This window comes from Schistocerca gregaria, chromosome 10, assembly GCF_023897955.1.
Source record: "Schistocerca gregaria isolate iqSchGreg1 chromosome 10, iqSchGreg1.2, whole genome shotgun sequence".
NCBI lineage: Eukaryota > Metazoa > Arthropoda > Insecta > Orthoptera > Acrididae > Schistocerca > Schistocerca gregaria.
This window is the reverse complement of record NC_064929.1, coordinates 160883227-160955315: the sequence shown is the minus strand read 5'-3', so window position 1 is coordinate 160955315 and position 72089 is coordinate 160883227.

Here is a 72089-nt window from a genome sequence, read left to right as displayed (position 1 = left end):
TGAGGCAGCTTGTACCCGACTTTTCACCCGGAGTTTTTTTAAATAAACAGGGATAAATTCGCATTTTTTAGACTCGGATAGGAGCCTTTTTTCTCTGGTCTATATGTTGCAGGGATTATCTTGTCTCTGACGCCACTGCATTTGCTCTACGCGCCTGAGATCTCGTGTTCACTTCCGAAAGATGTAGAGACCCTTGGGTTGTCTTTCTACGTTACAAACATTATCTTGTCTAGGAATCCTCTGCGCTTCCTCTACACCTCTGAGATTTCGTGTTCACTTCCAACAGATGTAGACACCAGGAACGTATGGTACGTATTATCGACGCCGTTGCTCGCCTCCCACGTTATCCGGTATCACACTGACACAAGCCGTTATTGCACGCCAGCCGCTGGCGGTTTCACAGGTGAAGCAGTACCTGTCTCTCCACGGTCTGGCCTCCGTGCGTGGCGCAGACAAATACGTATTTGGTGGCGCGTAGCACGGTGGGCGAGTGGAAAGAGCGCGCCCGGGGTGGGGGGTTAAGTTTCGCGCTGTGCGATTACTCAGGCAGCGGCGTGCTGCACCGGCGGCGGCGGCGGCGGCATCTACCGTCCGGTAATAAATAATTTCTGCGGTCGCGCCATTACTCAGCGTGGTAAATAGAGAGCTGGCGGGCCAACAGATCGCGCAAAGCGGAGCCTATCAGCTGGCGGTCGCCGTGACGTCTTCTTCCTGAAGAGGAGGTGGGCCTTCCCGGCGAAACGCCACCAGCTACTTGTGTGTTTACGTCTGATTCATCCACTAGGGATGTTCGATATTCATCAGTACTTTCAAAATATCGCTGTTACGAGCTGTAACATCGATGTTTCATTATCGATACAGGTCATTGAACTATCGTATCGTCGTTCTTAAGGATAAAATTTCGACCTTCTACGGTTTTTGGGCGTTTCCTCTCCCCCGATCAGGCAGATGCTGGACTAGTCCTCGAATGTCGCGTCAGAAAATACGATATTCTCTACACAGAGCCTGGCAGCCACAACGGTACCGGCCAGTCGCCATGTAATCCTCCGCAAATGGCGTCATTGGATGTGGTATGAAGGATAGGCCTGTTGATATTTTTAAAAATATCAGAAATCGTATCGATTTACGCAGTGTATCATATTCATCTCTCGATATACCGTAGGGAAGTATCGATATATCTATGGAAGAAATATCGACATACCTGTCTATAAAAACATCTGCTGCACATTGTAAATGAACTGCTGGTTTTAGAGCTGTATATTTAAGTATTGATTTATTTTTATATATTCGGGTGCATCAACAGGCTAGTAGCCTGACTCGCTCCCTTACAGCAAGAATTGAAAGGAAAACTATGCACGTTCATACTTGGCGATTACCACTTTGGCAAAGATGGTAGTCGCATGTACTTGGGCCAATAAAAGGTTCCCGATGGGCCCGTCGTTCGGTTTCGTCATATATCGCATTTGTCCGGAACACTTCATGTCGACTTCCCCGGTTTTTTCCATTTCTGTCAACGCCAGCGACCTAGCAACTGTAGTGTCAAAATTACGTGGTGAAGCTAATAAAAAATGGTTCAAATGGCTCTGACCACTATGGGACTTAACTTCTGAGGTCATCAGTACCCTAGAACTTAGAACTACTTAAACCTAATTAATCTAAGAACATCACCACATGCCCGAGGCAAGATTCGAACCTGCGACCACAGCGGTCGCGCGGTTCCAAACTGTAGCGCCTAGAACCGCTCGGCCACTCCGCCCGGCTAGAAGCTAATCGAAATTACTGTTGCTAGCGCCGAGCGCCGATTACGTCAGCATTTCCCCTCACATGTCTTTGCCCACCACAAAGATCAATCATGTCATTTTGATTTTCGTTCATCAGTTTCAGCAACTGTTTATGAAGAATGTCGGTGTGCAGAAATCGCCCACTAGTTACGTTAAAAATGGTTTTATAACGTAACTGGTGAGTTGTTTTTTAACGTAACTGGTGAGCTGTTTCTTCACATCGGATATCTTGTTATTCCATTCACAAGGCCTCCGACCTCCCTCCCCCCCTCCCCCCCCCCCCCCTCATTGCAGTCGGACTACTACTTTGTGCCCTTTGTAGTTCCTTCACGCAGTCAAAGAGAAAGACTGAACGTGTGGACGAGGCGGAAGCTCAAAAAGTAGGAAGACTCCTTCACATAGCGAAAATAAAATTATGTTCTACTGCAATGTTAAAAGAACAGTTCGAAATATTTAGCGAAAACTGCGAAAAAACTGTTAAATAAAAATATCGGCTCTCGATATTGGAATTTCGATATAAGTGTTTCAGTGCAAAAGGTATCGCCAATACACATCGACATTTTATTTTGGAGAATATATCGACATATCGATATTTTATCAAAGGACCTATTCTGTACACAGACCCTCGTGGGCCCATCGGTACCGACCAACCGTCAAGTCATCCTTCACCAATGACGTCACTGGATTACGCTCAGCTCAGCACAGTGCTCTCCAGGCCGTTGTCAGTTTTTGTGACCGGGAGCCGCTACTTCTCGGTCAAGTGGCTCCTAGTTTGCATCACAACGCTGAATGCAGACCGTTCCGGTCCTATCACCCAGGAAAATTCCGTGGCAATATCTGGAATCGAACACGGTTCCTCCGCATGGCAGTCAGCAGCACTGTACAATCAGCTACGGAAACGGACGAGAGTGCGATACACAGACAGCTGAAATACGGTAACTCACAAATTCACAGACAGATTGCAGGTTGCGAATCTTACAAATTCCTGGAGCCAAATCTTCATTTCGTCTCCCTGTATTTCAGTCCTCTTTCTAGTATTGTCTTTGGTTTCCTTAACTGCTTGCTCACTTTGTAGCACTTTAGGGATTGGGTACAACCTTTTCTCACTTCTTTCTCAACCACTGCGCCCCTTTCATATCCTTCGACTCTCGTCATTGCGATTTGCTTCCTGTGCAAGCAGTAAATTGCCTTTCTCTGTCTGTATATTTATCATTGTACTATCAGAATTTATAAAAATCTGTTCCAGGCGATATTGTAAGAAGTTTTCCTTTTACCTGCAAGTCCTATAAACGTAGGTTTGCTTTTCCTGGGTCTCTTTAAGACGGGTCATAGAGTCGGTATTGCCTGGCGTGTACCTGTATTTCTCCGGAATCGAAACTGAACTTCCCTGAGGGAGGCTTCCAGAAGCTTTTCCTTTCTTGGGTACGAGGAAACACTGGCAGCTCAGAAAGTGGAGCAGCAGTTTGTATACAGTGAAAGTGAAGGCTAAGCTCTACAGTAATACACCTTCTATTGATCAACCACCTTTAAAAAAAGACAGTTTACAAGTAATGTATAAATTGCATATTTGATCATCAGCTGCTTTTATTTTAAACTCAAATATCGATCGGTTACGTACTACACGAATATGTAATAAAAATGGAGGTTTCTATTTTAAAAAACGCAGTTGATATTCGTCTGACCTATTAGCGCCATCTGGTTTCCCCCTTCAAGCTAGACGAGTTTCGTTCCTTGTAGTTTTTTCGTTTGATGCTTATTTCGTGAGATATTTGGCCCGGTCACTATGAATGGACCACGCTGTATAAGCTGCTCCCCACTTCTATACTGGCGCTACATATGGTGGCAAATAATGGATTTGCCGAACCCAACTATTCTTTTTACAGCCACCGTCTGGAAAGCTCGACGGCACCTGTTTGCTGTACATGAGCTCTGGTTTCCGTTTTACTGAGCTGCGCGTTTGCTCATATTGGATCACATCACTAACATTGGACTTGAGCTACGTCAGAAGGACTGAAACGTCCCTGAGGAATTTGTTACTCGCGTGACATCCAGTGTGACTAGCTCACGTTCGAAGCTGCTGAGCTCTACTGACAACACAGTATCCCCAGCCTCTTTTCACTCGTCGTTCTTAGAACACTGTCCTCCCTCGATTATTAAGTATTCTGTGTCCATTCAATAAAGTATGTGTCGCAGAGAATGTTCAAGCACAGCACCCATATCGAGAAACCATATTTACGTTTAAAATGGTTCAAATGGCTCTAAGCGCTATGGGAATTAACATCTGAGGTCATCAGTCCCCTAGACTAGAGCTACTTAAACCTAACTAACCTAAGGACATCACACACATCCATGCCCGAGGCAGAATTCGAACCTGCGACCGCAGGAGCAGCGCGGTTCCGGACTGAAGCGCCTAGAACCGTTCGGCCACAACGGCCGGATATTTACGTTAACGGATATTAACCATGTCTTAAATACCTTACTGCATTTTCTTGTGCAATACGCTCCTCGAAGGTTTAAAATGCACATGTTCCTTGCTACTTCCCGCGCATATAAACACGATAACAGCAGCTGAATTCCGTGCTACAACTCAGCATTTGTTCACTTGTCATTCTTCTACCAGGATAACAACAATCTCACTTCTAAGTAACTTTCAGTGCTGATACCATCCAGACTCATGTGCTTTTCATATCGGAAAACCAGAGTATATTTTCATTAGGTGCTGTCGATCACCTGAAATTTCAAAATTAGTTTTAACTAATGGAGACTTCCCTATCGGTGACTTTATAAAACTAAAATACGTTAAGAACGAAAATAAATTACGTTATTTTTACACAGCCTCCATTTTTCACGCTTAACTACCGTCTGACTTCACATTGCATTAGCGTTTTCGCGATATCTTATTAGAGGATACACATATACTCTGTCAAATTGGCCAACTAAGTTATACGTGAAGCCATACTCTATTTAAGAAACCGTTGCTTACGTCAGAGTTAACATTTTTATAAAAGAACTATAATTTTTTCCAGTATAACGAACCACACGAAACAGCTTTGAGCTTTTAAACTCAGTATTTATTAATAGCAAGTTTAGCGTGTTTTCAGCACATCAGCGAAGCGGATGTTGGAAGTGATTGACCGATGTACGGTGTTGAGTGAAGAGCTCGAATACATTGTGTACACCAGTAACTGTTCAAACATTTCAATACGAGCGTTGCTTTAACAGATGGCGTTTGGCTATAAATCTCACATTCACTGAAGCAGGCACGCGAAATCGCCTGTAAATATATACCTCCCGGCGACAAATACGTCGGATTTATTTGGCAGAGCTAACTGTTCGCCTCTGCCTCCCCAATTTAAAAAGAATTGCGGAGGCCGATGTTTTATAAGTTCAGCTGTCAGACGTGACCGAGATTCTGAGACATCAAACTATCCGATTTCTAAACAGCGAGAGATATTCCTGTTATGAAAACGTTATTACGTACAACTACACAGATATTCTACCCTCAGAGGATAAATACGCAACAATTCTATAAGATAAGGAGCGGCAAAAGACAGACGAAGTGAAGAATACGCATTATCTGAGTGAGGGAAAGACAGAATAATTAAACATGGGATCAATCCTAAACCAGCGGGTAAGAGAGATTTTGGCCGATATAGAAGCACATGGCTTCAGTGAAGATGTAACTAACCCACGAAGTGAAGCAAAACATCTACCTACTCCACCTCCGGTTACAGTTCGAAAATAGTGTAATTTTTTTTTAAAGAACATCGTATTCACAGTTGGCTGTAGAGATTATTTATTTCACTATTGCAATTTCGATGACTGAATCATTTTGAAGTGGTATTACAAAAGATTTTGCTTCAGCTCTCGATATGGCCGCACCTGACATCGCGTGGAAATAATGAATGATATGTAAATTCTTTTGTTTTATGACGTGTAGTGTGACAGCAACAGAACATTCCAAGTGATTACTGGCAATACACGGAACAAGCAGGTGAAACTGAATTATGGTCTTCCTCAAGGCTCTCTCTTAATTCCTCTGTCCTTTAGGATGTACATTACTGATGTGATTAAAACAACACCTCGGAAATCTGGGTTTGCTGGTGACCGGGCACTAGGAAATTAAGGAATGTTGTAACAAATGATCTGGTTGCAATGGTTAACTTTTCCGCAAATGGAAGCTCCAGCCTATTTCAACTTAATCGGAGGTTTCACGCTTCCACGTGAAAAATAAACTCCTTTCAATAATATCTTCTATCGCAATAAAAGTCCTAATTACTCGGGATTTAAAATAGATATAACGTTAAGCTACAAGGAACACCCGACAATGACAGTTGCAAAATTCCATACTAATAATAATATCATACAGAAGCTACGTGAGATCACATGGAACCCTGCTACATCTCCGTTATAAGCTACAGTTTCATCTCTCGTTTATTCACTAACTGAATAATGCTGCTCCATCTGACTGAACAGCCCTCACATTAAGAAATTAGACCTCAACTAAATCACAAAACGCGAAAGATTTTGGGCACGATTTAAGAGTTCTCCCACCTTCTGGCTACCGGATCTAAGTCATGCACCTCCACCACAACTGCGAGGACACCAAGCACTTCTTGGAGATTACAGTAAATTTTAGTTCTAATAACCAACAGCCTCAGCTGCACCGGTTACCTACAATTTACCTAGGTTTCAGTCGGGACTATGGACAAACGGTACTTACTGTTCTTTCGAAGAAGGTTGGGGTATCCCGACTGAAACCTAGGTAAAATCTAGGTAAAGGGTGCAACTGTGGCTGTTGATTATTAAAATTAATATTTATGCAGTTGCTGACAGGGCCGCGAAATGTTGAAGATATTTGAATACAGTAAAATTCAACAGCTTCCTTTCCACTCACTCGCTGATTAGATAAATACTAAACGACTCCGCTCCAGAAACTCATCATTTGCGGAAACAACATGCTTAAAAAATTTCGACTTAGATATTGTGCAATGCTAGAAGAAAGCGTGGGAGGGTACTGTAACGGCCGGGTCTCACGAAATTCCGAAGCATCCGAATTAGAAACAACCGTGGCAAAGATGTGGGCTGCCTTCATAAATGGACACTAAACACATCTCCGAAGTCCGATTGCGGGGCAGAAACGCACACAAACCAGCATCTATAGTCCGATTGAAATTATTCGATAGCTGGCACTTCACTCGTTGTAGCTGGTTTTCTGCAGTCAGAGCGCTCAGCGTTACGCCCGAACCTTTCGTCGTTGTCGAACTGCCGTTAACAGTTGGCCAATTCACTTCCAGTTCGTTATCCGGCTTTCTTTGTTGATGTGTTTGGATCTGGAATCATCTTAGTTGTGGCCTTTTATTACGTATTTCGACACGCATAATACCACACCAAAACCACCACACACACACACACACACACACACACACACACACACACACACACACACACACACACACACACACCGATGCTAACGAAGTACACACGTTTCATACACCACTAACCAACCACTACTGGATCCTTCCACTTAAGATGCAATTCAGCGTCATTTATACAGTCTCAGAGATCGGCTTACATTACATACGCTTCGTATGACACAGCGTGAAGCCGATTTTTCAACGCTGTCAGTTAATCGTTGCGGCCTGTAACGCCACCAGTTTTTCTAGTTGGTAGTTGGTAGGTTAGTAAACTAAAAACTCGGCGACAGTCGATAGAGCTATGATACTGTTATTAGGTAAAGTCGACGTTACGAAAAACAGTGCTGAACTGAACTCTTGACGTGTTCGTGATATTTACTTCACCAACTGTGAGCAATATTACGCTACTCCTCGTAATTAACTCGTTTATATTTGATGGTTTAACAGTTTCTATAAAAATATTAATGATAAGTTCAATTTAAGTTCCAACGACACCAACCTCCCCATAGATTGGTTGTAATTTCAAATATCTAATAAGGTGTAACATTGCGATTGCTTCATAACGTCAAAGAGTTTCCATATATGCGCCGAGCGCCTCAGTCAAATATTATCGCAGCACGCAAAGATCACAGTTATGTCTCTAAACAATTTTGTAATTTGGAATCACAAATGAGTAAATTGGTACGAAAGGGTAGTTTATTTCACAATAACAATCACTTTCTAACAAGGCCGCGAGGAAGCAGCTTTCCCAGGTGGTGGTGGTGGTGGTGGTGGTGGTGATTTATAAATTGTCTGCTTCAAAGCTATTGCCAATTTCCAGAGTCCATTTGCAATTACGAATGAAGTTAATTGTCTATCACTGTTCAATGCCTCACTAGAGTTGAGTTCGAGTTATCTAATTAAAAAGTTCACTTCAGTCTAATGTAAGGTAGTCTTCTATCTGAATTCTAAACGGTGTTATAGTTGAAGTCAATGTTTCGTTTCACTGCGTCATACTAGATCGCAGTTATCAATCCTCGAAAAATAATCTAACTTTGCCTATATATACGAGTATTCAAACAAGTCTGACGAGCTTCGGCTAACTCTCGTACCCTAGTGACAATGGATCAAATTTTCCTTAGCCATTACTCACGATTCTCAAAGAGTACTCACACGAAGTATCTTTGAGCGTGTTGGTTCTACTTTGTTAATTTTAATTATAATGATTTTGGAATTTACTATGATTTTGAGTTTGAGTTTACTCAGGTTCTATCTTTCTTTTGTAAGTTGATAAATTACTAAGTATAAGGTTCTTGTTTCTATCACTGGGTATTCTCCAAATAATAGTGTTAAATAGAATTTGTTCACTTTTCATGGAATTTGGAACTTGTTTTGGGGAAATTTTTGGGATATTGGTTGCTATTTTTTTCTTTTTTCATTTTTCGACCGAGGGAAGTGGCATTACAAGATGGGACACTAAAGTCATAAATGCAGTAACTTTTTGTAGTGCTATATTGTAGCAAAGTGGTTAGTGTATCAACATGACGTATAGAAAGGCAAAGGTTCGAATCTTGTCAAACGTTGTGAAATGTTTTATGTTTATAAAGCTAATTGAAAGATTTTAATTGTCATTTTTGTTCAGTTAAATGCTTTGAAATAAATTTTGTTTCATTTCTCATACTTCGCCGCGTCATTTTCATCGTCGTACTGGCTTTTTCATATTTTTCTATTTCACTTCTTATCATTCTTTTTTGTTCGTGAATCTGCTTCACCTATAATAAGCAATCTAGTGTCAACCAGCACTGCTATTCGACTGCTAATGCGGCATCCCGTGTAGCCGTTGTGAGGATAGTTTCAAGTAACCAATGACAGCGAGAAATTACAATTTGCTTTTACCGCCGAAACTGAAATTCTGTTGCGGAAGATGGCTAGGCAAACAAACATACTATGAAATTTTTCTGTCTTGGATTCGCTGGTAGGGGATAACCTTAAACACCGTGAAAATAGAGTTGGTCATTTTAGGTCTACCGCAGATTGTTGATCGCCGTTTCCTCGGATACATCGCACATCACGAGGTTGTGGTTAGATGACAAATTCAAGGCTACAAAACCCGTCATTTGCAGCAGATCAGCTGTTGACAGAGCGTCTTGGATTTCCGTCGTACCTCGCTGCGGCCGCTCCCAGCACGTCAACAGCATTTGTGTAATGTCTCGTCGAGTTTGTGCGTCGCCTACAACCAACCCAGCATCAGCCGGCAGTGGGTGTGGCAACGCTGTAGCGGCGAGTGACAGACGTCAACTATGAAGTACCCTGCAGGAGTCGCACGTGGATTGATAGTCCGGAAGAATGTTTTTCACTCCTCCTCATCCCTTTGGACCTGGGAGTCACGTGACCCTAGCACCTTCCTAATATCAGCAGCGTTACATTATTCCTATTTTTCATTTTTACAATATATCTCTTTTTCCAACAAACAGCTCAGTTCATACATACAATACCAGAAAAAAAATTATCTGCACAAGGACTTAAAAGCGCTTACTTTAGTTCAAAAAGGGGTCCACTACTCAGGAACACCCATCTTCAATAATTTTCCAGCAAACATAAAAAATTTAGTTACAATTAAAGATCACTTTAAAAGGAGCCTGAAAGACTTACTAGTGGCCAACTCCTTCTACTCCATTGACGAATTTTTTAATATAAACAAATGATGTATAATACTCATACTATTAGTATTGCTATTTCAGCTTTAAAAAAATTGAGATGTTCCACATCCACGAGGATACCCTCAGCACGGATCTATGGAACGAAAAACTACTCTAACCTAAGAGGAATGGTGGTAAAATAGTCAAGAATTGTGGATTGACAGACTCGCGCGAGCAGCGGCTCAAATGGTACTAAGAACTATGGGACTTAACTTCTAAGGTCATCAGTCCTCTAGAACGTAGAACTACTTAAACCTAACTAACCTAAGAACATCACATACATCCATACCCGAGGCAGGATACGAACCTGCGACCGTAGCGATCTCGAGGTTCCAGACTGTAGCGCCTAGAACCGCTCGGCCACCCTGGCCGGCCGAGTAACGGCGTTCGATATAATTTGCGTTATTCATTGCTGGAGAAACAGCAAAAGGGAAGCCATTACAGCCATATACTCTATTCTTATTAGGAGTCTCTTATTAGTGAAGTGTTTACTTTGCGTTAGTTACGTTGTTTTGTTAGCGTCACGTCATTCAATTGTTATATTCATACATTTTTGCGGAATGGAACTGCCACTAGAATTCACGAAGCCGAGTAAACGTCGAAAGCGTTTGAAATTGCCTACAGAAAACCTTGTACTATTTTATCATATATTCTTAAGAAAGGCAAAAATGTTGTGTTGTATTCAGTCATCACCATGTTGACAGTGTTAATGAAGGGACGGACGAAGTAAAAATGACAGTTATGTCGAACAAGACGAAAGGAAATATGGACACGTGTGGCAGTTGTATTCTGTCTGCAACTGCGCGAGACTCACTGGTTCCCTTTGGTCATGTTTTGTTCTCTATTGAATGCTGTACGGATCACTGCTTCAGTAATTCATGCTACTGACAAGCGAAACAGCTGCACCGGACGAAGCGATATTTTACGCCTGTTGTTTTATCAGCTTGTTGCAGAACTCATATACGTCCAAGCTGCTATTAAAATTTGAACATAATAAATTATAGATTCACAATTTTACTTATAAATCTACTTTTTTCTCCATACAGACTGACAACTTGCAGTTACTTCTAATGGTACGAATCACTCCATGCTACAGGGTTAGTCGGACTACAGCTTTGCACAAGAGCCTACACGGAACATCTGAAGACGTTCTGAATACGATCGATAGTCTAATTATATTGGTGACCTAGTAGTTTCTTACTGAACATTAATCTGTCTTCATTAATGTGATTTTTAATGTATTGCTGCACACCAATAAATAGGACTCTAAAAATATTCCTCGCGTTTTCTTAGCACTTGAGTACACATGAAGGAGGGCATTTATTTAGATGTATTTGGTAAAATCGTGTTGGTATTGTAGATCCTCAGGCTCTGTTCGTAGACGTTACCAACACGACGACCTTAGTCCTACTGAGCCGGTTGTTGAGCGGTTATTGCACTGACGCAAGATCGCCGCCCCATCCCCACCCCCCACCCCCCCCTTCCACCGCCACCCCTCTCCAACGCCTCGAAGCGTCAGCAACCACGTGGTCGGTCGCGGGCACCAGGTGGTGGGGGTAACGCCAGCGGATAGCCAAGCCGCTGCAGTTCCTCCGTCGCTCCAGTTAGCGCGGGAGGGGAGGGGAGGCGCGTGTGGCCGCGGAGTGGGGGTCGTGGGTCAGCGGGTGTCGGTGGTGGGGTGGGGTGGGGACTGGAGGGGAGTGTTCTGGCCAGCGGCAACGGCGGCAGCGATTTTTATGGGGTGCCAAGTGAGTGTTTCGCACGGCGTGACGAAGAAGGCGCGAGGGCTGGTCAGCTGGAGTGACGGCGACAGAAGCACGGACGTGGACCAGCTCTGAGGTAACGGGAAAAAGGGGGGTGGGGGGAGGGAGAGGACGCAGCAGTTGCGGTAGTGGGGGACCGCGGCGTCACGTGAAAAGATGAAAAAAGAAGAGGAGGATGGAATTGTGGAGAGTGTTTTGTTTATCTGCGCCCATTACTGCGGCAATACCGTGCTGACATCTAGGCTCGAACACGAGGAAGCTCGCACGGTTATCTTCCAACTGATAACACACCAGAAATTTTGAATCAGCCCGAAATCTCGTAATTCCCTGTGCTGTGATCTAGTCACACAACAGCGAATGCTACAGGTTTACTTTCCAGTACCCTCATGTTTGTGTACCATCTGACGGGGTTAAAAACATTAAATGGCCGTTCCTTGGATCCTGGTCGAATACTTTATACGATGTGGAAAAAAACCACGAGACTGGTGTAATGTTCTACAATATTTATTATTTTACAAACTGGTTCTCGGTTGTTACACCATCGTCAGGTACAGTAAATAGATGTGACTGAAATGTTGTTGGATCACAGATTTTAAAGGTGATACGTCAACGCATAATATCAGTTGGTTTTCTAAAATGACAATTAGTAATGTTTGATTTAGGACTACTGAAATAATTGGGTTGGGTTCTTTGGGGAAGAAGGCCAGACATCGAGGTCATCGGTTTCACCGGATTAGGGAAGGGCGGGGAAGAAAGTCGGCCGTGCCCTTTCAAAGGAACCATCCCGGCATTTGCCTGTAACGATTTAGGAAATCACGGAAAACCTAAATCAGGATGGCCGGTCGCGGGATTGAACCGTCGTCCTCCCGAATGCGAGTCCAGTGTCTAACCACTGCGCCACCTCGCTCGTCCTGAAATAATTCCTCTCATTTTAGTAGTAAATCAAACAATAACATTTGTCAGTTTTGATAACCAACTGTGATTGTAGAGACACTAGGTTTAGAATCTTTTGATCCGACAACAGTTTCATAGCCACGCATAACTTCTCGTAACAGCTGTAAACAGCTTCGTAAAACAATAAATAATGTAGAATATTACACCACTGTCGTATGCTTCTTCATCCGCAACGCAATAGAAACTGTTGATTTGGTGCTAATCAATCGTGTTCCGAGTAGGAAGAACTTCTGCCAAATGGAATATGCACACAAATGGTGCTCTTGTTGCACACGTTTCCTCCCATGTATCCTATATACAAGATACTCTTTTTTAATCATCTCATATTGCCTGTCAGTGTTGGTTTCTTGTTTTACTTTGGTTCTGTTGTACAATTACGGCGTACGCCATTTTCAGTTACGTAGATATATTTGATAGGTCATTGATCATAAAATATATGAGGTAGCACATTTTCTTCGTAATAACGCCATCCACTGAACTGCCAATATTTGATATCGCAGATGTTTATGAACAAACAGTTAAGAAATGTATCTAGGTACTTCAAAATGGCCTAGGACAAGGTGGAAATTACGCAATAGTATGAAAATAAAATAAAAATTAAGAGTTGCATGTATCACGGAGTAATTCAAAGAACTCCTAGTAACTTTAGACTCAGGGTTAAAGATAACATACGCTATTTTCATTTCATTTCAAATGTGGGTTTATTGTGTATTGTCTGATAATTTAGAATATTACCAGTTGGTGTTCACTTTCAAAGTGATATGCTGCCGTTTTTAATTTCTCCCTTGTTCTGTAAGTAAGTTACGTTGTAATCCTTTACTTCGTACCAGACTGCATAGCCTTAATATTTCCATCAATTTTTGTAAGAAGCAAATTTTTAATTTCCGTGTCCAAGTGTGTCTCGCCAAATCTGTCAACTCATTAGTATGTCTCTACTTTTATTACACATTCGAAGATTTTAAATGTTTGATAACAACAGTGCTGAGTAGAACATTAGGCCTAACACATTTTTCCCAGCATAGTACTATGTTCGTTCGCTTCTAAATTATTTAATAGGTACACACACTTAACAAAAATTACTATACTCTGATAATAGCGCACATGTATTGGAACCTGCCATTGCAAAGAAAACAATGAAAAATCTTTGTTTTCCGGGAAGAGATGGAACGAACTCCTGTAGTAATTTGAAATTTGTTTGCTCAGTGTATCAAAGTATTTTCAGATGTTGTGCCAGTGAACTGCTATGGTAAGCTTCGTGTCAATTTTTTAAATTCTCCTTGTCCGATTTAGCGTGCTCAGCGGTGTCTTGTTCGGATGTGTGTGTTCGCAGACGGACTGCCAAATGGACCTCGGAATGTCCCCGCGCACCTGTAACTTTTCCCTCCATAGCAGAAGGCTTTCCGTCGTTTCCATTCTTTGTTATCGTGTCATGTCGTACACGAAGAATATTGCCTGGATCGTATTTGCAGTAAATGTTACGATGTGAAACAGTGGATTCCTGCAGCATTTATACGAATTACGTAAAACGTGATTTTTTTATACTTAATGGATCTTAATATATTTAAATTTAATTCCTTACATTCATTCGAGTAATTATATTTAGTTGTGGCTCCTACTAATCATCCTGTGTTTGCGAATTATTTCGTTCATGTTCGTAGAGCTAATCAATACATAAGCGTGCTGACTAGAAAATATTCTTTCAGGCATTGACTAAAATTATATTCGAGAAAAATCGGCAGTGTTGAGGACATATTTTGCCAGTACCAGGGACTACTCACGCAGTTAGATCCTGTTTTAGAGGAATAAATCATGGACATATTTTCAGAGTATTCATGAATGATATTCTTCACTTCCTTTCAGTCGGAAGTGATTATTTAGCTTGACATTGGAGTTCTCAAGAAGAGATTGTTCACGACTTAAAACTATTGAAATCCAAAGAATGGTGGGCGTAGAATAGATAAAGGAATTACGGATTTTAAAAATCATTTTTCTTGAACTTATTCTTTATTTACTACAAGGAAATAGTCTACTTATATCTCAATAAACTAGTAATGTAAGCAAACGTTCCACATGCACAAAAACAACTTCATTTGTGTTTGTTCTGTACTAGAACATATGTCGCTCTCTACTGCTTTACTATTCTATTTTTCAACCACTTAAGCTTGTGTTTGTTACTGTATACACCCGCCTCACCATTTATTTAAAAACTTTTTAACATTTCCACATAACGGTAACAGTCTTCTCATACCTGCATACTTCTTTTCCGATTTTCTTACTCGCATTAATAGCTGCGGTATATGCATATTTCATTAATACTGAGAGTCTATATGGAAGTATATATGTTTGAAAATCCGACAGGTGACCACTGTGAACTTTATAAACGACTTATAACGCGCTCATGTGAACAGTTCACTCTTTTAGTCGCTGCCAACGAATTTTATTATAACCAGGATCTACTAGAAATTCTAGGTTGCGGCAAATATGCTCTATTTCGACTTCTAGTATTTTTTGTTGAGTCCAGGATCGTATACAATCAAAAATCTAATTGTAGACGCTTTGTCTCAGCTAAATATGCAAAAATTGAAGCACGGAGCGTATCTGTGTTGATGAGGCCATATTTTTCTAACCGTAATAGTATCATTGAACATACACTTCTTCACATGTTCAGACTGATACTGCCAATTACCGGACAGTGCTCAAGTGTGTATCGAATAGGTACTATTGCCGACATCGATCTAATTTACAGACGCCATGGCAGGATCGGTACGTGGTTGATATGGCATGTACTACATTTTAACGGAGATGCACCGGTAGCTTAAATGGAAAATCTTGGAAAAAGTGCGCATGCTGTCCTCGTGAAACGCGGTTGGTAAATTTAGGGAATAGGTATTCGGAGAAGATTTTTTTCATCTCATGCAGGAACTACAAGAATAAAGAAAGATTATGGTACGTATAGTAACTTTTTCCTCGTTCCTCTCTGAAATGGAATAGCAAACCAAACGTCTTTCATCATCCATTTTCAATGACTTCAGAAGTTTTATTGCGGCTGTGGCGCTAAATCGAGACTATTTCATGTTCCGCGAGAGCCCTCAAACTAATGAACTAAATAAACACTACGCAACAAATAGGTTTCAGAATTTAGCCTTCCAGCTGTTGCACCAACGATGCCTTCACCGACCATACTCACCATCAATTTGTGGTCATAATGGTAACGGTAACCAATTACAGTTAGCGAATGGTTACAGGAGGACTCTTGCAGCTTAAGAAGTGGGGAAAAAAAATATATAATTTCAGACTAGTTTTCACAGTGGTATAGAGTTTCGGGGCTACAAAAATGTAAAATGGTTGTAAAAGTAAGAAATAACGAGGAATTGTTATAAAGGTATGCTGTTAATTCTAAGATTGTATGCCCAAAGATAGCTAAAAAATAATATTATGATCGTAATTGAACATTAAATGAGACACACCCGGGAAAAATTAACATGAAAGTATATTTCAAAAGATAGATGTTTATTTCTAAATGGCCACAGACAGCCTAAAATATTATAGTGGGATAATAACTGAACGACCAATCAGACATACAGGAGCAAAATTAACATAAAAGCAGATTTCAAAAGACACGTATTTCCCATTTCCAGGTAAGAGACGCTACATATCAAGTGCGTAGAAACATCTCCGCATCGGAAAACATTGTTCGGAAGAGGAAAAAATAATAATTAAAAATTTTAAATAGCGTGTTACAGATTATCAATTAAATATTCTCTCCAGATGAGGAACAGTGGCTGAATGAATTCGTGAATTGTTTAAGGTAAAAGTAGCGGAAGAACAAAAAGTTGTAGGATTTCTAAACGAATATTAGCAGTATTAGGCGTACCAGGCCACCGAAGTTCGTCGGGAATTCGTTGCGCTGTCAGAGGATCCGCAGAAAAGGATCTAGCGCGCGGCTGTATGTAGCCTACACCAACTGCCTCCTAGACATAATTAACCTGTTGCGCGCTCATGATTGCTGCAACAGGGGAGGGAGGGAAATTATACGTCACTCCGGATTTTAAAAAATAGCCATGAACTGTGCTCACACCTGATTCCTCAAAAAAATAAACAATCCGAACGAGTTTTATTGAAGGCATTTTGTTATAGTTTAGGTACTGGAACGGAAATCATACATTATTGCGCTGAGACTGTTATCGTTACTTTTCGTTGAATGAAATACTTTTGAAAGAAACTGACTAGGCTGTGTAATTCCCTAATAAAATTAGTAATCTTGTGGCTGAAAGTGTAGACGGGTAAATTACGCAAGTAACTTACTGAATTTCACCTTATCGCGTAATACCTGCATTATCACAAAGATTCCACTGTTATAAATGTTCACTACCCTTTTACCGTTTGGTTCTGAAGGCCGACGTGAATTATAAAACTGAGCATAAAAAAGTAGCACGCAGTATTTCACAAACAGTACATCATCGTAAAAGTGTATGACAGTTTTTACGTTATTAAGTATTACTCAATTTACGAACTGAGTTTCGCCTTTCGGCCTTATTCAACAGTGTAATGAAAAGCACGTAACGCCGTCATGTCATCAGGAAACGTAACTGAGTGAGAATGAGTTTGATGTGTGAGCTTGAAGTTGACCGTTCCGTAACAATAAATGTTTATTGAAAGTGCTCAGCCGTGTTCATTAGCCTACGCATTAGTATAACACCATGTAATTAAATAAAGTAGTATAAAAAGTTCAGCCATTTGAAGTTCAATAGCGGTGTGCTTGAAGCTAATTGTAGCGTACAAATAAAAAACATCCGCGAAACAAATGATAAACGAGCAGCGATCCTTTCGGAACCAATGTCATTTAATAACGACCTTTAAAAATGATTCTGATATAGTTGATGACGTTACCGTAATTTATACACCAAAGAAAATTAATGTTTGCGCTTCTTTCTATTGACAACGGCATATTTTTAACCACAAGAGATTAAAATAATGTAATAAGATGTGAAACAGAATGCGAATGCAGACATGAAAATTTGTTTCCGGAGTGGAAACACAAAATTACTAACATTCTAATACAGCCTGATTTTAGGTTTGTAACGGCGCTCTCAAGACATAAAAGTTGTTATTATATTCGTAATTATGTGCTCTCCTTGGTCTGAGTGCAAATTATTCTACCTACAAGCTTAGGCTTAAAGGAAATTTAGATACTTCTGTAACAGTTATCTCCTATTCGTTTCCAGTGCACTATTTCACACACCTAAAAACTTATTTTCTATCGTTACTTGCTGGACAAGAAAGTTCATATTCATGTTTTCTCTTATTAAAACTTCCATGATTTGGTCATATTTATTTTCGGGGTGGTAACAGAAAATTTTCTTCTGTTGCATTTAGTTCTATTCGGTTCCAGCGCTTTTGTTATAGTTTTATTCGTATAAATACCGACAGGAATACGAATAATTCCAAAGGAGATTTTTCAGTATTTCGCTTCACGAATATGTAGCATGGGACAGGCAGTGTTCACGGAAATGTTGCCGATGAGTTAACTAAACTTCCGTGAAACATATTGAAACGTAATGAATTCATTTCACTTGTTTTCGAGTGTAGTTTTGCAGTTAGTGAAATGATCGCATGTAAAAAAAAAAAAAAAATACAGTGTTGTACACCTTATATTACTATGACAAATAACAATAAGGTTTGTTACGAGTAGATAAATGAATAAATTAACAAAACAACTAACAGTCTCTATACTTCCTGAAGAAAACGACAGGAATAAATGTAACAATCAGTTAATTTTGTTTTGTGTATCCTCGAATTGAATTTCCGGAGCCTAACAGTTTAGGCTGTGAAAATGCAGAGTTACTGAGCACTCATGAGTATTTCAGTTAATTTGTTTGAATGAAGTAGCTCAATATTTGCATTTTACCTATATTACTTACGCAAGTACGGTCTAAAATTACGTACTCTGTTTTTGATGTTACCTTTACACTGCATTTTTGGCAGACGGGAGCGCTGTATTTCGTAAATTTATCACGTAAATATTGGAAGGAAGACCGAAAAACATCGTATTGTTTTGTAGGAATACATGTGTGACAAAAACTTTTTACTAACCTTTTTCGCTTACAAAATTAAAAAATAATATGAAAATTCCGCCTAGGAAGTATGTTCATTTGTCTGTGTGCGTAAAATTACGGCGGGTGACAAAAAATGGTTATAGAGACAGATTTATGAGCGTTGTATTTCAGACAACAGAAATTTTTCGTGCAGAGCTCCAGGGGCGAAATTTTTTGAATAAAAACTATTCAAAATAGACTACAGATAATTTTAACTGTGTAGATAATTTTAACTGTGCAGATTTTTAAATTTCAAGCGTCGCAGCTCCTGGAAATGGAATAATAAGCTAAGCCATACAATTCCAACTGAGATTCATTTACTGTGATTGAAGAATAATATTTCTTTTAGTCTCAAAAACTGCGAAATTAAAGAATTTCATGAAATGTGTAAAAAGTGGGACATTAGAGGAAAGGGAAAAAAAGGTATTGAAAGAGTGACTAATTCTTAATCATACCTTTGATTCAGCACGTTTTCAAGTCACTTAAATATATTCCAGCATTTTGCCTACAGCGATATGTTTTCGTTAATCTGAATACTTCAATAGGTAATGCTAAAGTAATTTATTTGTAGTTCGTCACATCGCAGTGCTCTGTGATAGTTATAAAGTGGATGATTACAGCCGTTGCGCCTTGTGGAACTAACGATCAGCTGATATAAAATATTCACTCGTTCGCACAATATGATAAGACTTTTTTCGGCTAAACTGTTAGATACCGGCATAGCATCTGGGTACTCTATATTCTTTCCCGAGTTAAACGATTGAATATGTATCAACCAAATTTATGTTTTCATTCACATAGAGCTGGAGCAAAATTTTGTGGTTCGTTAACTGTATATTATGTTCACTACATCTATCTAAAATTTCTATTTTGGATGAGGAATTGTAACACTATTAGCTATCTCTTCGGTATTCGGATATGCAGTAGATCGAACGAAACTCAAATGTTATATTAATAATTAAATTTGACTTCGTCGCTGCGGAAGATGCAGCAAGCTCCGGGTATTCATCAGAGGAGAGGTTGTAGGTTAATTTTATATCGGTCAGATGCCGTGAGTTTATAGTAGTATATAGGTGCAGCATGTGCAAATAATCTCCATTCGTAATTTGTCATGTCGTATGTTACTCTTCATAACGTGAACACGCCGAAATTTATTTTAAACAGCAGTTGAGTTAAATATTCAATTTGAGCATTTTATCTGCAAAAGGTTCTGACGTCTTAATGTGAGGTTTTCATGTATTTGTATACTAATAAAATTGTAGAATGTAACAATACGAGTATGTGGTTGTCCATTTAGAGTCCGATACTTGAATTTACGCTAACGCCATTTACGTTGGGTTTCTTCTAGTTCAATATCTGATCGATATCGTTCGCCACGTAGCGGATTACTCTGATTTTATAGTGAGTAGAATCAATAAGAATGTCTTTGGATTTTTGTTACGTTACATACCAGAATTTCACTTCAGAGCCGCATCGAAATCAGCTCAAGTTTACAATACTAATTCCGATGACGAGATCAGAGAACACAGAATGTAAGGTTTGTTTTCAAGCACACGAAACCTTTTTCGTGATTATTTTGCACTTTATACAAGCATAAAATTAAAGAAATAAATAAAAATGTTGTATATGATTATTCCCCGTTTTTCTTTTTCCATTGTGCTTGCTGTACCAAGATTTTAACGTGCAAAAGACAGGAACATTGTGGAACAGACGTAATATATTCGCTTACTCGTCCAAGGTGTGGTGGAAGGACTAAGCGTTGGCCCGATATAATGGAACCGAAGTAATGATTACTGGGGCATATTATCAGTCGCTGACTTCGTATTGTGGACAAAGTGTATTCGATTTAACAAACTACGCTCGATCGTAAGATATTGTTTCCTGGATCGTCAGGACCCTGTAGATCGCGATGTTATTGGAATGCAACAACAGTAAGAAGTGAAATTATATCAGCAGAGCAGAATATCTCAACGTACCATTCAACTAATGTATATTACTACTATTTTTATTTTTGGCCTTCGGCCCGCGGGTGATACAGCATAATTCCATCTTTCGCCAATCCTGAACAAGTTACTGTTGCTTTGCATCATTGGAGTGTTACTTTACTGATAAGTGAAACTCCTTTTGCTTTCCTAATTGTTTCGCTTCGCTTTTTGTCAGTTTATTTCGTGCGTTTATTACCACCTTTCTAATTTTTCCAATGTTTCTATTGCAGTTTTCTTTCCTAAGCATTCCAAAAAACTATACTTTATACATCTCAAGGTATCTCTGAACATAATTTGTGGTTAACACTAATGGTACCACCACTGTCTTCAATTTCATTACGTGTTGAATTACCACATTTTCAAAGGATGATCAAGACACTTAAAGGTTTCCCTCTAGTGGCTTTATGGAATCTGACACGTGTTTTGACGTGCGGTTAACGTTCTTAACTTTATCTATTGAAGGTAGTGGAGAGATACATTGTTTAACACATCTAGAAAAGGTAGATTGCATAACAGTGACGCCATCTTAAATTTTTTGGGATATAGTCCACAGGCAGAAACAATATATGTGAACGCTTCTACCGCTGTCTTATCGTGGTGTGTACCCAGTTACAATGTAAGCACCAACTAACTGGTCAGAAACTCATTACATTTTAGGACTTCACATGAAACTTCCTGTTGGAAACTTTCCTTCAAAACTTAATACAGTGTCATTATCACACCATTCTCCAAACGCTATACAATGCCGTTAAAAATGTAGTTTCTTTTTAGATGCTTAGTGGCTTCTGAACTCCAGCAGACAAGAAATGCAAATATATGCTCTCTTATGCACCTACGTAAAACTATCTCTCTCTATCTTGAAATATTATAGGCCAGCACGTTTTGTTGGATATACCCGGACAAATAATCGAATAAGACGGGCATGTAATGCATTTCTAATAAAAGTTATGTTCAGTTAGGATTGTGATGCAGAATTGCGACTGCTATCATCGTGATGTATCACATGGATACTATAATATGGCAAATCGTCAATTCTGTGGTTCTAAGATATCACCTGATTTCAACATACTGTATTCAAAAAGCCGGAAATCATCAGTGCTTCAACATAAACAATGCACATTTAACTGCAAAAAATAGGTTCATGACATTGCAGAAAAATACCGACTCTCTCATCTGCTTATAGTAATTAGCTTATCTACTTAAGCACTACTTAAGTTTTCGCTGAAGATAGCCGCTCGAATATCTCCGAGGTCACAATATGAACTATCAGAATATTTCTCAAAAAATGGCTTTGAGCACTATGGGACTTAACATCTGAGGTCATCAGTCCCCTAGAACTTAGAACTACTTAAACCTAACTAACCTAAGGACATTACACACATCCATGCCCAAGGCAGGATTCGAACCTGCGACCGTAGCAGTCACGCCGTTCCGGACTGAAGCGTCTAGAAACGCTCGGTCACCGCGGCCGGCACAACATTTCTTACATGCCTTGCTATTTATTTCTCTTTCTTAGCTTTCAGCTTGTATGGCGTCACTGTGTAAACCGTATGTTACTTTTCTTTCCTTCTCTCTCTCTCTCTCTCTCTCTCTCTCTCTCTCTCTCTCTCTCTCTCTCACACACACACACATAAATAGAGATGATAATTTATTTTGTATGTTATGTTTATCATTTACTGTGTCAATTCCTACCATTTCTGGCACCCAACGTGAATTCCGACTGATTTCTCGTTTCAAAGGTAATAATTTTTACCGGATTCATTAATTATTAATAGCCCCTTTATTTCTAACATTAGTTGCAGGTCTAATTAAGAAGCGTGTTCTAAAACGCTGTTTCAGTTCCTTGGTGAACCCCGTCGGACACATACGAAAAAATTAGTGATATTTGTCCTAATTTAGTCGCATTTGTGACGGATGGTAATTTACGTTCGAGAACAACTTTTTCTTACATGGCACTGCTAAGGGATAATGTTTCTGTGTTCCTACATAGTTTAATTTGTTTTTCTTGATGATTATGCCAAAAACACGAAAACCCACTGGTTTTTGTTGGCGTCCTAATTTATTTAGTGTCAGCACACAACACTAATAACGGACAATGTTTCTCTGGTGTTCTTTAGTTTCAGTTCTATCATAAGGAAAGAATCAAGTAGTTTCTCGGCTACCAGATTTATTTTGACTTAATCGTGCGCTAAATAAAGTCACACAATGCCATAAACCATTTTACCGAGCTCTGTCGTTACGAGAATGGGTACGCATTCGGTAGGATATAATTTAAAATTTCATTGCAGCCATCCAGATTCTGGTTTCCGCGATAATACTAAAATGCTTTATGTGAATGCCGGGTCGGCTGCTTTTTAAATGGCACGGTCAATTTCTTTCCCCCATCCTTGGACCGTCTATGATGCCTTAGTCGTTGAAGATAAGGTGAAATCTTAATTTTTCTTTCTTTTTGCTATAAGGCGGTTTGTTATTCGCTTGTGGGAACATAGCGCGTTCGGTAACTGTAAAGAACGCTTTTGCCTATGCTCTTTTTGTACCTTTAGGCGTATCCCGTGCACGGTCTTACTGTGTAGTGAGCCGTTTACACAGAAGACCATATGCCGAAATGCATCAATACTGCACCTTGTGACGTACTCTTAATCCGATGTTGGAATGACATCAGCTGATGTACAGTCTGTTCACTACACAATAACAACAGACTTTGAGCGCAATGCCTGGTGAAACTAAAGCGCATCAAATGTAATTACGACTTTGCAGAGACACACTTAGAAATTTTGAGTTAGTGGCTGATCATTCACACCTTACACACTCTGCAAACAATGTATGTATGATTTACATACAACAAAACCCATGTAGAGCATAGTAATTCGGCGAAAAGTAACGTTCTTTTAATATTTTTAAGAATAGGAACTGAAGTGAACCACCCGTTGACGAATGAACGATTTATTTCGACTAGGAGAATCTGTGTATCAGTGCTAAACTGTGCCGGCCGTAGTGGCCGAGCGGTTCTGGGCGCTACAGTCTGGACATTAAAAGCTACAGTCAGAGACATTAAAAGCAGAATTTCTGTATAGTATATTGTTCCTGTTCTTATTCTTCCTTTCCTATTAATGTTAGCTATAACGTAGATTCTACGGTGTGTGTCACCGATGTCGATGATATCATAAGATCGGAAGTAAAGAAGGTGTAATGCATACATGTGCTGCGACTAGGTGACTGAGGATGCGTTAACTATCACATTTTGTGTAAAATCGCTAATTATTACATAACAATATGTGCACGTGTTGGCTAATTGGTATATTTTCTAATAAACATAAAAAAATGTGTGTGAAATCTTATGGGGCTTAACTCCTAAGGTCATCAGTCCCTAAGCTTACACACTACTTAACCTAAGTTATCCTAGGGACACACACACACCCATGCCCGAGGGAGGACTCGAACTTCCGCCGGGACCAGCCGCACAGTCTAATAAACACACAATCTCATCTAACGTTCTGTTGACTAGCACACAGTAACCTAGTTTTTTTTAATTATCTTGTAAAAATTTTCTACCTCCTTGCTTGAGATGTGCTGTTACGAGGACAATTTGTGAAAGGAATGCGACTAAAATCTCAGCCCCCTGCACACTTCGTTTTCCGTGTTTCTTCACGAACCATTCAGGCCATTACAAGGACAACTGTTTATCCATTCCATCATCCATTCCTCAGTAATTTTTCAGTAAAATGATAACTTTGAGGTATTTTAGAGATCGGCGCAGAGAGATGAAACATGTAAGTAGTAACTTGTAAGGTAAGATCCACTTGTTAACCTTACATTCAAAAATTATCGGTGTATTTCTCTCCTTTTGCATTTCTGGTGTGGTAAGAAAGAACAACACTATTGTCATTTGTGAAATAAGCTAATTGTAGGTTCAGTGTGGCAATTTAATAAGCTGTCAAGCTCCAATTCTTGAAATCTGTATATTCCAACACTCTATTTACTACATCTCCCGCTAAAACACTGGTTCGAGTTAAGCCAAATTTAGCACACGTATCACTTACTATTTGCAGAGAAACACAGGAACAGGAAACACTGTGCACTATAGAACAGGGGAAGGGGGGGGGGGGAGAGATTGAAATGGCGGTGGCATGGAAGCATAACTCAGAAACTTCTATCGTGATGTCAGACAAATTTTGCATATACATCATTCACTATTTATATTACTTGCATAATGCAGATACATAAAAATCAATTGCCGCATAAGTGGAAGATCATAACCTAAGAACGGCTGGACAGATAATTTTTTTTTTTTAGGAAATGGATTGTGTGAAACAAAAATTTGGGAAAATACAGCGGAAAAGTGGGAAATGATAAAACATCATCAGTTAAGAACGGATCCATAGGTTTAGTTGATTCTTGGCATCATTATGTTCGTGATTGTGAGGACAAAGTTTTTATGAAAGAAATTTTTTTGGAAAAGCCACCGAAAAAGTTCGGGATTAAAATCAGTTGTTAATCATCATCACTTGAGAACGGATAGACCGATTGATTTTTAAGTTGTGATCCGTTTGACGGTTCTGCTATCACATGTTTTCATTACAAAAAATTCAGTCTGATATATAAGTACACATGTAATATATAAAGGGGAAATATTACCGAAAATATCGAAATTTTTACACGATGTTATAACAAATATTCGGAGAGACATAGGCTATACACTTTTGTAATATATTACACATATAAATATGTATCTAACATACAAGAAAGAAACGCTGTTACCAAAAACCACGGAAACATGTTGTTGAATGTACTTCAAATTTTTACATGTTACACTACTGAACATTCAGACGGAAATGGACATAATGAGGGAGGAGGACATCGTTAGCTATTGCGACGCATTGTCAGGTTTGCTAGTTATTTGAATGAAAAAAACTGGTGGGTGATATGCACCCAACTTGACTAAGAGAAAGGATCGGTTGATAGGACACATTATGGGACATCAAGGGATCATCAATTTGGTGTTTGAGAGAAGTGTGGGTGGTGACAGTCCTAGAGGGAAACCAAGAGATGTGTACAGTGAGCAAATTTAGAGGAATGTAGGCTACAGCTTTATTCAGAGAGATAGGCTAGTCTGTGAGAAGCTGCATATACAAATGTGGAAGGATGTGAGTGAATGTGAAGAAATGAGGTGAAATATCTGTTGTCGGTTTTGCGTACTATGTTAGGCATATGTGAGTGGAGCCTCCTGCTGTTAGCGACGGAGCTCTGTGCTTTGGGCGACAGCTGGGGGCGTTTATCACTCTTAGGGGTGGAGGCGGGACTGTTATTAGTGTCGAATCCATAGTTTTCGTGGTCGCTACGTTCATTTGTGGAAGCACCGATGATATTTCACTCCTAAGGCTGGGAAGGGTGGTGGGTGTACACAGAGCGACATATCCCGTAACACCAGAAACAATGTCTAGAAAATTTGGCACAAGTTCTTTGACAGTGACACACCCATTTCACTCCATGGCTGAGGATGGGAGTGAAAAGGTATAACATAACAGAAGAACTTAGGAACGCCTGGACCAATTTGGTTAGATGAATGGCTCATTACGTGCATAAAAATACTGTATGTGTAAGATATCTCTACCATATTCAGCACTGGGTGGGGGGGGGGGGGGCATGAGATGTTCATTTCGTTTTTTCTTTCTTTTTTACTGTTTGCGCCGGCCGTTGTGGCCGAGCGTTTCTAGGCTCTTCATTCCGGAACCGCGCGACTGCTACGGTCGCAGGTTCGAATCCTGCCTCGGGCACGGATGTGTGTGATGTCCTTAGGTTAGTGAGGTTTAAGTAGTTCTAGCTCTAGGGGACTGATGGCCTCAGATGTTAAGTCCCATAGTGCTCAGAGCCATTTGAACCATTTGCATTGTTTTGCTAATTGAAATTATTGGTGCTTTCAAAGCTCCAGAAATTTTCATATTACTCTTACAATGAATAGAATTAAGGAAAAATGAAAGGAAGTGTGTGAATATGAAGAACTGAGGTGAAATATTTAGCCTACTTCAAATTTATAGACTATTTCGTTTTCACTCTCACAAAAGTGAACCATTGTCGATGTATAATTACACACTTCTTAGCCAGGCAGAATTACAAATTTCCTCGGGATTCAGATAGAACTGCAGGGTGAAATACTTGTAAATATATGTAAAATATGTTAAATGTATGACAAATGTATGTGTCATATGCATACATGTGCAAAAAGCTAGTTTTGTGTTAAAGAAAAACCCAAGATCAGATAAAAAAATCTATTACCAGTTTTAAGAAACTGTTTGTGGCAGGTGTCATCAGAGGCAGTCAGCTGGATTGCAGTATCGCAGCAGTTTGAACACTGGATAGCTATTCAGGGGAGGGTGGCTCGAATCTCCATGGGGTCACCAAGACGCTTATGGTGATTTCTTTAAAGCTGTATAGGGGAGTGCCTGGGTGGATCAGTTACAAGGAAACGAAAATCTTGTACAATAACGCACTGGAAAGAAAACTATACAAAATTAGCAAATAATTTATAAACCCTATTCATGGGTGTTACAATTCAGGACCGTTTAAGATATAGACTGAATTAACAGAGAAGGAAATGAACGCAAGAATAAACTAGTCTTGCGTGCTTGAGGTAAACTAGACAGAGTTAGTCTTATTTTCTTGCGACAAAAGTAGTATAAACACTTCAAAATACAATTCTCGGCATCGGCTAAAAAGTGGTAATTGTCAACATCTATATACATAATCTGCAAGCCACCATATTATGCATTGTTACGCTCGCAAATATAGCGAAGGAAAAATCTGTCCATATGCTTCCGTACGAGCCCGGATTTCTGTTGTCTTTGCGGTCCACACACGATGTATACCTTGGTGGCAACTGGGTCGTTCTGTCGCAAATACCGGCTATTGAACTTTTTCACTTGTATTTCGCGAAAACATCATCTTCGCACCAGGAATTACAATTCGAGTACATAGAGCACTTCCGTATTACTCGCTTGTTCAGCGAACCTAGCGGTAACAGCAACAGCTTTGATGTTCCCCCTTCCTTTAACAAGACCTGGTGTGAATCCCAAATACTCGAGCAGTAATTTACAACGGGTCGAACGGGTGTTCTATACGTGGTATTCCATACAGGCGACCTGCACTTTCCAAGAATTCTCCCAAGGAGGCGAGATCGACCATTTGCCTTCGTTACAATCACTTAACGTGTTTGTTTCATTTAATGTCGCTTTGCACGTTACGTCTAGAGATTAAATATAAGTAACTGCGTCAAGAAACACGCCACTAATATTGTATTCCAACTTTATGGCGTTGTTTTTCCTACTTATTTGGATTAATCTACATGTTTTCAACATGTAGAGCAAGCTTTCATCATCACACCAAATAAAAAATTCTGTCCAAGTCAATCTGCCTATAAAAAAAGTAATTATTAGGAAACAAGTGTAAAGTTATACCTAAATGCTGCTGCTGCAAGCGATGACGTAATGTTTCTGCTGCGTTGTCAATTTAACTATAGACAACAGTAGGAATTAAAAAAATAAATAAAAATAAAAAGGGTCAAGGCTTCATAGGCGGAGTGCAGCAGTCTCTTCAGCTATTTGTACATCGCTACAAAAGGAACTGTCACTTCAGCAGACTTTTTACGATAGTTACATACATTAATGTAACATGACCTAAACACACGCACGCACGCACGCGCGCACACACACACACACACACACACACACACACAATTGTGGTTTTCAAGGAGAAATTTCCAGTGCGCTCCAAAATAGCACTAGATGAACAATGAACAAAACAGGTGAAGCATTTCCAGTTATTAGGCTGCGGTGTTCTCAATGGATATGAGAACAACGTCACTAATAAATAAGTTTCAAATGGTACGTGGCACAACACGTAAGACGAATACAAAGCTGAACTTCTACAAAGTAATGGGCTACCTTTGTTTTAACATATGGAAGTGCATCTAAGAAATACAAAAGAAGCATACAGTCGTCTCAAATGCAATTTTTAAGTGAGGCTAAATGATGTACCCCAGTGAAATATAAATCACCATTATAAGAGAGGAACTTAACATATACTATAAAAATGAAATAATAGACGGAAGATGTATCAAATGGGAACAACGTGTCAATAGGGGAAGCCTGGTAAGTTAAATAAGTAATCAGTTATAACAGGCTGTAAGTCAAAGTCCATGAAGTGAAGAAGAAATAAAAGTAAAATATGGTCAAATGAGGCCGACGATGACAGCTGGCTATTGAAAAAGCTCTAATTGCATACTGAAATCCTTTCGTAATTGTTGCTGCAATAAAATAAACTAAGGTACTGGCCAGTCTCTTAATCTGCATTGCCCTCGTTAAAGGAAAGGCCAACAATCAAATTCAAGCCCGTAATAACACACATTCGAAGTCTTTACGTTATAACACTATCAAATAAAGCTTTATAATCTTCAACGTAACAAATTGGACACTTTTGCTTAACGATTAAGTGCTATGACTCAGCAGATAGCAGTGCGTCATGTTTATAGTTTGTCATTATATACATATAAAAGACATCTTACCGAAGGCCAGTTAAAATTCACTTAGGCTCATTATACCGATCTCTTTGCACTTACCAATATAATAGGAGGTTATTATTCCTCACCGGAAATGGCAGACATGATGATCTGGCAAATGAAAGCAACCGTATGGAACTGCAAGCGCATTACATTAAAAGTTCCGCTGCAACACAGTAACAGGATAACGTTTATTCATTTGTTTGCTGAATCCTGTAGGCCGTTCGTGATAGCAAAGAGCTTGCAGTAGAAGATATATTTTTCACAGTATCGAAGATTTATTGCTTGTAGCTGTCAAGATACGCCATTTAAAGACCATCTTCGCTGGGCATTTTGTTTTGGGCCATACTATCAACTGTTAAAATACAGAATAATTTTTTATATACTCTTTACGTGTTATGAACAAAGATACGTCGACTATTTGCATTTCGATTGTTTAAGATTTTTATTTCCGATCAGAGTTAAAGATTCACTGACTCATTCGAGGCTTTTCGTCACGGCCTGGGAAAGCATGGGCACGTGAAAACTTGTGAGCTAGGTGGAGTATAATATAATTCGTTCGCTACTAGCATACACAACGCATATTACGAGAATCTATTTCACTGGTAGTCCATGATGACCGAACTTTCGCTTCCACATATGTATCGTAAATAAAAACCTAAAATACAGACGCTCGACGGACTTTTATTCATAAAATACATACCTTCCGTTGTCTGTGTGTGCCATGTGAGACTATAATGCATTCGTTAAAAAAAGTTTTCTCAGTTTCTTATTCAGTTACCAGTAGACTCTTAGACTCTCTTCGAAGATTCGACAGAGTAGCTCCTTGCAAATCCGAACTTTAAAAAATATCAAGAAAGCTCTCGGCCACTCCCCAGAACACATCTGTAAGTCGTATTTCAATCCTGTATCTATGTTAAGCTAAATGGCAGTAACACATTTTCACTGCAATTTTTTTTTAGAAAAGGTAAATTACTTTCTTTAATGCCCTAACTAACTGAAGCATGACGAAGAAGTGTTCGACGAAAATGAAGTATTTAATAAAGAGCAATAGTTGGAAAGACTATTCGTCAGAAGGTGTTTTTAAGCTAAAAGTAACATTTAAACTGTGTGTAATACACACCTCGAAAAGTACAGTCTGACAATTTCAACGCTGCGCAACTTTGTTCATGGATTTCCACATTCGGTTTTTGGCACGAAACCGGAACTGAGACTTTTTAGCCCATTGAAGGAGTCTGTATTTAAGGTACTCTCAGAAACGTAAATGTTACAGTGAGGCGATTGAAACAAAGGGTTTAAACAATGATGAATAATATCGCACGCACTGGCCAAGTAGCGCTTTCCATACCGCGGATGACTCGTCTGGCCACATTAGTGGATCCTTCATGTACCGTTCGTGAATCGTGGGGTTCGTGTCCGACAGTTCGAGCTGCTGGTTGTAACACAGGCTCTGTGTTACCGTTGGCACATTCTCAAACATGTGCAATCGTGCATGTGGAGTAAAGTCTCAGTTGTGTGACTGGATTCGTGATTTCCTCTCAGAGAGATCACAGTTCGTAGTGATAGACGGTGGGCAAATCATCTAGTAGCAGTGATATCTGGCGTTCCGCAAGGTAGTGTCATATGCCCTCTGATGTTCCTGATTCACATAAATGATCTAGGTGATAATCCGAGCAGCCCCCATAGCTTGTTTGCAGATGATGCTGTGATTTACTGTCTATTAAAATCATCAGAGGATCAATGTCAATTACAAAATGATCTAGAGAGAATTTCTGTATGATGCGAAATGTGGCAGTTGGCACTAAACAAAGAAAAGTGCGAGGTCATCCACATGGGTACTAAAAGAAATCCGATGAATTTTGGGTATACGATAAATCGCACAAAACTAACGGCTGTCAATTCGACTAAATACCTAGGAACTTCAATTACGAGCAACTTAAACTGGAAAGACCACATAGGGGGAGGCGAAACAAAGACTGCGCTTTGTTGGCAGAACACTTAGAAGATGCGATAAATCCACTAAAGAGACAGCCTACACTATACTTGTCCGTCCTCTGCTGGAATATTGCTGCGCAGTGTGGGATCCTTACCCGGTAGGATTGAAGGAGGACATCGAAAAAGTACAAAGAAGAGCAGCCCGTTTCGTGTTATCGCGCAATAGGGGTGAGAGTGTCACTGACATGTTATGCGAGTTGGGCTGGCAGTCACAGAAACAAAGGCGGCTTTCTTTGCGGCGAGATCTATTTACGAAATTTCAATCACCAACTTTCTCTTCCGAATGCGTTAAATATTTCGTTGACACCCGTCTACGTAGGGAGAAATGAGCATCTTAATAAAATAAGAGAAATCGGAGCTCGAACGGAAAGAATAAGGTGTTCCTTTTCCCATCCGCCATTCGAGAGTGGAATGGTAGAAAAGTAGTATGAAAATCGTTCGATGAACCCTCTGCCAGGCACTTAAGTGTGAATTGCGGAGTAACGATGTAGATGTAGACTCCGTTGGACACAAATGCTTTCATGGCAATGTGTGCAGTCTCAGACGACTGGGACATTCCCCCTTGACCGTTTATCGCAAACTATAAATCATCCACCAACTTCGGAAAAACCTCTCTGTAGAGACCGCTTGTTCGTCGGCAACCACAGTGAGGATAATGATGTTGATTAGAAATACGCATGGACGTAACTTCTCGCTTTCTTTCTTCCTCCAGACACAGAAAAATTTACCAGGGTTACTCATGCAACAAAATATTCACCTGTGTAGGCACTACCACATGCCCAAAGCCCTGTTTCGGCACTTGGCTGAGGCGCTGGGTGGTTATAATTAAAGTGCAGCTACTCACAGAGCTCCAATGCGGGCTGCAGTTATCGTACGGTAGCGAAACGTGGCAGATATTCTAATACGTTAATGCGGAGCCGATTTACGTAAAAAAAAACTAAAATCAGGTGCTGTGAATGCAAAGAAGACGAATAGAAATGTTTCCTTGTGTGATGTACAAGGAACGGGACTTGGGACTGAAAAGGTCAAATAAGTGAGATATTATTGACTGCCTCTTACACTATTTGTTCAATATGAGCACAGATTTACGCTGGTGGCCAAAATTGGGACTAATTTTTGTCCGGCGTAAATCTGTTTCGCATTAACGCATTAGCATGTCTACCAAGTTTCACTGCCATACGGTTAGTGCAGCCCACACTGGACTGCTATGTGTATCTGGGCGCTGATTATAGCCACCTGGTACATCTACATTCCGCAAGCCACCTTACGGTGTGTGGCGGAGGGTACTTCATTCATCACTGTAAGTTCTCTCATTCTGTGTTCCACTTGCGAATGGTTCGAGGCCAGAACGATTGCTGGTAAGCCTCTGTATGAGCTAGAATCTCTTGAATATCTGCTTCAAGGTCGTTTCGCGAGGTATAGGTAGGAGGAAACAGTTTGTTGGTTGACTCTTCTAGGAACGTAAGTTCTCGGAATCTTAACATCGTGGTGCACAGAGCTTCACTTGAAGCATCTGCCGTTTGAGTTTTCTGAGCATCTCCGTAACGCTTTCCACTCATTACAAGGACATGAAACGAAATGGGCTGCTCTTCTTTGGATGACCTGTATTTCCTTTACCGATTCTGGTTGGTTTGTTGTTTTCTGGCAGGAGACTAGACAGCGATGTCATCGGTCTCATCGAATTAGGGAAGGAAGAGGAAGGAAGTCGGCCGTGCCCTTTCAAAGGAACCATCCCGGCATTCGCCTGGAGCGATTTAGGGAAATCACGGAAAACCTAGATGAGGATGGACGGACGCGGGATTGAACCGTCGTCCTCCCGAATGCGAGTCCAGTGTTCTAGCCACTGCGCCATCTCGCTCGGTTTTACCGATTTTGTTTGGCACAGTCGCCAATTGGCAAGTAACGTGGGTCGACTTAAAACACTTCCCAACGTTCTTCCTATGAGTATCAGCCTCGCATCTGCCTACCCTGTGACTGGTTTTATACAGTCGTCCGGCTTTAAGTCGTTCCTTACGCATACTCCTAGATGTTTAATTGATGTGACAGCTTCTAGAGATTTTTCTGAAATTGAATAATCATAGAATTCTAGGTATTTCCGCCTGTTTACGCACAATACGTTTCATTGATTATGTCAACAGCCAACCCCCGCACCAAGCGTCTGTTCTCTGCAACCCTCCATTTTCGTGCAATTTCCTAACCATCATCCATTAATAGCCTTGTGAACCTTCAGTTGATATCTACTAGGTTACTTAAACGAGCTGTAACGGGAAGAAGTGCTGATATTTTTATGTGTGGTGCCGTAATGTATAGACACATCAGTATGTTTTTTTCCCCCCTTCATCGAACAGTCCTCTCTCAAGCATGTCACAAACCTTAAGGTCTTATGTTTTCTGAATGTTCACAACTGCACCAGTAAGTGGAGTGCACTTGTCAATATAGGCAAATTATTAATGTGTGTGCATCCACACTTCAACATCTGATCTGCTGCCCAGGGGAAAATAAGCGCCACGTGTACTTGGAAGTCCTCAAAACATATTATTTTTAATAGGTATATTTATTACTCTGCAAATGAAGTAAATACTGATGTAATGGCCAGTACACCATCCTAAGCCACCAACAGAAATATCTGCATTTATATGCAATAGGACCTGTATAGTGTGTTTGACTGTTGTAGGTACAAACGAAAGGGGCGAGTAGACGGCAATGAAAGAAGCAGATAATCCTTATCATCATAGGTCCAGAAACCAATGCTTTCCCCAATATTAAGTATTATGACTGGGTATATAAACACCTCGTGAAAGCATCCCTGAGCATCAAACTCGCAATTATGCACCAGGGGACAAATACGTTACAAGAAGTATTCGACATAGCCACCATTCATGCGAGGGCAGGCCTCAGAACATCACCTTATGGACGTCTTCACACGTTCAAAAAATCTCAGATATATTGCGAAGTATTTAAACCATCCTCAATGCGTTCCCAGATTTCATCGACATTATCGGCAGGGCTGGAATACACCGAATGCTGTAATTACCTGTGTACATAAAAATCTGAGTGGAGATCAAGTATTGTGATCGCTTCTCATTTGTTTATTGATAATCTGATTCCAGTGTCTGAGTTTAATGTGTACAGCACCGAAGATGATCACTATGTGATCGAAAATCGATTCTGCTATCAATGAAACATCAATATTACGACCAACGCTGACCTTCCTTTTAATATAACATATACTGTCGTGGTGCACACAGCACTCCATTGAGTTGCCAATCAATGAGATTAAGTAGGATCCGGAAGACCATGGTATTGGCAAACGACGACCGATACACTTTGTCGAACTTTTGTGTTATGTATTGCAGAACAGCCACACGAAAGAGTTCCGGTACAATATCTTGCATGTACGAAATAAGTATCCCTTCATCGTAACAAAGATCACAATCATAGCCTCCGACATGAACAGTATTTTAAAATTTGTGTGACTGCACTTGTGCCTACGTCATACAGGGGAAACCATTGGTTGCCGACTTACGTTTATTAGGATTGTTTGCTTACGTCAGTATCCTCTACTCGTCTGTTTATTTATATTTATAATAGTCGAACGACCTGTATGTACTGTTAACAGTAATGGCCCCTCAACGTTTCCTTGGGATATGCCTGATATTGCTTTCATGTCACTAGTTTTGTCCCCATTTGAAATGAACATTCTGTGCTCAATTTGGTAAGAACGCTTCAATGACTAAATTGGTGTCATATTTCGACTATTCGCAAGTAGTTCATTAAGTGACTTTGTGGAACTAGCCAGCTGGAGGTCAGAAGAACATGGCACCAACTAGATTGCTGCGAATGGTCCACACCATCTGGGACACACACACTATTTGATCAAAAGTATCCGAACTCCCTTGTCTACCGCGGAGTTGTCCACTAGGCGGAACAACAAGAATAAAAAGAGGTAGATAGTCCTGTGTTGTCAGTAGAGAAGCATAATGGGTCGGTCTGGCCTAGCCATTGGATGTCACTTTGTGACAGATCCGTTAGATGCATTTGAACCCCTCTAAAACTGTCGAAGTCGACTGTTCGTGATGTGAGTGCCAAGTGAGAAAGCGAAGTGAGCACTGCAGCTAACGAGACCATCCACACGTACTGAAGGAGAGAGACGATCGGGGAGAGTGACGTTCTACAAAATCGCATGAATTCAGCGGAAGGAATCACTGGTGAGTTCCAAAATGGTACGAGGAGTCCAGTAGGATAATGACTGTGCTTAGGGACATCAAAAGAATGGGGTATAACGATCGAGCAACTTCTTACAAGCCAAACATTTCTCTAGTCAAAAGTAAGCAACAGTTGAGGTGGTCTATAGATCGCCGACACTGGGCTGTGGATGGCTGGAAACGAATGAGTTGCAGCAACGATTTAGGCTATTCCTTGCGTCAGCTCGGTGAGAGAGTCTGGGTTTGGTGAATACCTGGAGAACGTAACCTGCTGTCATGTGTAGTGCCAGCAGTGATGTTCGGAGGAAGTAATGTTACATTATGGGGATGTTTTTCGTGGTTAGGGTGTGGTCGCCTTACGGCGCTTCATAAGACGCCAAATGCGGAGAGATGTGGACACACGTGACAATAATGTGTACTGTGAAGAGTAGAGCAACAGCTTGCAGACATTGATTGTCTATCAGCATGACAATGCACCCTGTCATAAAGCAACACCTGTGAGATAATGGTTTGTGGACAATAACATTCCTGAAATGGACAGGTAAGGCCAGAGCCCCGATCAGATCAAAGTGAAACAACTTTGGGATGAGGCAGAACGTCGACTTCGCTAGACCCGAGTTTCTGTGGTTGGGATCTTAAGGAAGGACAAGCCACCATGCCTCCACAGAGTTCCGCACACAACTGGAAAATACCGTATTGCCTCCTTGAGTTGCAGGCAAAATCCTGTATTTGTACAACTGACCATCATCAGTTCCCTTTATACCAAATAAATTTATTGTTTAGTATGTTTTTCGTTTTAGGAATCCGGTGATGTTTAGGCGACTGAAAATGGTTATGAAAATGAAGTATTCTATCAGCAGCTAAAGAAAGTGATCTGACATGTTTCAAATACACTAGAGAATACTTCGCATAGGTAAGATATGTGACTGCAAGATCACAAATTAATGCAAGCGCGAGAAATGAGACTGCAAATGTGAAATTCTGGTACATTAATAACCGATGTTAAACACGAGGCCAACGGCCTTGCCGCAGTGGTACCGCCGGTTCCCGGCAGACCACCGAAGTTAAGCGCTGTCGGGCTCGGCTAGCACTTGGATGGGTGACCATCCGGTCTGCCGAGCGCTGCTGGCAAGCGGGGTGCACTCAGCGCTTGTGAGGCCAACTGAGGAGCTACTTGATTGAGAAGTAGCGGCTCCGGTCTCGGAAACTGACATAGGGCTGGGAGAGCGGTGTGCTGACCACATTCCCCACCATACCTTCATCCGGTGACGCCTGTGGGCTCAGGGTGACGCGGCGGCCAGTCTGTCCCTTGGGGAAGTCATGACCTGTGCGGGAGGAGTGAAACACTAGACTGGTGAATGCAAGCATGCAAACGTGCATGCATTCTGCTGTACACGTGCCGGATGTCGGTGGGTTGGAGTTCCATGACTGTCGTACTTGGTCGATCAATATGGGGAGGGTTAGTGCTGTTTGTGGATGACGCTGGAGCTGTTGTCAGATGATATCTCATTGGTGCTCGATTGGAGACAGATTTGATGATCGAGCAGGCCAAGACAACATATCGACACACTGTAGTGCATATTAGTTACAATAGCGGTGTGCGGTCGAGCGTTATCCTGTTGGAAAACACTCCTCGGAACGCAAATCATGAATGACAGCATAACAAGTCCAATCACCACACTGACTGCAGTTAGAGTGCGTGAGATAACCACGAGAGTGCTCCTGTTATACGAAATCGCACGCCAGACCGTAACTCCTAGATCCAGTGTGTCTAGGAGGCAGGCAGGTTGATTGCCGGCCCTCAACTATCTTTCTTCTAATCAACACACGGCCGTCATTGGTACCAAGGCAGAACCAGCTTTCATCAGGAAACACAGCAGACCTTCACCCTGCCCTCCAAAGAAGTCCCGCTTGACACCACTGAATTTGCAAATGACGGTGGTTTGGAATCGATGGAATGCACGCTACACGGCGTCTGGCTCGGAACTGTCCTTGAAGAAACCGATTTGTAACAGTTCACTGAGTCACTGTGGTGTCAACTGCTGATCAGACAGTTGCTGAAGCTGCAGTACAATGTCCCAGCGCCATACGTTGAACATGATGATCTTCCCTCTCGATAGTGCTACATGACAGTCCTGAACTCTGTTTCCTTTCGACTGCACATTCTCATGAACACTGCTGCCACCAAAATGATTCAAATAGCTCTAAACACTGTGGGACTTAACATCTGAGGTCATCAGTCCCCTAGACTTAGAACTAAGTAAACCTAAGTACCTTAAGAAAATAACACACATCCATGCACGAGACAGGATTCAAACCTGCGACCGCAGCAACAGCTCGGTTCCGGACTGAAGCGCCTAGAACCACTCAGCCGCAAGGGGCCGGCTGCTGCCACCAATCATGTAAAGTGTCTACAGTCGTACCACGTCTTTCTCCACTATCGCAGAACGAACATCGTAAACCTGTTCACAACCTTGTTCAAACTCAAGGTGGTGTTGATAATCAAGCCTTTGTCGCCATAAAGCCATTCCTGACTAACATCAACTCACCATCTGTAGTCCGAAAGGTAACTAATGCTCACGACCGTTGCAGCGTAGATTTAAGCAGCCTGATTTGCATCTCATAATAGTGTTGCTAGCGCCAACTCTTACTCGACTGGTGCGGGATCTGAATAGGCATCATCTTTAAGATGTAAAATCACACTCTAAAGTTTCGTTCATGTCACACGGCTCCTCCTTGGTGTTGCGATTTTGTCTCAGATCAGTGTATACAGGGTGGTCCATTGATAATGACCGGGCCAAATATCTCACGACATAAGCGTCAAACGAAAAAACTACAGAGAACGAAACTTGTCTAGCTTGAAGGGAGAAACCAGATGGCGCTATGGTTGGCCCGCTAGATGGCGCTGCCATAGTTCAAACGGATACCAACAGCGTTCTTTAAAATAAGAATCCCCATTTTTTATTACATACTAGTGTAGTATGTAAAGAAATATGAATGTTTCAGTTGGACCACTTTTTTCGCTTCATGATAGATGGCGCTGTAATAGTCACAAACTTATGGCTCACAATTTTAGACGAACAGTTGGTAACAGGTAGGTTTTTTATATTAAAATACAGAATGTATGTACGTTGCAACATTTTATTTCGGTTGTTTCAATGTGATACATGTACCTTTGAGAACTTATCATTTCTGAGAACGCATGCTGTTACAGCCTGATTACCTGTAAATACCACATTAATACAATAAATGCTGAAAGTGATGTCCGTCAACCTCAATGCATTTGGCAATACGTGTAACGACATTCCTCTCAACAGCGAGTAATTCGCATTCCGTAATATTCGTAGATGCATTGACAATGCGCTGGCTCATGTTGTCAGGCGTTGTTGGTGAATCACGATAGCAAATATCCTTCAACTTTCCCCCAGAAAGAAATCCGGGGATGTCAGATCCGGTGAACGTGAGGGCCACGGTATGGTGCTTCGACGACGAATGCACCTGTCATGAAATACGCTATTCAATACCGCTTCAACTGTACGCGAGCTATCTGCCGGACATCCATCATGCTGGAAGTACATCGCCATTCTGTCAGGCAGTGAAACATCTTGTAGTAACATCCGTAGAACATTACGCAGGAAATCAGCATACATTGCACCATTTACAACGCCATCGATAAAATGGGAGCTAATTATCCTTCCTCCCATAATGCCGTAGCATACCTTAACATGCCAAGGTCACATGTTCCTCTTGTCGCACCCATCGTGCATTTTCCGTAGCCCAAAAGCGGATATTATGCCTTTCCACGTTACCGTTGTTGGTGAATGACGCTTCGTCGCTAAATAGAACGCGTGCAAAAAGTCTCTCATCGTCCCGTAATTTCTCCTGTGTCCAGTGGCAGATCTGTGCAAGACGTTCAAAGTCGTCGCCATGCAATTTCCGGTGCATAGAAATATTGTACGGGTGCAATCGATGTCGATGTAGCATTCTCAACACCGACGTTTCTCACTTTCCCGATTCTCGCGCAATCTGTCTGCTATTGATGTGCGGATTAGCCACCACAGCAGCTGAAACACCTACTTGGGCACCATCATTTGCTGCAGATCGTAGCTGACGTTTCACACGTGGCTGAACACTTCCTGTTCCCTTAAATAACGTAAATATCTGGCGAACGGTCCGGACACTTGGATGTCGTCGTCCAGGATACCGAGCAGCATACATAGTACACACCCGTTAGGCATTTTGATCGCAATAGCTATACATCAACACGATATCGACGTTTTCCGGAATTGGTTAACGGTCCATTTTAACCCGGGTAATGTATCACGAAGGAAATACCGTCCGCACTGGCGGAATGTTACGTGATCGTACTTATACGTTTGTGACTATTACAGCGCCATCTACCACAAAGCGAAAAAAGTGGTCCAACTAAAACATTCTTATTTCTTTACGTACTAGACGAATATGTAATAAAAATGGGGGTTCCTATTTAAAAGAACGCAGTTGATAGCCCGTTTGACCTGTGGCAGCGCCATCTATTGGGCCAACCATAGCGCCATTTGGTTTCCCCCTTCAAGCTAGACGAGTTTCGTTCCTTGCAGTTTTTTCGTTTGATGCCTATTTCGCGAGATATTCCTCCCGGTAGCTATCAATAAGAGGTGTGGGGCAGATGCATTCACACACTTCACTGAAAGTATCCCCAGCTGGGTTCAAACCGTGGTATGGGCAAGGCGCCATTTTAATGTCCACTAATAGGTGTCCGGAGACTTTTTACCAGATAGTTAAAGTAGGATGTGTATTCGCGTTACATTGTCTCGGAAACGCTTACACGGCAAGGAATACAACCTCAGATGATTAACAAGTGCTGCTTCGCTCGTTGATTGCGAACTGTAAATCACCGACGGATGGTGTAGTGGCCACTTGTCCATCGTGGCCACTGTGCGGATAATGGCGGCGATTACAGCAGCAGCCGGTGGCTGCGAGGCTGGGCAGAAGCCACCGGCCCACTTGCGCGCTAAGCAGCCGGCCACTTGCCGGCCATTACGCGCCGCTTATTTCCAAGTGCGCAATCCGGCGGGCCGAGTCTCGCGGCGGACGGATACTTACCCGCGCGGGCCGCTCGTAAATCTTGCGCGCGGCAAAGTAGGGAGGGAGGGCAGCCACGTGGCCCCGCTGCGAGCGTACGCCGGCCGCCCGCGGGTAGGGAGACCTTCTCAACTTACACCCCATCTGCTACGTCACACTTTATTTCTCATTTCTTTACGTAGAATGTACGTATTGTAAGACTCTTCATCACCTGGGAGTGGATGCACATGATCGTAAGTAAAACTGTTAATGAAACTTCCTGGCAGATCAAAACTGTCTGCTGGGCCCAGATTCGAACTCGGGACTTTGCCTATCGCGGGCAAGTGCTCTACCAACTGAAAACTGTTAATGGCTGCAAATTTCCTGACTGGATACACCACTACTCTTATACGTCCTTGAATCGTCTGCTGTTCCGTTTCTCCTATGTGTAGCATAATACACTTGAAAAAAAAAGACGCGCCACAAAGGAATGATCCGAATGGGACGGAAATCAGTAGGTATGATGTATATGACAAACAAATGACAACAACTTCAGACAAGTGATTCATTCAAGAGAAAGACCTTCACAAATTCAGGAAGTAAATAACGCCTTGGTTAACCTCTGGCCCATATGCAAGCTGTTATCCGGGGTTCCATTGACAGAGTTGTTCGGTGTCCTCCTGAGAGATATCGTGCCAAATCCTGTCAGACTGGGGAGTAAGACCGTCAAAATCGAGTTGGTTGGAGAGCTGTGCCCATAATGCTTCAAGTGTTGGGAGAGATCTGGCGACCTTGCTAGACAAGGTGGGATTTGGCAGACACGAATCTGTAGAAACGCTCACCGTGTACGGGCGGGCACTATCTTGCTGAAATACAAGCCCATGATGTCTTCTCATGAAGGGCAACAAGTCGGGGAGCAGAATATCTTCGAGGTACCGCTTTGCTATAAGGGTGCCAAAGGGGGCCTGCTATGAAATAAAATGGCAACCATTTCTGGTTGTCGGGCCGTATGGCGAGCGACAGTTAGGTTGTTGTCCCCCTGCTGTCGGGGGACCCTCCAGGCAAGTCTTCGCTCGTTATCGGGACTCACTTCTTCAAAGCGGGGCTCATCACTGAAGGCAGTTCTACTCCAGTCAATGAGAGTCCTGACCGTAAACTTGTCTGGAGACGTCCTGGATAGTGGTTGGACACCAACCTGACTTTCAGCCGTCATACGGCCAAACAACCACGAGTAAAATAGTCTCATACGAGGCGCGCTTGCAGCACAGAGGCACGTCGATGATGTTCTACGTAACGTTTGGTTGCGCTTGATGGCAAGTCATCCTGGGCTTAAATTTCAGCAAGATAATGCCCGCCTGAACGTGACGAGACTTTGTAGTGCTTGTGTTCCTTACCAAACCCTACTTTGGCCAGCAAGGTCGTCGTATCTTTCCCCAAACGATGGAGTTTGGAGCATTGTGGGCAGAGCTCTCCAACCTGCTAGGGATTCTGACGATCTAACTTTCGATTTGGGCAGAATTTGGTACGATATTTCTCAGGAGGACATCCAACAACGCAGTCAATGCCAAGACGAGTAACTGCTTATATAAGTGGCAGGGGTACCCTAACGAGTTATTTGCTTGCTCAATTTGACAACTCATTTAGTTTCTGAGAAATTGTAGTCATCTGTTCATATGCACGAGTACATCACCTCTACCGATTTCCATCCCATTCTGCTAATATCTTTGTGATGCGTCGTTTCATTTTGTCTTAGAGTGTACATTGTGAAATGAAATCCCATATGAAGCGATCGTTCACACTCACCACTTCTACCCAGGTAGGGAGTTGCTTTAGGATAAGTTCGTTTCGAACCATCAATCTGGTACGCTACACATCTTGGAAGTTTGAGAAATGCTTTGTGGGATGTGACGATTAGCTTCCGGACGTCAACTGAAGGGTTAGGCTGAAGAGCGCGCTAACCCATAAGAGCGTGTTTTGGGTTATTGCCAGCCACATGCTTGGTTAAATTTGAAGAGAAATAAATAAATTGCTCGGGAGGCTTCGCATTTTCTGTAGTAGATTCTCAACTGTTCGAGAATTCCTACTTTTTCCAGTGCGGGATCCTGAACTGTTCAAGAGATTCAGCTACGTTTCCTAGACCCGATAGCTGTTTACTTTCAAAAGTGCTCTCCCAGGTCTTCCGAGTAATTATGAAATTTCCATCCAGAAGCCTTTTGCTGTCACAGTGTGCCACGCTCAGTTAAAGGTTTCTAAACAGTTCATTTATTTCTACATTATCTTGCGCGAGAGCTAAACTGTTCAAATTATTCAGCTTCGAAACTTTTGACGTAGCTCCAGAATTTACATTACTGCTTCCTAAATTGTTTGTGTCGCCCTATAATCTCCGTTCAGGATCCAAAACTCTCTGAGTGTTCCCACACTCCACATTTGTAAATTCAGAGTTGTAAAGCATTCAGGGCGTCTATTATTGCAAATGTGCTATCCGTTGTTCTGGAAATGTCCGATAGAACAGAAAGTGCACACATATAATTAAGGATGGCCAACGATCCCTTCAGTACAGATGCACGCCAAGTTCCAACTCTTACGGGAGTCAGCGAAATGTCGCGATTAATGAAGATAATTAGCAAGGGGCACTACGACACTAGTTTGTGGATAAGTTGAGTGTTTTGGTCTGACGGAAGGAATGCTAAGGTAGTCCTTTCATTTGTGATGACCACTGTTTTTGAGTGCTTTAGTGGTCAGAACATCTCCCTGTGAGCAGAAGACTCTGGTTCGAATCCCAGTTCTGCACAAATTTCCAACTATCGCCACTGATATACATCAATTCCCACTGGCAACTAGGTCCTCGGTCTAGTTCCATTTTGAATGTTAAGTTACTAAACCGTTTCTTTACACATTTTAAGTCCTGGGTTCTAAACTGTTTACCTAATCTTATACATTTCAAATCTCTGCCCAAAACTGTTAGCGCGGTTCATAATGTACATTTCTGGTTCCCTAAGCTGTTGAAGTAGTCCCACAACTTCAGGTCAGCGCCCTGAACTGTCCAACCTATCCTGCACTTCTCAGTTCTGCTTCCCAAATTGCTGGTGTAGGTCAGTTACTTTCGTGTTTGGTTCCCAAGATGTTTGAGTAGTCCCACAGTTTCAATTTATTTGCTCATGAGACCCAGTAAATATTGGATACAGGCTCCCAGGTTGATGCCATTTTCCTTGACTTCCGGGAAGCGTTCGATACAGTTCCGCATTGTCGCCTGATAAAGTAAGATCCTACGCAATATCAGACCAGCTGTGTGGCTGGAAAGAAGAGTTTTTAGCAAACAAAACACAGCATGTTGCTCTTAATGGAGAGACGTCTACAGACGTTAAAGTAACGTCTGGCGTGCCTTAGGGGAGTGTTATGGGACCATTGCTTCTCACAATATATATAAGTGACCTAGTACATAGTGTCTGAAGTTCCATGCGTCTTTTCGCGGATAATGCTGTAGTGTAGAGAGAAGTTGCAGTATTAGAAAATTACAGTGAAATGCAGGAAGATCTGCTGCGGATAGGCACTTGGTGCATGGAGTGGCTACTGACCCTTAACATAAACAAATATGTGTTGCGAATACATAGAAAGAAGGATCATTTATTGTATAATTATATGATAGCGGAACAAACACTGGTAGCAGTTACATCTGTAAAATATCTGGGAGTATGCGTGCGAAATTTTGAAGTGGAGTGATCATATAAAATTAATTGCCTGGTTCTGAGCACTATGGGACATAACATCTGTGGTCATCAGTCCCCTAGAACTTAGAACTACTTAAACCTGACTATCCTAAGGACATCACACACATTCATGCCTGAGGCAGGATTCGAACCTGCGACCGTAGCGGTCACGTGGTTCCAGACTGAAGCGCCTACAACCGCACGGCCACACCGGCCGGCCTAATATGAATTGTTGGTAATGCGGGTGCCAGGTTTAGATTCATTGGGAGAGTCCTTAGAAAATGTAGTCCGTCAAGAAAGGAGGTGGCTTTCAGAACACTCGTTCGACCTATACTTGAGTACTGCTCATCAGTGTGGGATCCGTAGCTGGTCGGGTTGACAGAGGAGATAGAGAAGAGCCAAAGAAGAGCGGCGCGTTTCGTCACAGGGTTATTTGGTAAGCGTGATAGCGTTACGGAGATGTTTAGCAAACTCAAGTGGCAGACTCTGCAATAGAGACGCTGTGCATCGCGGTGTAGCTTGCTCGCCAGGTTTCGAGAGGGTGCGTTTCTGGATGAGGTATCGAATATATTGCTTCCCCTACTTAAACCTCCCGAGGATATCACGAGTGTAAAATTGGAGAGATTCGAGCGTGCACGGAGGCTTTCCGGCAGTCGTTCTCGCCGCGAACCATACGCGACTGGAACAGGAAAGGGAGGTAACGACAGTGGCACGTAAAGTGCCCTCAGCCACACACCGTTGGGTGGCTTGTGGAGTATAAATGTAGATGTAGTTCTGGGTCCTAAACTATCTGATAGGTTTCTGAACATAGCTGCTAAGGTTCAGTGACCGTGTTAGAATTATATTGTAACAAATAAGCCCTCGGTCACAAATATTAAGTCAAAAACTGACCTGGTTTCGAAGCTACTATGAGCGTCGTCTTCAGAATTAGACTAACTGTACAAAAACATTAGGTATATAGTACATTAATAAAATAGAAGTTTGTACTGACTCCAAAAGATGCAGTACTTTTTGTTGTCTTCAGTCCAGAGACCTGTTTGATGCAGCTCTCCATGCAAGTCTGTCCTGGGCAAGCTCCTTCGTCTCCCAGTACCTACTGCGACCTCCATCCTTCTGAATCTGCTTAGTGTATTCATCTCTTGGTCTCCCTCTGCGATTTTTACCCTCCACACTGCCCTCCAATGCTGAATTTGTGATCCCTTGATGTCTCAGGACATGTCCTACCAACCGATCCCTTCTTCTAGTCAAGTTGTGCCACAAAATTCTCTTCTCCCAAATCCTATTCAATACCTCCTCATTAGTTACGTGATCTACCCACCTAATCTTCAACATTCTTCTGTAGCACCACATTTCGAAAGCTTCTATTCTCTTCTTGTCTAAACTATTTATCGTCCATGTTTCACCTCCATACATGGCTACACTCCATACAAATACTTTCACAAACGACTACCTGGCACTTAAATCTGTACTCGATGTTAACAAATTTCTCTTCTTCAGAAACGCTTTCCTTGTCATTGCCAGTCTACATTTTATATCCCCTCTACTTCGACCATCATCAGTTATTTTGCTACCCAAATAGCAAAACTCCTTTACAACTTTAAGTGTCATTTCCTAATCTAATTCCCTCAGCGCTGACCCGACTTAAGTCGACTACATTCCATTATCCTTGTCTTGCTTTTGTTGATGTTCATCTTATATCCTCCTTTCAAGACACTGTCCATTCCACTGAACTGCTCTTCCAAGTCCTTTGCTGGCTCTGACAGAACTACAATGTCATCGGCGAACCTCAAAGTTTTTATTTCTTCTCCCTGGATTCAACACCTACTCCAAATTTTTCTTTTGTTTCCTTTACTGCTTGCTCAATATACAGTTTGAATAACATCGGGGATAGGCTACAACCCTGTCTCACTCCCTTGCCAACCACTGCTTCCCTTTCAAGTCCCTCGACTCTTATAACTGCCATCTGGTTTCTGTACAAATTGTAAATAGCCTTTCGCTCCCTGTATTTTACCCCTGCCACCTTTAGAATTTGAAAGAGAGTGTTCCAGTCAACATTGTCAAATGCTTTCTCTAAGTCTACAAATGCTAGAAACGTAGGTTTGCCTTTCCTTAATCTTTCTTCTAAGTTAAGTACAGTACTTACAATTCACATATTAAAGAAGATCTCGGCCGGAAAGGCGACGCCATGAACACTTGTCAGATTGCGAGCCGCTAAGGGCTGCTCGTACTGTGGACAAGGGTTGCAACCCCTGATTGGTCCCAAATTCTCAGTTCCGAGTCCTAAACTATTGGAGCGATTCTAATGTTTTGCGGTACTGGTGAATGTAGGCAACATTTGGAAGCGGTAACAGCAGGCAGAGTATTTCGGGACAAGATGGGGGAGGGGGGGAGGGGGGGAAGGGCGGAAGGGTGTCATCAATCTCTGCCGGTTCTCACAGCGGAAGCTCGGGAGCAGCTGACGTGTCGGTGCGTTGGGCCCGCGAGCTTTGAGACCCGAGGCTGAGGAGACCATTACCGCAATTACAGGGCACCCGCTCTAATAGCCACGTCCGTAGGCAGCTTGCCACCGCTCCTTAAAAACTCTAGCCGGATCCCAGGCGTCGAAGATCGCGACCGCGTAATGAAGATGTTACTAGGTGCCAGGCGTCTCTAATGAAATACACTCGCTTGATGGGACTCCGCACGCCACAGGTACTGTGGTACAAGGCTTCAGTAGTAGACGAGGGCTGCAGCATGTCTTGTATCACGTAACACAATCTTTACAAAGAAGTCATAAGTGGCTGGATAGACTTAATTTTTGCTAATTCTGAGGTGGCACAAGTCATGGGATACTCCTGATATCGTGTAGTACCCCCTTTTGCACGGCTTGGTGCAGCAGCTACACATGGCATGGACTCGACGAGTCGCTGGAACCCCTGCAGAAATACTGAGTCATGTGGCCAGTATAGCCGTCCACGACTGCCAAAGTCAACTGAGCTCTCAATTCTACCGCTTGAGCCTTGTCCCGCAGTTGTGCAGCGTCAGCCATCGTTAATCGGATTTGGCACTTTAACGTTTAAGGGGTGCCCTTGCTGCCCCCACCCCGAATCCCCCGGGATGGAATTAGTGCACCCCAACTGGCTGCGTCTAGCCACTATCTATGGAATAGTGCGAAAGTGTTCAGATGTCTGCGAGCAGTGTAACTGAAGAGGAACACGAGGACCTGCCCGGTATTCACCTAGTGGGATGTGGAAAACTGCCTAAAACCCACATGCAGGCCGGCTGCGGCACATCGGCCCTCGTCGTTAATCCGCCAGGCGGATTCGACCCGGGGCCGGCGCGCCTATCCGAGTCCAGGAAGCAGCGCGTTGAGCTCTCTGCTACCCTGACGGTTCAACTGACCTCTCAACTATGTCCTACAAATGTTCGATGGGACTCACGTCGGGAGATCTGAGTGGCTAAACCCTTCTATCGAAGTGTCCACAATGTTCCCCAAACCAGTCGTGAACAGTTGTGGCCCAGTGACATGGCGTAATGTCATCAATCGGACCTCCGATCGTAGCAGTTGCGCGATTCCGGACTGAAGCGCCTAGAACCGCTCGGCCACAACGGCCGGCCAATGTTGTCAATAGCGCTGTAGGTATTGGGGATAGTAAAAGCCACCGGTCAAATGAGTAAGTTGTATTTTTCGGTATTTGTTTGATCTCGGTTGTAACAGCAGTTTACTTTTTGCTAATAACCGAGAAAACCAAAATATCAATTAGCGATGGCAGCAGTACGATCTCCGATTACAGCTTGATTTTTGAGTAGAGGTCCAAGAATTTAGAATCAGTAGGTGACAGAAGAGTCTTTGTAGTATTCAGCTACTTACCACTTTTCGAGCAACGCAGCGAACGGTTTTCTGTTATTTGTGTATTTAATATTTTGATTCTATGTATCTTGAAACTGAGTCAAAATTTTGCCGTCTTTGTTTGAATTCAACGTTTATTTGATGAATTAAGAGGAATAAAAAGACGATAATAGTTTATTTCAGAAACTGGAAATTCTGAGCGGTTTTAACACCCAGCTAAAACTGGCATGGAATAATAGCGACATAACCGGAAACCTTGTTTCAATGATAACCGCAATCCCTATCAAACGTCAGAGATTTCCTCAAGTTGGCCCGACAGTAGGAGTGTTAAGACTTCACTCATGATGCGGCAGTTATGCATGAATCTCAGTGTTTATGATGTAATGCCTCTCGATTAGAGTAAGGTGTTATCGGGCCAAACTGCTGAGGTCATCGGTCCGTAAGCCTACACACCACACAATCTGGCTTAAACTACGCTATGGACAGCACACACACCCATGCCCGAGGAAGGACTCGAACCTCCGACGGGGGAAACCGCACGGACCGTGACAAGACGCCTAAGACCGTGCGGCTACCCAGCGCGACAATGTCTCTTGATCTATATATATTGTACAATAATACATATGTGTAGGTTCATTCAGTGGCATATGTAGATACGGTCTGTGAAATATATTGCGAATGCTATTAGTAGTAAAAAAGTAATAAACGTGATGCATGATTCGGTAGTTTTTCACTCATCTCATTGTTTATGACTGCATATCCCCTCAATTATGATAGGTAGGTGGTTTTGCCCCCACCGCGGTTGCTGTCAGAGAGTAAAGGATACGTCTACCAAATGTGGTTGAAATCGGTCCAGTGATTTCCATCATACCGATATTTATGGTTGGTTTTCCACCGTGTCAGTTTTCAGCGCTGATTGTACCGTTTGTAATGCAGAGATCTCTTTCAAATAAGCACACTAACAACCGTCATTGTTTTAATGTGTGTGTTTACCCGCAACCAATACATCCCAAGATGAAACAGTCGTAATTTTTCGAATTCCTCTGTATTACCAGTAAGACATTATTATGACATTTAGCTGACAGAAAAATATTTCAGATAAATTAGAAACTGAAAATCTGAATGGATGATCATTACAAAACAGCAAGAACTTCCTGCTGCCTCAGTGTTGTTGACGTTGTTATTATCATTTTTAATTTTTTGTTTTAATTGTTGCAGACATCTAATGAATCAGCAGATCTACAAGAGTGGATTTCTTTGTCCCTAATGGACACCCTCCAGCAGCTGTGGACATAATTTTTCTCTGACAGTTAAAATCTATTGAATAAAACTATTTTTGAATAAAAATGGAAGATCGTAAATTTAAGATGCAAATAAAGACAAGTTATGCAAATACTCTACTAATTTATTTCTCCAGAACGTCACCTTCCGTTAAGTTAGCTTACCAGAAAAGAATACTCTGCAAGTAATTCGGTGAGGGCAGTGCTGAGCTTAGATTTTGTGAATGAAAAGTTTGTAGTGATGGTTATGCATTGTTGTGGGACAAAATGAGATAAAAATGCTAAATATATCAAATTGATGTGTTTCACCACTGTTTTACAGTGAATACTATTTACGTTAGAAATATATGCAATAATCAGAACAGTCAATATTAAAGACCTAAAAATTATGGAAACAGTTATAGTTGAATGTGAACGGATAGGTCGTTGCCTAATGCTGTCGTAGTGCTACGTTGAAAAACGAGGGCTATCCACAAAGTACATTACGATTTGGAATTAAAAATAAAGTATTGGAATTTTTTTAAATTGTATACAGATGAAAGCCACACTTAAATACTACTTTTCTACATAGTTGCCATTTAAATTAAGGCACTTATCGTAGCGACGGACGAGCTTGGAAATTCCTTCGTCGTAAAATTCGGCCGCCTGCGCCTTCAACCACGTAATGACTGTCTTTTGGGACAGAAAAGGTGTGATTTTTGTGGATTTCCTGGAAAGAGGCCCTACAATAAACTCTCAAAGGTATTGCCAAACTCTGTACAACCTCAGAAGAGCAGTACAAAACAAGCGCAGGGGAAAGATCTTGCTGATCCACGACAACGCCCGGGCCCACATTGCAAATGCCACTCGTGAAGTTCTCGAATCTTTTAAGTGGGAGTTGTTTCCTCATCCGCCGTACAGTCCCGACCTGGCACCGAGCGACTTCCACTTATTCCCAGCAATGAAGAAGTGGTTGGCTATGCAGCGTTTTGATGACGACGCAGAGCTTCAAGAAGAGGTAACCATGTGGTTCAAGGTGCAGGCGGCCGAATTTTACGACGAAGGAATTTCCAAGCTCGTCCATCGCTACGATAAGTGCCTGAATTTAAATGGCAACTATGTAGAAAAGTAATATTTAAGTGTATATAATTAAAAAAAATTCCAATACTTTATTTATTTATAATTCCAAAACGTAATGTACTTTGTGGATAGCCCTCGTATATCGCTGTATGTAATGGAGTATACTTATTCGACCGTGTAGGTTATGTTATAGCATGCTGTAAACACATTCCAGTATAAAATAAACAAATTACTTTTATTTTTCAAAGACATGCTGACTTTGTGACAAACATCTTTCTTTAAGCAGGTACTATCTCCTATGAGGCACAAACAAAAGCAGTGTACTGAAAGCACGTGGCGTGAAGTATACGCTACAATCACGCTTGGCGAGTTTACTTTAATCTCTGACCTAGGAAAAAATTAATTTTGATGTTACATACGTATAAATGGTATAACGATTATGAGTACAGGTATTTCTATTGTTAACTGAGGACGGTGTACTGGACAACATAAAATGCTACATACGTCATTTTCAGACTAATAATTACAGCCATTACAAGTAGTATGTTTTTATGCTGGCTAATACCTCCCAAGTACATATGACAAGAGCAAGTAATTAACGCTTATTTTCCCTTGGGCAAGAACTCAGGTGTTGAAGTGTGGAGAAGTCTAAGCAAAACGATTAGTCTATAACAGGGTTTCCCAGACTGTCTTGCGCAGTACACTGGTGAATAAGTGCTCCGCGGAAAACTGTTAATAACATGGCAGTTTTTCTCTTCGACATTTTCACGATACTAGTTTCTTCTTAAAATATTACCATTCTGTGGTATTAATTATGATTAAAAATTGAAGTAATTAATGAATAAAATAACTTTCTCGTTTTAAAAAACTTTATTAATCTTCAAAATAAATTAGGCCTTCTGTCAAAGTACCAGGATTCCCCAAAGTCTTCCGTCAGAGGAAAAGTCTGGTCTATACTGACAGGTAAAATCAATTTAGAGCTGCAGTAATACCGTGTAGAAAACATCTGGTCGTAGTAAAGTTTGTGACGTGTTTGAGAGATGACTGTTGGCTGCGGGGCAAAAACCAACCGATGCCTTGATGTGGGTTTGTATTAAGGAAGGAAGAAAAAAAAAATCTGGTCTTAAACTAGTTACACCCTTGTGTGCTCCATGAGGGAGGAGTATGTTGTTTACAGATCAATAAAGTGAAATTTAAGTTCAGGATTTTGATTTAACAAGCACTGCTAGGCGATACTGTAACTATGATTAAGGGTCACAATGAAAATATTAGAGTTGGGCACGTATCTAGGTGGCTTAGTGTAAGCTATCTGTAACCTTCACGAAGTCTATATTTAACCCATTCATTAAGAGACTCCACTGGACATAAATATTAACGAAAAAGAGACGCTAGGACCAAATACATTTCTGCATTATTCACACGAATTTTACACGGCTATTATTTGTCTGCACTCTTTAGTGTTTACACGGTTTTGGAAACCTCACTACACAGAATACGGACGGAACAGTACGTTCTGAGACACAAATACCGCCGATTTAAACAGACCGTATTTGGAAGTGCTTCGATCGTGCTGAAGTCAAACAGCGCTCCTTAAGCGCCTGCATATTGACCCGCCAAGTGCCTGCCCGATAGCTCATTCAGAATCTTGTTGTTTGCGTCTTCTTCTATTTAAAGAAATTCCTCGTGAATGGGCGGAGGAGATTAATATAGAGAGCAGACGCGCCTCGCTGATAAGGGGGCGCGCTTGTATCAATGAGGTCATAAATCTCACACTTGGGCCGAGACCGGAGCCATCAAAAAAGAAGGAAAGAAGCTGCTTAGAACTATTATTACTACTGCTTTTTGTTTTACTCCTTTTGACCTGTGTATCGTCGGCAGACGTTCACCCTTACACGATCAGCGAAACGTTTAGCACGTGTTTTGAACAAGAAAATGAAAGCTTAAGGCATCGCCGCCACTCGGCTAGTACAGTCCACAGTACTATCAGGTGAAACAATAGTCAACAGGATTCATCTTTACCCGTTTCATATGAACTGTGAAATTTCTCGTACGTGAATTACGACGGCAGAAATCCGCCGGCAGCGCTAAATCCACGAGATTTCAGGGCAAAAATACAGATATTTACAAGTAAGGTAATGAAGACGGTTTAGGGGAAAGTAATAGGTAAAAAAGAGGTGATACAGTTTCAATTTATCATGCAAAGTAAATCTAGCAAACATAATGACACCTTTATAAATGACGACAGCACCTTATGTCGTCCATGTTGGAATTGTGAGATGGGAATGTTTATGATATAAAGAACACATTGAAAGATTTACTTGTATCAGTCATATTTATTTTCGTGCGCGGTGCATTTACAGGGCTTTGCACCCTCATCTTCAGTTCGAACAATGGATTACAATAGATTTTTTTTCTTTGATTAGGGTGGTTGTCTGTCTCAAAATTCGTATCGAAGAGCTTCCAGAAAATAAAGAAACACTGAGGCATGTTATAAATAAATATTTGTGGCACTGAATAGCACACAAACGTGAAACAATAACAAAAACAGTCCGCAGACAGTACCTGTGAAGTAATGAAAGGTAGATCTAAGACATTAGCTCAGCTCACACGTACAGTTTGTTCCATACATCCCTTTTGACGAACTCCTAAATTATGTACAATGTATCACAAAACAAGAATACATAATACATGTCTACTAAATAAAAGTAGACACCTTTGCCCCTTCCACAAATCCCAAGTGAAATGGTCCTCATGGATGTGGAGTAAGTTAAAAAAAATCCCTAAACATTTTTATTTAACTGGTAATAACAACCAGCTTATCACAAAAATTTGAATTAGAGAATACACTAAGATGCTTATAATTATTCTGAGGCTGTTGTAGCGACTAATCATCAAAAAGTCAGTTTAAGGCATTTATTTACATCGATCATACTACTACACTGAAAGTGTGCAGAAGGCAGATTTTACATCACACACACGTTATCTGACAATAATAATAATATTAATATTAATAATAATATTAATAATAATATTAATAATATTAATAATAATAATAATAATAATAATAAATGCACATCAGTCTCTTGCACGAAGAAATTCGTCAATGGTGCAGTAGGCTTATTTTATATACAGCTTTTGGTGGCACATAAAAAGTCTCTCTCTTATAACATGTCGATGCTACGTAGCGCAATTTGAAGAATACTGTATTACATCTTCCTAGAGGGATTTGCAAAGGAACACCACCAGCCGAACATTAATCGGTAAAAAAATAAAAAAAAGAACAGCCTTTTAAGAAACATGACTGCAATGTTAGTAAATAATTTTTTCATCCGTATTCCAACGCACTAAGCTGTGTTTGATGTTTTTCACATTCATTAATTTTTTTTTTTTTTGTCCTGACGCTATACAAACCACACGTACGTCACATTTCTTTAGACTACACCGACTTCCTAAAGAGATACCATCACGACACATCTCATCCACAATTTGATTCCAGGTAATAAGACATCGTCGACGAGAAACGGGCACACAGATTTCACTACAGCTGACAATTCCTTTCAGACACACGTCGAAATGTTGTCGACATAGCAGCTGTTGGCTGTTGCCTAAATCCATCACAAATTACTAAAGGTAAGTCAGCCGCTACAACCTGAGAGCAGGTAAGTGAAAAGCAGGTAAGTGAAACCCACTAGACAAAAGAGTATAAGAAATAGTACATGTCAAAATTATTAAAGCGAAGTATTATGTGTAGAAAATACTGTCGAATTACATTACATCAGCTTAAAGGAAGATGCCTTGGCGTCGAGTACATATTTCTTATCATTTGCAGCATCGAAATGAAATATATAGTTAAAAATACAATATGCGTAAAGACAGTAAAACATAATATATACACGAAGGACTTATTTCAAAAAATTCTATGTGAATATCTATAACATGTATACATATGAAGGGATTATTTAATTAGTGGTACAAGCCCATTTTTGTTCATTCTGAGACACAGAGTCCTAAAGTATATATACTTGAATATTTCTGGTACCTCAACTGCAGATATTTCAGCGCTCATTTTACTTTAGGACTCTGTACCTCAGAATGAACAAAAATGGAGTTGTACCACTATTGAAATAAGCCCTTCATATGTATACACGTTATAGATATTCACATACAAAGTGACTATCTGTCACTCAGACATGCGTCCACAGTCGTATACATTTTTCTATTCGTCACGAAGCCACAAACTGGCAGTCCAATACACTGTTCCAAACATTGTCTCAGCGAAGGCGTATCGTAAACTGATGACTGAATCAGCTGCTATTTGTTTTCATCCAAGTGCTGTGATATTACTAAGAAGTTAATCGATCGTAGCTTCATCACATCTGTGTAACCCGCAATATCTTTGTCTGTGATTGTGGAACATGAATAAGACTATAAAAAAAGAGGAAGTCACATGGACCACTAAGTCTTACACTGTTCATGTTAAAACGTAGTAGACTAGACTAGTGTAATACTCTGGTGGCAAATACATCGAAGCATATACAATTTTCTTTACATAATGAAACATGCCGAGATTACAGCAGTTTGTACAGCAACGGTTCTACAAACCCAGACTAGGCTATGAAACCAGTCACATACTGCACCGTCGTTAAAAACATTTCGATATTGTTCTGTTTCACAAAAGTTGTGTAATGTGTAAAGCAATCCACCCTCATTGAAATCATATTTTAAAACTCAGCTATTTTAATGATCTTTAAGACAATCATGAAGGTTACATTAGTCAGTACAACGCTTTACGGAGCATAGCTCAGTTAAGACATGCCACATATTAACTATCCTCTTTACAAATGTTTGCGTACATTGCACTGCTTTGCAAAACAGTCTAGAAGAGTACATTTCTAATACAGATATAAGTAAATCACGCAGAGGTCTGAAAAGCTTCTACTGCATTGAAATAATATTATGTAACTTACATATTTCAATGGGCTTTTATGCAAGATAATTGTCGTGCTTACATCAGCTGTACTACTCAGCTAAAAAAAAAAGGCCTTAAGTTAGCAACCCTATTTAGAAGCATTTGGTTATATTGCACTGCTTTGCAAAACTCTTCTCAGGATTCAGTTCCTCAACCGACAGAAATATAACTCTTACACGGTCGCTTAATTGTCTGTCCGACTGTTAAAAACCCTTTTTCTCACAAACGGGTGGACGTATCAAGGTGAAATTCATGTCACATACTTAAGTCTTTTGCGGTGCACAAAGCTTAGCTTTTACGTCAGCGCACCCAAAAGATACAGCTATTTACGTCTCATATTTTGACACTCACAAACTCATTTATCAAAACTTATGGAGTACTTTCATTTGATCTACAATGATGAAATTTGGCAAGAAGTAAGGTTTCACAGTACAAGTAAAGGGAAAAATCTGGAAATGTTAATGTGTAATTATATCGTATGAAAAAATATTTCTTTTGTTATTTCTTATCCGACGTCAAATATCATCATCTTCCTTTCAGGGAATAGGCTGTTGTCTGCTCCGAACTCTCTAACAAAATCATTATCTTTTTCGAGGCTTTCCAATATCTCTCTTTCCCCATTCAGGATGCAGTTCAGGACCTTCTGAGGAATTCTGTGATCTGAGGGTTCTCATGAGATGTTGCTTCGAATCTTTACGATATTTTAGAATTTTGCTGAAAATATTTGTTTCTGTTCTGATATCTTCCTTTCTGATCATATCTCTTCTTGTGCGGCCCTTCGTCTTTCTTGCGAAGCTCATCTCTGTTGTTTGGATTATTTTTTTGTGTGGTAAACCAGATTTCGCTTCCATAGGATAACACCGGAACCCCGATTACTTTATAGATTTTCATGATGATTTCATATTGTACTTGATGGCCCAATGTTCTGCTATCGGTACCACAGACAGCTTGGAATTTGTGTATTTTATTTTCAACATCAGGGTCCAAGTAAAAACTTATAGCACTGCCTAAATAAGAGATCTGAGACACTTATTCTGAAACTGAATTACCCAAAGCAATTTTTGTTCTGACTGGATTTTTTCTCGAAATGCTATTTTTCTTTTGTTACAAGAAATTTTAAATTTGTACTTCTTGCAAATTTAGTTCAGTTGGTGTACTGATCTTTGGAGGTCATCTTCATTATTTTGAATAATAAAGATGTCATCAGTAAACAGAAGTATGGTTCAAATGGCTCTGAGCACTAAGGGACTTAACATCTGAGGTCATCTGTCCCTTAGAACTTAGAACTACTTAAATCTAACTAACCTAAGGACATCACACACATCCATGCCCGAGGATGGATTCGAACCTGCGGCCGTAGCGAAACAGAAGTATATTCACGTACTTGAGAACTTTTAACATTGCAGCGCATCAGCAATCGTGAATAATTTAATGATTATAAAGAATCCGCCTCGACTGCAAATAGAAACCGGATGCTGAGCTAGGTTTCGGTGCGGATAACCACGCCTTCTTCAGAACACACTAAATATACAAACTGCATAAAAAGGTAGTATTAATGTTGGATCATGCCTCTTTAGGCAGTATGTAGTTTTAGTGTGTTCCGGAAAAGGCGTGCAATCGAGGCGGATTCTTTATAATCATTATATTCAAGTACTCCTCATTCGTTATCTTAATTCCTTTGTTCACTTTGCATTTCCATTTGCGAAGAATGAAATCAATGCAGGTACTGAAAAGGGTAGGTAGTATCCCACATCCTTGTCTAACGCCGACGTCAAACTTGAAATTAAAACAATTAGTAGTTCTGCATTCATGCCGCAGGCTACTCGGCGAATGTTAGTTTCACGTACAACTTGAGAGTCTTATCTACGAGCAGCAATCGCCCCTTCGTACGCGATAATGGGTAAAATCCGAAAAGCGTCATAGGAGCAATAAAGTCATTCCTTACCTGATGTTTAAGGTTTTCCATTGCGACCCGTCAGTCTGAATGGAGGACTAATGATTATTATAATGACGGTCGCCCACCTCCTACATGGCTTTATGTGACTTTTATATCATTGAAGTTGAAATATTCTGGAGAATCTTGGAATCCCCTGGGTCGATATATTGCCAGTATCAATGTCGACAACAGGCAAAAATTCTCAATTCCCAGTGTGGATGATCTGTCTGCATGCGCAATTAAATTTGTACGCTACGCTCAATGCGTGGTCCCATTCGCACCTGGCTAGTCTTTTGTAATATAACACACAAAAAAGTAACCGGAAATTACAAGCTAATCAGTTTATCAATTAATTAAAATTTCCTTGTTGTACGGGGCAGAGAATGAAGACTTACGAAGAATAAAATAATGAGAGTGGGTGGCCAATGAAATGGATGTGTCCTGATCATGATTGGGAATATTCAGAAGAGAGAAAATACATACTGAAGAGGTACAATTACGAATTGATGTGGAAGGCCCATTAAGAATCCACATCGAATGGAAACAATTGATATGGTACGGTCATGTCCTACAGATGGATGAAGGCAGGTTATATAAATTGAAGGTGATGGGGAGGGGAGGGGAGGGGAAGATACTGATATTATCTGCATCGGGAGTTACTGCGGCATCAGCTGTGACTGGTGTAAATGTGGGCCAGCCCGGGACTCGAACCTGGGGTCTCCTGTTTACTAGCAGTTGCCTTAATCACTGCCACATCTGGACATATTGTTTATCGCAAATGAGCGGACTATTTCGGTACAATCCTCGACCAACGCACATACTTACCTAGCACCACCAATCACCAATCCCCGTCAAATGTCCTCCGTAATCGCTAATTTTAGATCCTCGCTGGAAGTCGAACTGAAATGATCGTCTGCACTGGTGGCTGCAGATTCGTAGCCCATCGAGGCGTATCACGTGTGTGAATGCTCTGTGTCCACGAGTGCGATACAGATTATGTTAACTGAAGCGGAGGCGGGAGAAAGGAAAGGGAAGTGATAATGTCACAATTTTATGCAGCATCAGGAGCGACGAGCGAAAATGTGTGCTGCACTGGGACTCGAAAGTAGATTCCATAAGAAGAATGCGCTGTGCATTATCACCGAGCTCCATATCTACATCTACATCCATACTGCGCAAGCCACCTGACGGTGTGTGGCGGAGGGTACCTTGGGTACCTCTATCTGTTCTCCCTTCTATTTCAGTCTCTTATTGTTCGTGGAAAGAAAGATTGTCGGTATGCCTCTGTGTGGGCTCTAATTTCTCTGATTTTATCCTCATGGTATCTTCGCGAGATATACGTAGGAGGGAGCAATATAGTGCTTGACTCCTCGGTGAAGGTATTGTTCTCGAAACTTCAACAAAAGCCCGTACCGAGCTACTGAGCGTCTCTCCTGCGAACTCTTCCAGTGAAATTTATGTATCATCTCCGTAACGCTTTGGCGATTACTAAATGATCCTGTAACGAAGCGCGCTGCTCACCGTTGGATCTTCTCTCTCTCTTCTATCAACCCTATCTGGTACGGATCCTACACTGGTGAGCAATACTCAAGTAGTGGGCGAATAGGTGTACTATAACCTACTTCCTTTGTTTTCGGATTGCATTTCCTTAGGATTGTTCCAATGAATCTCAATCTGGCATCTGCTTTACCGACGATCAACTTCATATGATCATTCCATTTTAAATCACTCCTAATGCCTACTCCCAGATAATTTATGGAATTAACTGCTTCCAGTTGCTGGTCTGCTATATTGTAGCTAAATCACAAAGGATCTTTCTTTCTGTGTATTCGCAACACATTACACTTGTCTTCATTGAGATTCAATTGCCATTCCCTGCACGATGCGTCAATTCGCTGCAGATCCTCCTGCATTTCAGTACAATTTTCCATTGCTACAACCTCTCGATATACCACAACATCATCCCCAAAAATCCTCGGTGAACTTCCGATGTCATCCACAAGGTCATTTATGTATATTGTGAACAGCAACGGTCCTACGACACTCCCCTGCGGTACATGTGAAATCAGTCTTGCTTCGGAAGACTTCTCTCCATTGAGAATGACATGCTGCTTTCTGTTATCTAGGAACTCTTCAATCCAATCACAGAATTTGTCTGATAGTCCATATGCTCTTACTTTGTTCATCAAACGACTGTGGGGAACCGTATCGAACGCCTTGTGTAAGTCAAAAAACACGGCATCTACCTGGGAACCCCTGTCTATGGCCCTCTGAGTCTCGTGGACGAATAGCGCGAGCTGGGTTTCACACGACCGTCTTTTTCAAAACCCATGCTGATTCCTACAGAGTAAAAGCAATGAGATCACAGGATTTAAGGAAAGATCGATGGGAATACAGACTCATCGAAACTGGAGGTTGGACATCGGCGAAAGATGTTCTAAAAGCGGCACAACAAAGAGGTTTATTAAGTCAAGCGATAATCTCGTAATTGAGTTACATCTTTTCCGCGGATGTGGTGATCCGCTTGCTATGTAGAATATTTCTCCTCCGAATTAGAAAGCAATATCCGCCGCAAGCCAGCGTTGCGTCACGCCCCTCCCCACACACTGCCGCAGTGTAGCAGGACAGATGTCGGCTCCCACTTCGCCGTCGCCAGACAACAGCTGCCGAGCCCCGGCTCTGCGCTCGCGGCCATCAGTCACGGCGCCGGAGGAATAATTAAAGATGGTCCCAGAGATGACCCCTGCGGGGCGCCGGTCCCCGCACGCACAGTGGCGGTCGGCCTCCAGGGATACCGGCGAGCCGCTTCCCCAGGCACGTCTCGCTGCTGCAACAACTATCTGACAATGAGGGGACCCCGCACGCTCCATTAGCGATACGGTTTCCTCCTTGACTGCAATTCCACCTTTGTTGAACAAAGCGGTTGAGTGACCGGACAATAGCGCAAGGTGATAAGGACTTTGTTCAGTCCTAGTGGCAAAATAATTGTAAACTCCACACCCCTGGAGGCGTTACAGGGGTATTTTAGACCCGGAAACCTTCCATTCTCCAAATGTCTTGAAATGTATTTATTTTAAATTATACCTAGTGTCATTCTTACTTCAAAGGAACTCTGTTTGTTGCAACTTAAATTAATTAATACCCTTTTTTAATTTCGTAGACCTACTCGTACACTACTGGCCATTAAAATTGCTACACCACGAAGATGACGTGCTACAGACGGGAAATTTAACCGACAGGAAGAAGATGCTGTGAAATGCAAATGATTAGCTTTTCAGAGCATTCGCACAAGGTTGGCTCCGGAAGTGACACCTACAACGTGCTGATATGAGGAAAGTTTCCAACCGATTTTTCGTACACAAATAGCAGTTGACCGGCGTTGCCTGGTTAAACGTCGTTGTGATGCCTCGTGTAAGGAGGAGAAATGCGTACCATCGCGTTTCCGACTTGTATAAAGGTCGGATTGTAGCCTACCGCGATTGCGGTTTATCGTATCGCGAAATTGCTGCTCGCGTTGGTCCACATCCAATGACTGTTAGCAGAATATAGAATTGGTGGGTTCAGGATGGTACTACGGAACGCCGTGCTGGATCCCAACGGCCTCGTATCACTAACAGTCGAGATGATAGGCATCTTATCCGCATGGCTGTAACGGATTGTGCAGCCACGTCTCGATCTATTAGTCAACAGACGGGGACGTTTGCAAGACAACAACCATCTGCACGAACAGTTCGACGACATTTGCAGCAGCATGGACTATCAGCTCGAAGACCGTGGCTACGGTTACCCTCGACTCTGCATCACAGACAGGAGCGCCTGCGATGGTGTACTCGACGACGAACCTGAGTCCAAGAATGGAAAAACGTCATTTTTCGGATGAATCAATGTTCTGTTTACAGCATCATGGTGGTCGCATCTGTGTTTGGCAACATCGCGGTGCACGCACATTGGAGGTGTGTATTCGTTATCGCCATACTGGCGTATCACCCGGCGTGATGGTATGGGGTGCCATTGGTTACACGTCTCGGTCACCTCTTTTTCGCATTGACTGCACTTTTAACAGTGGACGTTACATTTCAGATGTATTACGACCCGTGGCTCTACCCTTCATTCGATCCCTGCGAAAACCTACATTTCAGCAGGATAATGCACTACCGCATGTTGCAGGTCCTGTACGGGCCTTTCTGGATACAGGAAATGTTCGACTGCTGCCCTGGCCAGCACATTCTCCAGATCTCTCACCAACTAAAAACGTCTGGCCAATGGTGGCCGAGCAGCTGGATCGTCACGATACGCCAGTCACTACTCTTGATGAACTGTGGTATCGTGTTGAAGCTGCATGGGCAGCTGTACCTGTACACGCCATCCAAGCTCTGTTTTACTCAATGCCCAGGCGTATCAAGGCCGTTATTACGGCCAGAGGTGGTTGTTGTGAGTACTGATTTCTCAGGATGTATGCACTCAAAATGCGTGAAAATGTAATCACATGTCAGTTCTAGTATAATATATTTGTCCAATGAATACCCGTTTATCATCTGCATTTCTTCTTGGTGTAGCAATTTTAATGGCCAGTAGAGTATATTGAAGACGCAAAGAAACTGGTACACCTGCCTAATAACGTGTAGAGCCCTGCAAGGACGCAAAAGTGCCGCAACTCGAAGTGCCATGGACGCGACTAATGTGTGAAGTGGTGGTGGAGGAAGTGACACCGTCGACCTTGCAGGGCTCACCATAAACCCTTAAGAGTACGCCGGGGTGTTCTGAACCACACGTTGCGAGGCATTCCAGATATGCTCAATAAAGTTCATGTCTGGGGAGTTTGGTAGCCAGCAGAATTGTTAAAACACAGAAGAATGTTCCTGGAGCCAATCTGTAGCAATTGTGGGCGTGTGGGGTGTCGCATTGTCCTGCTGGAATTGCCCAAGTCCGTCGGAATGCACAGTAGACGAGAGTGGATGCAGGTGATCAGACAGGATGCTTACGTACGTGTCACCTGTCAGAGTCGTATCTAGACAATCAGGGGGGGGGGGGGGGGGGGCATACCACTGCCGCTTCATAAGCTCCACGCCATTGAAGATCCTCTCCTGCTGACATGGAGGGTCCACGGATTCATGATGATGTCTCCATATCCGTACACGTTTATGCTCTCGATACAATCTAAAACGAGACTCTTCTGACCACGCAACGGTTTTCCAGTCCTTTGTTGGTACTTACGGGCCCAAGTGAGGCGTAAAGCCTTACATCGTGCAGTCATCTAGGGTAGACGAGTGTGTCTTCGGCTTCGAAAGCCCACATCTATGATGTTTCGTCGAATGGTTCGCACACTTTCTTGTTGACCCGCCATTGAAATCTGCCGTAACTGGCTGAAGCGTTTCACTGCATTCACTTAAATCTTGATAACCTACCAGTGTACCAGCAGTAACCGATCTAAGAACTGCGCCAGACAGTTGCTGTCTTATACAGGTGCTGAAGACCGCAGCGCCGTAAGCTGGCTCTTTATATATGTCTGTATTTGAATACGTATGCCCATACCGCTTCTTTGGTGCATCAGTGTATAATACGTGTCAAGGATCTGTAAGTCCCCATACCGAACCAGCTGACTTCCCCATCCTTTGTTTTTACCAGAACGGCGTGTCAAAGTAGATAGATTCTCTATTGAGAGGTCAGAGGCGCTGTAAAAGCTACATCCCAGTACTCAACAGATGGTAAATATATTTCTCAATGCCAAAACACTTTCAGATGAACGTAAATTCCGCACATACTCAGACTAACTATTTAAGACACTATTATTTCTTTCTTATAATGTAATTATAGCCGTACTGGCTGTAAAGACAGAAGAACGTCTGAAGTCAGCACGAATGATTATAAATTAAAATCACTTATTATTGAATGACTTCAAGATGAAGCTCTCTTTGCTAAAGAAGATAACTGAGATTCAGCCACAGATTGCCATCATAATAATTAACCCACGTCTTCTAGCGTCGCAAGTGGAACAAACAGTGACGAAGAAGTAGACGACCCAGACTACAAAATTGACGATTTTCTTATCGGCCATGATGAAACTCAACAGAGTAAATCATTGTCATCAGTCAGCAGCATACGAGTGCACAGTATCATGAAAATTCCACCTTGTGCAGTAGCGTAACTAAAGAAAAAGGAAAATCCACTCGGAATGAAGGCTTCCATGATCTAATAAATTGTGTAATCATAATTTTCGTCTGAAAGACAATTTCACGGTTGTACAACTGTGGCCAGATAGAACAAATATGTGACATTTCTAAGTCTGTGAGAAATACCACCACTGTAGATGAAAGACGTAAAAACATCATTATTCTATAATGAACGTACATCAGGAGTTGATTCTCTTGACCAGAAAAGAATCAAGCAAATAGCATTTAACCTTATAAACAAACGTATTGGAGTAGTAACAATAAATATCTTGTGATTATGTTCACGGCTACATCCCAGTTAAATGGAAGGCAGATCTGATGAAAACCGAACTTTACTCATATAGAAAGGAGAATCAAAACGCCGTTCCTCCAAAATGAAGTTCTACAAGCAATGGCACGTTCGGAAACTAGTAGTGAAGATTGCGGTAACTGGAAGGTCGCCAAAATGAATAGGGTACATGTACCCTCATCTGTAAGACAGAAAAGCGGCCAATCATTCTGTAAATGCCCAAAAAGTATACGCAAAGACCACAGCGAAATTATCTGTGAAGAGTATTACTTTTAATCTGGAAATATTCTGATGTGTATCAGTAAAATTGACAGTTATTCAATTTTGGAAAATTATAACACAATTTATAATATTGTATTTTGTATTATACTAAAATGAAAGTCATATTAACGTAATAAATTATTATTCATTCTGTGTAACCAACTCCTTCAAAACTTTATAATATTTCCTTTAATACCAACATTTAATAACTGTTGTAAGGTAGGGTCTTACATACCCCTCGAATGCATCTTTGCTTGTCCAGCTGCTCATACGTCCAAAAGGATAAGGTACATAACTGATAGGAAAAATAAGCACGTTACAAATTTAAATGTCTACTTGAATTATGACAAGCTTAGTAAGACTGAAGCGTCGATTCGTACCGAGCTTTGATGCTCATGGCGATTGGTCTTAACCATTAGGCTATGTAAGAACGCCTCCATTCGATTCCAACTTTTAGTGTCACTGATGCTTCCACCTATGATTTTGCGGCACTACTACCAGAGGTCGCGGTGAGTACTGGGGTGAATGATAGATAGAGATGTTTATTTTTCTTCATTCTTTCCCCTCCAGGATGAAGCAAGATCCACTAAAAAAAAATGGTTCAAATGGCTCTGAGCACTATGGGACTTAACAGCTGTGGTCATCAGTCCCCTAGAACTTAGAACTACTTAAACCTAACTAACCTAAGGACATCACACACATCCATGCCCGAGGCAGGATTCGAACCTGCGACCGTAGCAGTCGCACGGTTCCGGACTGCGCGCCTAGAACCGTGAGACCACCGCGGCCGGCCAAGGTCCACTAAGCTTGCTATTAGGTATGTATTGAGGAACTTCCCCGGGGGAAAAAAGAGGCTCGGGAGTTGGACTAGCCACCCCCTCCCTCCTAATGCCAGAATGAAAAAAAAGCTGCACTCTACCAACATGTACACAAATAGCAATGTAGCTGTTTTGCACCAAACACTTGTACTAAAAACATACTCCTAGAAGCCTTCCACAGGAATTGTGGGAATAGCATCAACGCATTTTCACCTCAAATGTAATGATGTAGTGCTAATTTTAATTAGAGTTCGGCTACTCACAGTGGTCTAGTATGGGCTGTAATTATATAGTATGGCAGCGAAATTCGATAGATATTCTAATGCATCACTGCGGAACTGATTTATGTTGGAACAAAAATTATTTCCTGTTTTGGTCACCAGATGCACGTGTAGCGCTGTGCACCATGGGGTGAAACTGTCCAACAAGTGAGAAAGGCATAATACTGTTACTATTAACCGCCTCTTACACAATTTATTCCGTGAGCACCGGAGACGTCAGCGAGCGCCAGATTTACACCTGGTGGCCAAAATTGGAACTACTTTTTTCTAGTGTAAATCGATTTCGCATTAATGCAAGAGAGTATCTACCAAGTTCCGCTGCCATACGAATATTACAGTCTACACAGGACTTCTATGATAAGCTGCACTTTAATTATAACTATTCTGTAATCGAACAGAATTACGACTTCCAGGATAACAAGCATCGAGTACGGCCACATCGGCCGTGTGAACCCAACTTGAGCTTTTCTCATACGACATCCTGAAAGCCATTTCTTGGCCTCTGAAAGGCATTTGAGTCGGTACCACACCAGCAAGTGTTTGGGATTGTAACTAATTTATGAGTCGTTATAAGCTCTGATTATGTCTCCAGCATTGAAAAACGAAACGTTAAGCAGAGAAATCTGCCTTGGAGCACTGCCTGAACAAATAAAACAAAAATAACCAAGGACGCAAGCCTAGCTCCTACGGTGAAAAGTACAGCTGTACCATATATCAAAATTTGTGACTGCGTTCTGGATATCTTGGTAGCAAGGACACAGAGTATTATCTTGGACGGAGAGTCACCGCCTGAAATACGAGTGCAAGTTATTCCGTGCTCGTGGGAAATTTACTGGAACTCTTATTGTTCATATTGCATTCTAATAATCTAATGGACAATGAAAATAGCAAACTCAGGATTTTGCTGATTATGTCGTTACCTAAGGGTCTAATGAAGTGGGAAGAGTATTTTACCCTGAAACGCTGTTCGGATTTTGGGGTCTAGCCAATCCTGTAACAAAAGTTTAACATATATCCTCATTCCAGTTTTAAACGATGACATTGAGTTTATTTCTCCAGCAGTGTTTTTGTGAAATTATAGAAATTACTCTAGAAACTAAAGTTTTTCGAAACAAGAAAATAGTTCCGTGGTGCGAGACGGTCATGCACCAAGGAACAAATGTTCTTTCTATTCAGATCGAGAAAACGTAATAAGTTATATATGTAACAAAAAATGGCTCGAGCACTATGGGACTTAACTTCTGAGGTCATCAGTCCCCTAGAACTTAGAACTACTTAAACCTAACTAACCTAAGGGCATCTCACACATCCATGCCCGAGGCAGGTTTCGAACCTGCGACCGTAGCGGTCGCGAGGTTCCACACTGTAGCGCTTAGAACCCCTCGGCCACCCCAATATTTAACAGCCTGTGTGTTACATTACTACGCTACTACACATCAATAACCAGTAAGTAATATAAAATTAGGAAGTATTATCAAAATGCAGTTACAAGCTGTAAACAGTTTTTTAAAAAGCTGTTGGCAAATGCCACAAATTTTATTTTCATAACAAGGAAAACTGTTAAGGCACTAAAAGAACTCAGTTCATTTGCAAGTATTACGTGCTCAGTGGTAAAGGTCATCTGCCGTTCCAAGACATAATAAAGCACACACCCGGCAAAATATGGCTCAACCCTCTATATGTTATGTAGCTAGTTTTAAAAAATATGCAGAATCTTAACTCAAAAACCAGTGTAACTGAATAATATACAATGAACTACAAATAACCTTCAAATTGTATACAGTACTCAAAATACAAACGCTGTACGAAACACGTCATGTCTCAACAACAAGAACACCAAAGAATGCTGGGAGCTTCTTATGACGGTCCCAAGTGCTCGTAGCTTCTATAATCAGTCACTGTAAAACATGATGTGTTCCTGGGTACACTGTCCTCTAGGTGCACAACATTTCAATGAGACCTAGACAAGATTTTGAAGGATGCAAAGATTCGCAGCATTTTTGTAGATTTTGTAGTGAACACATGGTGTGTTGTGGGGCGATAACTCTGGTTTTAAAATCATTGAAAAGCCACGATTGCTTCCATATCGTTTACTAGATGACCGGTTTCAGCACTCAGAAGGTGCCATCATCGGATCTGTGAAGGTGTAACATAACAGGTTTGAAGGAGGGCTTACACGAGTTAACTATATACATTACAATTATTACAGAACCACATACCTGAAACGTGGATTAACATTTATAAAACCTTATGGACATAATGGCACACGAGGCAGACCATCTGATAAAAATCTTTGTTACAACCAATGATTATTAGTTTTTTATTATTTTTTATTGGTTGTGACAGCATGCAGCTGTGCTATTGTCCGAATATGTTGTGCACAATTAGGCTTTTCATCCAGTTGACGTTCAAGGTATCGTGTGACTGTCGGGAGATGGAGATGTTTTTTGATTTAACTGTAGAATGTCTACATAAAGGCTCTGTTCATAAGCTTTCTTGTGAGTTAGACTTTCTTCGAATTTACCGTAATGATTGTTCCGCTAAATATCGACGAATGCAGCATGTCACTCTACTCTCCGTGGAACATGCGCTGTCGGAATACCCGTACTGAGACAACGCCTCTCTTGTAACTCCTACCACTGCAGTTCTCTGACCATCTCAGTGTCGCTGTCTTGTTTACTGAACAATGCTGTGACTATAGGTGCTACTGATCTTGAACCTTCAGTATCTCCTCTTTTAATCGTAACTGTCTGTGTTATCAGACTAATCAACAGAAGGATACCGTCAGTCGAGGATTTTATGAGCTGTTTCTTTCGCGAGTTAACTACACGGCCTTACGATTTTTACAATAAATCTCGGCCTTCGCTACAACAAATAGGATCCCCCAGTTCAACTAAAGTCGACAACATGGAACACAGATCACTAAACAAGAGGTACACTGCATGGATCAGCGATCACAAACACTGTCTACGAGTCAAACAGAAAAGAATACAGAACAATGTCATCAAACACGACAACTAAACACCGAACACAGAAGTACTAATACGGAACGCAGAACAAGGAACATAAAGAGGTGGAATTCAGCCAAAAAACAGTGAGTACAAAACACGGAGCCGGTCACAGTGGCCGTGCGGTTCTAGGCGCTTCAGTCCGGAACCGCGCTGCTGCTACGGTCGCAGGTTCGAATCCTGCCTCGGGCATGGATGTGTGTGATGTGCTTAGGTTAATTAGGTTTAAGTAGTTCTAAGTTCTAGGGGACTGATGACTTCAGCTGGTAAGTCCCATAGTGCTCAGAGCCATTTTTGAACCTACAAGCAGCGCGGTTGCGTCTGTTTACAGCAACTTCTTGTCTAGCTACGCGCAATACGGTACATTTGTTTGTTATGCGTTTAATTTTTCCCAGATTCTGTTGGATCGTTTAGGGCGAAGTTACGAGCTCATGGAGTGCATTATCACATAATCCACAGAGTCTTAAGCTAGATTACACAGATAAAATTATTGGCTGAATTTTAAAATTTAAAACGCTGTCATAGTCTAATCATAGTGAGGTGGAATCTTACGTTACTGTTTTAACACAGTAAATCAAATATTATGGGGAGTTTGACTATCTTTGGCCCGAAGAAAGCATGTTCTTTGAGAATTTTTTTCTCGGAATGTGTTATAGATAGCTATGTGAGATTTGGTCAAAATGTTTATTGGTATTTCCTCTACAAACTGCAATTTTTTCGACCGGAAATGTGGAAGAGCAAATGCGGAAGTGCCGTCGGAACGAAACAAAATTCCGATGTAGACCACGCGTGCTATGTGGCAGGTCAGTCGGCTCTTCTGAAATCAAAACTGAGTTGACGTTAGCGAAGTTTACAAGATTCCTTAGGAGTTGTACCTCGCTTAAGTTATTAGGACCACAGAAAACAAAACGGCGGCCATTTGCAAAAAAAGGGGTTTTTTCATCGATTTTTCGACTTCGTCGGCCAAGTAAAAATGTTTATACTTGATGGATCGGAATAAAAGTGGTACAACTCCTAGACAACTTAGTTGGCTTCGTCAGAAACAAAGAATCACGCCAATCGGTTCATAGCGCGCGATAGAAAACGTCATTTCGAGAAAACGGCGTCTGAAGTTTTGACTACAGATAAATGCAATATTATGCAACGTACGTTCAATCTGCTATTCCGGGTCCATAAACTAGTCATAATTCTTCCTCGTAGGGGGCGTTCTGCTCGACCTGGGCCATCCTGCGCTGCTCCAGAGCCGCTCGTACGGCCGGTGACAAGCTGTTTTCGGCCGCTGGAATCCGGTGGCCGTCCGAATGCTTGGTGAACTGCGTCGAACAGAGTCCCAGGGTGACTCCCATCGTTGCCATGGTCTTCAGAATTGCTGAATAGCCTTCGTTGAAGCTGCTCACTGCCAGAAAAGTCGCAATCTCCACAGTCTTCGCACCAGAATGGAAATGCTTGGGGGCTAACTTCCAAACGCACGCGTTCAAACTTTCATTTGAATTTTGTGTGTTTCCTCCGAAGCACCGGTACAATAACTCGTCCTCCGAAAGAAAGAAACTGGTGCGTGAAAAAGGCCGATTTCAGGCAGGTCCATTTTTTTTTTTTTTGTTCAACCGCAAATAACAAGCATTTCCGTTCCGTATTTGGAAAAACCTTTTCAGGGGTAGATTCTAAACACTTTTATGGATCCAAAACTGCAATTTAAAAAAATCGATTTTTTGAATCAAAAGATAGTAAACCTCTCCTTAAAGTTAGAAACTAAGTATATGTCTGGAAGCAGTGTGACTTCGGGCGTGCAAATCACACAGACTATATTTATCAAGTATTTGAGGACGAGAGCACTTAGCGACTTTTAACACACTTTGCACATAATTTAAAACTTTGTCAAAACTTTTTCTCGCTGTCACCCTCAGCAAAACAATGACTGGAAAAAAGTTTATCGGTCCCTACATTTTCGCTTTTCTTGTAGCAAAACTTCAGCATCAGACATAATTTTTTTAATCTATTATTTCTTTACCACTACCTCTATTCGCAACACGTTTTGCTGACATCTACATGCACCAAAGAATACACCTGCAACATCTGTCACTGTACTACAAACTTAAAGAAGAATGGTCCCCTAAACATGAGATACGTGAAACTCATGTTTTATACAAGGGAGTTACTAGTTCTAAACCACTGTGAAATAGTTCCAGTGTACTCGCGTTTCAAAAACAGTGGCAATGGAAATCATTTTTATAGTACAGATAGCAACATTCAGTTTTTGCTAAGGGTTCTTGAATAGAAGCTTTCTAATTGTTGTGTACCGCAATGCGGTCGTTAGGAGGAAGGATGTTTGTTGTGTGTAGTATGAACCATTTCCATAGAGGCGGAGGAGTAATCGTTACAAGCTACATTACAGTTTCGATTCACTGATTTTGATGTCATCCGCTTCTTTATGACCGTGTGCACATTTATGGCGATGAGCCAACAACCAACTTAATCGCTTTACAACATCGGCTATCGAGAGGCGTTTTAATCGGGCAGACATATGACGAACAGATCTGAACACGGGCTGTGGAAAACAAAGTAACCGTCGCGCGGATTTTGTCCTTTCGTTAATGGGGGACGTTGATGAAATTAGCCAAAACTGCCAATTTTCGATTTATTTTGTATTTGTTAGTACAAGTCGGACAGAAACATTCCAAAATTTCAATGTTGAAATCGCATCCGAAGCGCCTAAAAATTAATTGCAAGTGTGATGCGGCGTCTCTGCCACGCCAAGCTCAGAGGGATAACAACCCCTACATCCACAAGGAGAGGCTTCCAAATTGTATCCTGGATCTTGTCAGACACACAGGTTTATGGCCAATCCTACACTTCTCAATAAGTGTGTTCGTGGCAAAACCCAAAATCCAAATGAGTCTAAATTCAGTCATATGGAAACGATTCCCCAAAAACACATTTGCGTCTGCTATAGTTCTCAGAAATGTATTTAATGATGGGAACGTCGGGAGGATGAAGGTATTAGAAAGAATGGGCTTGAAGACAGGAAATTTGACTCAAGACATCCTCAGAAAAATTGATTTACTGTGCGTCTCTGCAGCTCAAAAGTCAATTGAAGGCCTGGTAACAGAAAGAGACAACAAGAAACCAGAAGTGAAGCCTTGAAGGGAAACACGACCCAGAGTACAAATGTGATGCCTTCTGAAGAAGTGACATAAGGAAAAAAGTTAGGTTGAACTCTAAATTGCGTTTCCTGAAAAGTCTGATTTTTAAAGTTTATGTACCTTTGCCTCACATTCTATGAATGCTAGAATTATGAAATTTTGTACACTTTGTCTCAAGAGCAAATTTTGAAATTCTGATTGCAAGCGGAGATACGGGGCAAAGCGCTTGAAATTTTGCATGAATTTAAACTTGTACTTGTGGAATTATGAAAATTCTCCTATTTAACCTATTCCAAAAACCTCATGAGAGAAGCTTACAACATATAAAGAGATGAAACACAGAAATTTTTGTTGAATCTATTGAATACTTTCTGAGAAAAAGAGGACATTATTTTTTATGGAAAAAGTTGAATATATATAATCAAAGGATTTTACATATAAATCTGTTACTTTCATGTAAAGCGCGGTACAAAATTTCATTGCCATATCTCCAAAACTGTGGAATTGCTGCATTTTTTAAATAGTGTGTGTTTTTCACTAACGTGCCCCTACAAGACATAGTGTTTATTTCATTCTCGTAGTGTAAAGTCGAGAAAGAAATGTTCTACGCCGTTGTTACTCCACCGGCGAAGAAGAAAGCTTTAAAAAGTTCTATAGACTGTTACATCGTTTCAGTCAGTAGTAGAGGAGGTTAATGCGCAACATACATTTGTTGGAAGTACCACTCGGAAGTGCGATGTATCTGTAATGGAAACCGCTTCTTAAGCTCACAAGTGTGACCAGTTCTAATGTGCTGTTCCAGTGGTTCGAGGCCCTATTAAGTAGATTTTCGAGGAATCTATGACACGTTGCTATGG